This window comes from Adiantum capillus-veneris, chromosome 21 (genome assembly GCF_014529385.1).
Source record: "Adiantum capillus-veneris isolate H3 chromosome 21, ASM1452938v2, whole genome shotgun sequence".
NCBI classification, from domain to species: domain Eukaryota; kingdom Viridiplantae; phylum Streptophyta; class Polypodiopsida; order Polypodiales; family Pteridaceae; genus Adiantum; species Adiantum capillus-veneris.
The window spans coordinates 141265783-141337871 of record NC_140951.1 but is presented as its reverse complement, the minus strand read 5'-3'; the positions used below and the strand labels follow the sequence as shown (position 1 = coordinate 141337871).

The 72089-nt window shown below is 39.1% G+C and overlaps 1 pseudogene; it reads left to right on the top strand.

Moving 5' to 3' along the window:
- The first annotated feature begins 31059 nt into the window (after window positions 1-31059).
- Window positions 31060-35030, top strand: LOC147431842 (uncharacterized; annotated as a pseudogene).
- The last annotated feature ends 37059 nt before the right edge of the window (window positions 35031-72089 follow it).

Genomic DNA, 72089 nt, shown 5'->3' with positions numbered 1-72089 from the left:
ACTAGGAAGTGGTTGATTTGCTTTTGTCGTTGTATGAATAGCCCTCTGAGTTCACTTTGGTGAGATTGACACTCTCATTAAGTCTCTGTGCCCTATTCCAAGTCGATTCCTTGCATATTGACATTATGTTAGTACTATGCTACGGACGTCCATCACGACAACGGGCTAACAAAAACACCTCTTTATATGGACACAAACATGTTAGACTTACACCACTCTACTGTTTCACAAGTCTAGGGCATACTTGTACGGCTAGTATGCCTCAGGGCTGGCCACCCATAGTCTAGGTTGTACCTAGTCCGTTGAGTGCCCGAGTTTGGGGCCGGCCACCCACTTTTTCCCGGGCCCACATATATTTCCATATATCATTTTTTTGTTGGGTCGTGAGGATTTTTATCAGACCTTGCCCTACCTCCACTTCGGCAACTATTTATAGGGCCAAGGGGGGGTACCGCTTCCATATCTCATCTCATAGAGATCACAATCCTGATTCTATTGGGTCTCTTGCTCATGGTAGTCATGGGGGGCTGATCGCCCCCTCTTCCTACATCTTGCGTTTGTGGTCTACGCTTGCGTTTGTGGTCTATTCTCTCTCTCTCTCTCTCTCTCTCTCTCTCTCTCTCTCTCTCTCTCTCTCTCTCTTCCACACACGTGCACTCTCACATGGTATCAGTAGCTTCAGGTTCTGCCTATTTTGGGGTGCTACATCGCATCAGGTTCTTCTCCCAAGGGCTAGATCAACATGTTTTTTGCAACTAGAGCCAGATCTGCTAGCGTTTTTACATCAACCAGGAAAGCATAGAAATGGGAGTCATTTCTATCACGGAGGACCTCACCTCAACCTACGTTTTTTGCAAGAAACATCAGATCTACTGGTTTCCCTGCTAGCGCTTCACTTGTGGGACAATTTCATGGTCGGAAATGCCCCTCCTCCATTTGTATATTTGACCTTCATCTACGTTTTTGGGTTTTCAGCCCATTTTTGGCGGTTTTATTATTCACTTTGTGTCATTGACACCTTCCACAAGTTGTTGAGCACCTAGGATACCCATCAAGCTTTGTTTTTTCAGCAAACAGAAGGTTTTTGGTGCCAAAAGGTGTAGCAAAAGTGGGCTGCAAATTACCTGCATTTTTACAACAAGAGGGAAGCGCTCAACTTTTGGATCCCGAATCTTGCCTCCTACCAGGCCTTGGCATCCGATGTATTGCCATCGAGTATTGTCTCCGTCTCATCAGATTTCAATCATTACCCCTTGATGTTTTCTCTATTTCCAGCCCATCTGGGGTACAGGGATTCACCACCACCCTCCCATACTCCTCTGCACCACTCCGGACCATGCCGGGAGCATATGAGCGCGCTGAAAATTGCTAAACAACAGCGTTTTCATCACCTCGCGAGTCGTAGTTGCATTTTTGGGTAGACAACAACCACATGGCTTGTGTTTTTCATAGAGGATGAATTTACCTCTTACTAGGACACCATTCAATGGTGGTCAGTGCGGTCTCTTAGTGCCTGTTGTTGCAGTACACGGTATCTTCGACATCGGCTTGATCATCTACGGGCATACGATCCTTGGGAGATCCATTCATTCCAGCCATCATTCGGTGGTTGTGCACTCTATAGGGGGTGGTGACTTGTGGTTTGCTATGGGCACACGTATGCACTCATTAGAGGAGTTCACATGAGATATGGCCATGCTCATGGCATATGGGATTCCAAAATTTCCAGAGAATACACCACCATCTTGGGTGGACAGACACTTACCACTTGACCTCGATATGTCAAATCACTTGCTTACACAAGAGCATCTACATGGACTTAGGGAGAGGATCTTGGATCTCTTCTTGGATAGGTTCATTGCTTTGATCTACAGAGTGGAGTGGGACTTCAATGCTTTGGACTCTCTTGGAGAGTTTACCCGTGAGATGCAGGAGATCAGTCATCCCGCGACTACATCTGGAGTCACTCGGAGCTTGGCTTGGATGGTAATGCAGTTGCTCTTCTACACTCCCGATCATTTGGATTGCTACCTTTAGAGTTGCTTACACTCGCCCTCGGTAACCTTATAATAGACTTACCCTCGGACCTAGGCAGTAGGCCACTCCCAGCTCATTCACATTGAGAGCCACACTGAGATGCAGTTTGGTGGCGTGGATTCGATTTTGGTTGACACCAAAGGATTGGAGGCAGGGGATACAAGCAAGACGCTGTAGACATGAGGGCAACATGAAGAGGAACTTGAAAAGTGTCCCTTATGCTTTATTTGTACCAAGTATGCCTTGTGTGAGTGTGTGGGTGTTCTCTCTCATCCCCCCTCATGTAGGGCTTGTCCCCTCCTTGTAGGGATTGGATATTTGACTTTTGACACTTCAAGCCCCTCAAGCTTAGGTCCAGTTCCCACTACAAGCTTGGCCCTTAAGCACTTTTTCCAACCTCAACACTTGTTTGAAGATCAAAACATGGGCATACGGATCTCCTGATTTACTATACTTTTTGGGTACACATTTGCCACTTGAGATGGTCGCATGCGTCTGGACTCCGCAACCATCCTCACCACCCCTGGTCCTCCTGGTGTGGTCACTCTAGGTTCATAATCTCCCCTTGGTACTATAATTGGTATCCTATCCGCTATACGTTCATCAAGTCAATCACGTGTAATAGTCAGAGGGATTCTAGTTGTGTAAGTTACATCAGGTGCCACGATGTCCCTATGTGTGTTCATAGAAGCCCTAGACCCCGTTGATTCCATAGGCCTTGTGTTCGGAAATCATTCATGCACAATAGCGGTCCATTCCATCCTTATAGATTTTGGCCTTAAGCACATTTTCAAATTGAAACTTCAAGTACAACAATTTTACATCAAATGCAGGTTGAGAAGGACCCGCCCCATGGGAGTTGTTTCCTTAGGGTTCAACTTGTTGGAGTCCTCAGTCATTAGGCTGTATGATCTTTCTGACGAGGTGTCAGAAAATATTTCCTTTACAATGGCTTCTAAAGGATGCAATGGTCTTTGATTTACACTACCTTTAGTTGAGTGATTTCTCACCTGGTCTATGATGCTGGGATTCCTATTCTGGTACAATCTTCCTGATCATAAATACATGAAGAATTGATATTTGCAAAATCCAAACCAGGTTACCTCATTAGCTAGCCTAAATTCCCCGTTCTGATCTTACTTGCTGGGTAGTATTCTCTAGCACTTACAACCTGTCAAAAAAATGCTTGATAGCTGTGAGTTTACAACCGTCGTTCCTATTAGTTCTAGATTCCAATCGAAAAAATTTAACTAGGTTATTCAATAACACACAATTTTACTCACAACATCAACAATTCAGGTCCAATTTCAATTTTGAAAAGGTCATCAAGTTCCTGGGGACTACCTCTCTCTACGGTCAAATTTTGCTTTTATTTTGATTCAGAGGAACATGGATCATGATCCATGTTGGGAAGCCAAATTTACTTTTCTTGGTAGCATCAGATTCAACATGATTAGTAGGTACCATGGCATCATTTTTTTTGGAAATGGGCCGCTTGATTGAAAATTAGGTCAATGCTTACACTTTGCCAGAGTTCTTGGTAGTTTTGGGCTTTTGGTTTGGTTTTTATATTCAAATTCAGTTTTGAAAAGATCACTAGACTCCCTATGATGTCCTCTAGCTATGGTGCAAATTTTGTATCAAATTGTGTCAAAGGAACATGGATCGTGATCCATGTACCTCAGTGCCAGAATGTACTAAAACTTGACACACAGCTAGTCCTTGATCTACTGATGATGGCTATATGGTTTTTGAGTGTTTTGGAGTTTTTTAGGTCAACCAAAAATCAATTTTAGGGGCTGTTTCAGTGGTTTTTCCCTTGATCTATTTTTTGACCTTTTGACACACCTTTTGACCTTTTTTTATAAGAGTGTTTTGGGAGAAGGTATTTTAAATGCTATCACTTTTCTACCTGCCACTTATTAGCTCAAAATTCCAAAAAGGTACATGGATCGCGATCCATGTTTGGGTCTGCTTGCAGTTTTTTGCAAACAACTCCTACTTTGGTATTCTGATCAGGTTTTTTTACTTTTTTGCTGTGGCTCCTTTTGGAAAATTTGTTCCCTTAGTTCTTAAAAGTGCACTAGTCCAATTTCCCTTACAAATGTCCACGAGGTACATGGATCGTGATCCATGTTGGGCAACATCTGGTCATGATTTTTTTTCATGTTGGTTCCTTGCTTCTAGTTGATCCCAATTCTCACCCCTTTTTGAACTTGGAAAAATAAAAGTTCAGTTTTCCCAAATTTTCTCAAATTTCAAGGTTTTTCTCTGCTTAACCCAATTTCTTGATTTAAATGATCTTTTAGCATTGCAGTTCTGGCCAAACTTAAGGTTCTGATGCTTGAGAATTTGTTCTAAGCAAAGGAAATTTTTGCTCACTTTGCTTGAAAGGTACATGGATTGTGATCCATGTTAGATAGGCAATGGAAAAATTCTGCACAGTCTCTCTAGCAAGGTTGTATATCCCCTTTTTGCAAGTTTTGTTGGGTTTGGTTCAGCTTTGAGGCCCTGACCATCAGTTTTACAACTTTTCAGAGTTATCGTCTTCGACACTAAAATAAGTTTTTGGACAGTTTTTTCCCTTATCCTTTTGGCCCAAATTGATGGTGGAAATTGTTACTTAACCTACTTCTATAAACTGAAATAGATGCACAAACATAAATAAATTTAACAGTACAGAAATGACAATGAAGTGTGTGGTGAAACAGTCCTTTCCAAGCATGGGAAAATCAAAGAATAGAACTCTCTTGTACTTCACTCACATCTTTCTTTGCTCATAAGAAGTAGCACTGGCTAGTCTCGGACTCCAGTCTCTACTAAGCACTAAACCTACCTAATCAAAGAATGGAACTCTCTTGTACTTCACTCACATCTTTCTTTGCTCATAAGAAGTAGCACTGGCTAGTCTCGGACTCTAGTCTCTACTAAGGACTAAACCTACCTCTAGATGCTTTACTGTCAATGTGTAAACGAAATGGGTGTCAAAATCTTTGGAAGGTATTTTTTGTACAACTGATTTACTCACCACCTAAGGATTGACTTCCCCAGAAACGGTGCCAATGTTAGCGGGTCGCCGCGACGGACGCAGCATAGCTTTTTGTACTAACATAATGTCAATATGCAAGGAAGCGACATGGGATGGGGCATGGAGACTTAATGAGAGTGTCAATCTCACCAAAGTGAACTTAGAGGGCTATTCATACTACGACAAAAGCAAATCAACCACTTCCTAGTCAAAAAATCAACCTATGTCTGATGTCACCGCTCTAGGTTATCATGCCTTTTCGGCATTCAAACGAATTCGAAATGCAACGAAACTTAAGGAGAGGGATTACAACACCTAGAGGCACAATCCTACCAAGTTCTAGAGCCATCTGGGAAGGTATATAAATTACGATCCATCACAAAAAATGTGCAAAAAACTGAAACAAAACTACATGGAAAGGTCCCCCTTAAGCATAGAAACACTTATCCAAGGTTAGAAACTCAAAGAACAACCATTTTAGACCTCAAATCAATGCATTTAGCTCACAAACAATACATCTCAAACTACAGCAGGATCGAGAATGATTACACTTAGATTGTAGAGCAAGAGACAAGGAACACAATGTGCTATTTGGAATTGAATTTTGATTACCAGACAAGGAGAAAAACTGATTACAAGTTGTAGGAGCAAGAGGCTCTCACAGTAAACATCCAATACTTCCTCGAGCTAAGATAATGTGTTAGTCAAAACTAAGGGTTTTGACTTAAGAGCTAAGGGGACTTTCCACCGGCCATTCGGCCACTTACAAGGGGTGTAGACTCAGAGAGGCTAAGAGGGCATGACAAAATATATTACAATTGGGAATCCTTATTAGAAGAATTACACCGCTTCTTTTGAAAAAATGAGCGAGTACAACAAAGTTTGGTGTACATCCACCTTTTACATGTCAGTCTGTTGTGTCCACCAAACAGTTTCTCTTCTCCTTTATTTTCTTAACTATAGCATTCTATTCTCTTTAAAGTTTCCTTGCTCTCTCTCTCTCTCTCTCTCTCTCTCTCAATGTTGTATCAGTCCTTCCCAACTAATACTGTTGCAAATCTACATACTTTGCCATTGCCCATTGCTACATGCTATAGACTAGCGCATTGCTACATGCTATAGACTAGCGCATCTATTTTGTTGTTCTTGAGGAAATCCTTGAATTAGGAATACCTTTTAATTTTTTTGAATCCATTAGGAATACCTTTTAATTTTTAATGGACTAATATTAATGTAGGGCTCATGATACAAAGTTTTTTTTTGCGATATCAATTTCTAGTGTAGGAGTCATTTTCCTTCTCTAATAATTAGCTATCTGCAAAAGAGTATTTCCCAAAACAACAAAGATACCATATACAAAAAAACAAATGAGATACTCTCAAGTAAAATGCAAGACTGTATAGTGCAATATTGATAATGGTTTCCCTCCAAAAATGAGCCTTGGGGTCTCGAGCTTGGTGTGCAGTCGAGGATCAAACGACAACAATCGACTTAGGACAATGTAATTTGATAGAGCATTGAAAATAATGAAGATGATACCATCATTGATTATCATCTAGTTTCATCAGTTTTTATAGGTGTTGGAAGAGGGTGATCGGCAATTGAGCGTAGAGACTCAATGTTAGAAAGCAATTGTCCTCAGTTGCAATGAAACTACTCTCTCTCTCTCTCTCTCTCTCTCTCTTTGAGAAAATCACATTTTTTTATCATTGCATGATCCCCACTCACCCACCAAACCCCTCCTTATGCTACATGTGCCAAAGATTGCTTAGTAGCACCATCATTGAAATGTTTCTTTCTCCTTAGTTACTCATCGCCAATTGCACCTTTTTGGTAGATATGAGGGCCTCAAGCTCTTTGTGTGGACATATGCAAAATACTAGTGCAACTCTCTCTTTGGTCTCTATCTCTGTGTTGGCGCTCTCTTTTTAGAAACACACACAAACATACATCCTCTTACACAACAGCATTTGCTCTCTCTTTCTTACTCTCTCAATCTCTGTCTAAGTCAACCTCACTTCCTTTCTCTATCTACAGACACCAGTACTCTCTCAAGCGCCTACCATGCAGCCCCAAGGGATGGCCTTGAACACTCACCCTTTTTGAATAGATGCACAAAAAAGGGGGGGGGGGGGCTTGTAGCAACAAAAATTTCTCTCTCTTCATTTCCACCAACTCCCCTTTGGCTCCAGCTGCCTACCCAATGGCATGACACTACTTTTTGGCTTTAGTTGTTGCATGATATGATGCTAGGATCCTTTACGCCTCACTTTATGAGTACTGATGGATAGTCTATGCCTCTATAGCTCAGAAGGGTAAGCTATGTCAATGAATAAATTATTGAGATCAATTGCACCCATTGCCTTTAATAGCAGAAGCTATAGGATTCAAGTTTCAATAACAATCTAGCTTCTACCTTCATTGCCATGCAATTTGCAACCACACAATTGCTTACTGCAGGAGCCATCTAACTATATTGGAAGAGTACGGCCGGCCGCCTCTCTCTCCTTCGCTTCCCCTCTGAGCTCTCTCTCTCTTTTCCGCTCCCCCACTTTTGTCTCTCTCTTTTTTTCTCCCCCACTTTTGGCTTATAGCCTTCATCTCACAGAACATGACACGTGTAAAGGTAGAATCCCTCGGCCATATTATGTTAGTAGATACACCCTAATTGTTGGCAATCACTTAAATACAAGCATGGGGAGGAGCAAGTGCAATGGTCGCAAGTTGTCTCAATGCTAATGATCACTGAACTAGGGCTCATGGTGATGACACCATTACGTGCATTAGGAGTGCGAAGCTCATTGGATGTCTAATTATTATTGTGATAAATCTTTGCTCAATGTGAACCACAGGTAGTTGGAAGAGGTTCTTAGTTCCTTGCACACCCTGAACTGGGTAGAATGATCTATCATGGTTGAAGATGACCTGAAACTTTTCCTATCCATCTCACTAGGAGACTTGCAAGACTACTTTTTTTGCCTTCACCTGACCTCACTCAAGATATTTCTCTTGGCATCATCCCATGCAACATCCTTCGAATGGGGACACCTAGAAGCATTCAAGAAACAAGAATTTAGTATCTTCAAAGCAGATGATGGAAACATTCACATGGTTTCTCTATTGCTACAATACATTACCACAATTAGAAGCTGAGTCAACATGAAAAAGTCACAGCTTCTACTCTCTCTCTCTCTCTCTCTCTCTCTCTCTCTCTCTCTCTCTCTCTCTCTCACTCTCTCTCTCTCTCTATCAGTAACTTGCTTGATTAAAGGATCTGTGTCTACTACCGTGCCAGAGATGAAGAGAAGGTAGATAGCCAAAGAGGCTAGAAACAGATGAGAGCCCATTAAAGAGTGGCTATGGTAGACTTTCTACAGAGTTCTGTCTTTTCTCTAAATTAAAGAAGTAACGACATTCTTCTGTGTGTTTGATTGTGAACTCCGGACTTTTGATGTGGCGTCTTTTGGGAGAGGTAGCATAAAAGTCTTCGTCTTTATGCCTAACGTAGGTGTGACAAGTATCATCGACCAACTAGAAAATTGACGTCCACAATAAAATTAGAGATAATGAAAATTGGAATAAAGAAATTATTCCCATGAAGAAGTTTAAAGAAGAGGAGCATTGCATACACAGTGGTGATGATAGACCTAATCGAGAATGAACACAGCAGACAACATGATGGCCAAAATTTCACAACAAGGATGATCAAGATTCAAGACCTCGTGATCAACATGGGACAAAATAAACACATGGTTGATGATGTTGAATACTCCTTGGTTGCAAGATCTCCATGGGGTGCTCAATCATAAACTCTTGGATGATTGGGCTCAACAACACAACACAATATCGAATTGTAACAAGCAATTGTATTTGTTTGCATTCATTATTTTAGCTTGGTAGTGATAATCTCCTCAGTATTGGTTTTTGAATAATATATTTGTTGTTGGTCTCTCTTCTTGCAAAAGGTAGTCAAAAATTGAAATATAAATTTTCACAAGCTTTAGGCTAACATGAGGCAAACAATCTTTCCACATTGCTGATAGGTCAATTTTATTTCTCACGCAAATAATATGAATTAGCTAAATATGTAAAATTTGTAAACATTGACGAGAAAGAGTGCCCATCAAATTTATCTTTAAGGACTCTTAAAATGAAGAGTCCAAAATTTATGTATCTTTTCACCTATGGATTATAAAGATAGGTGATGTTGCCAAAAGTGGGTGGTAGTTCACATCAGTTATTTACAACACCATTTAGAGTCAATAAGAGACTCATTAGAGACCTATTTTTAGCCTACCCCATTCGTCATTGACTAATCTTAGTACCGCTTTGAAGCAAGACCAATATCTACTGATCACCCCATCCTTACGAATCATTCTACAAATTCATATAACACCTTCGTTATTCACTCAACTGTAATCAAGATTGACTAATCTCATTATCTTTTATTAGCAAACAATCCTTATTTTTACATCAATTTTATGCCTTTCAAAATATTAATGTACTCACTATCCAGTTAAATTTTTGTTGAATTTAATAAGAAATCAATTTTAGTGCTTGTTCTTTGAGTAACACTTTTGTAGATGAAGCTAAGTACAATGTTTTCATATCAAGCTCCATGTATGAAATTTCTAAATACCTTAAAATAATATACATTAAACAAGATCATTTAAGTACAATCTCTCTCTCTCTCTATGTATATTTAGAACTAGTAGATACCATATATATAATATACCACCCTAGTGCTTACTCTACCTCACAAGGCTATACCCAAGAAATTTTCCAACAAATATCGACAAACAATTTTAGAAGACACAGCTTCTATACTTGTTTACCTATGTTATAAGCTGTAAAATCTAGTGTTTCTAACGTCATGGCTCGTACTTACTTTGATTGGAATCTCTACTGAGATGAATTGTCATACAACTACTTACATGAGCTCAATTAATTTGGGATGTTCATCAACACTTGGTACATACTTCAGCATTCCAGCCTAATCCAATTTGGTGGTAGGTAAATGTTTTGTAATGTTTATGCCTTGTTTAGTCCATTGGTCATGTGCACACATATTTGTCAATTTAGGCAGCACCAGTTATACGTGCAGATTCGCAGTTTAGGTAGCATGAGTGCAGATTTGTCGATTTAGATAGCACACCGAAAAATTACAAATTCATTATTTTAAACAATATCAAGTGAAAATATGCTAGTTTAGGCAACACAAGTGCAGATTTGTCTATTTAGGCAACACAAAACTTAATGCAGATCCACCAATCTAGGTAGCATTAGTGCAAATTTGTTGATTTAGATAGCACATCACATTGGTGTAGATTCACCGATTGAGGCACTTGAATCACAAAATCATGTTGCAGTGAGACTGGTCACCATTGTCCTTAATATGATTTTGTAATCGGGTATATAAAATGGAAGATATTTTGGATTTGGATTTATAATTTGGAATTGGAATTAAATTTGAAATTAGTATATGGTGATTTCTTGTCATGACAGTGTTTATGAAATTGGACTTGAGATTTATAAGATGTGATTTATTACTGAATGATGAGTGTGACCAATGATATTCTGATTCATCAGGGTATGACATATATTGCTTATTCTAGTGGTATGGGTAACTAAAATATGCAGTATGTGGATGACAGTAGGCATAAGCAAATGTATGTGGATGACAGTAGGCATAAGCAAATGTATTTGTATAATGGATTTTTTTTCTTTCAATATGCGATACTTCTTACACAGAATACTAACATTTTTTTTTCACAAGTATGGTTTACAGATTCTTATCTTCACAAATGAGGACAATTGATTTCTAACGGAGGAGTTATGTAATGAAAATGAAAAATGACTTATTTATTGCAGGTGACATTGGAAAAAGCTAAGGAATATGGAAAAGGACATCACATTTATGTATATTTTATTATTCAAGTGCTCTTTATGAGCTATGGACATTTATGTCTATTGGCCAATGTGTATTCATTTTGAGCATTCAAGAAATCTATTAATAAATACGGGCAAGAGGAAAATGGTCACACTTGCATGAGGGGAGATTGTACCCAGTGTCTATGTCAATTCTTCTTTCCTCTCCTCTCTTGTCTCTCACCGTGCCGATGTAGCACTCCACTCTAGGAGGTGCATCTGCACATGATTTCTCTCTTTCTCTCACTCTGCCTCTCGCATGTCAGGCTTGCTGTGGATTCTATGCAAACACGATTGTGTAGGTACGCAGATCTGTTGATCTTATCGTCGATTGTGTGTTATTTGTATATTTTGCAGGTCTCTCTGTGCCTTCGTCCGTAGTAATGAGATGCACACTTATAACTACCTCACTTTATAGGATAGTAACATCGCGTCATAAAAGGATGCGCAGAGCTTGTACAAGATGTCACTATCAAGCACCTCACTTTTTTTGTGACAGTGACAATTTCACCAAAATGGTTTTCATTGACATTTTCAAAAATGAAGAAAATTGATGTTTTAATGCAACATTAGCCTTATTCCTCTTGGCTGAGGAGAATTCTCTCACTAGAGTTAAAAGGCCCAAAAATGAGTCCATTTCTTTCCTATTGGATTCATCATCCTTAAAGTTAAGCTTGATCTAAGGGACCAAATACAACCTGTAGCATGCTTGGAGACTATATATATAATGGTGACAATTGACAATTAGATTAATGAAGTTTTTGGGAGAGAAAGAAATGTAGCCATGGTACTAGCTAAAATGTAAGAACAACAAGTTTGATGTGATCCAAAGTTGAGCAATTAAGTAGGGTATGATGCTCATACTCTCAAATTTTCAAGAGACATATTGTGTATACAAAAAGAGGCTCTCCTATAGAGCCTCAATGTCCATCTCACATTTAAATAAGTAGGAGATAAGCCAAATGGTTGGTATGGTATAGATTGTGTGATCAAGCATGTAATGATTGAATACAATCTTCTCTCTCAAAGAGGGACATTCTTTTTTAATTTGTAGAGAGAGGAAGACAGAGAACAATCATGTACAAAATTTCAAATCAAAGCCTCAATTGTGTACCACATCCTTCAATTGAGCATACTGACCAAAACTCGTGCAAAAATACACAGCTGGGCAACCTTTTTCTTTCTTTCTTTTCCATCGCATTTGAAGGTTCAAATGGCATGAAAGTGTACATGAACAAATAGTGTGCACCTTATAGTACTAATCTGCTTATGCATTGTTGTGATTAGGTGATGATGTGCTCTACTACAATGCTTGTGCACAAAACATAGATAGAGATGCAAGAAAGTGAGTCATCTAGAGAGAAGTGGATATGGAAGGGTCAATACATTCTTGATAGTAAAAGTAAGCCAAATCATCTCTTTGAAACAAATCTAGTACCTTGGAAACTATGAGTTCTAATCTTTTCACAACTCTACTCTTAGACATGAATTATGGTTACACAATGTCGCAGTTATGGGCCCCTATCTTTAAAACTTTCTGACTTACCCAATTTGTACTTCTGGACTTTTTGGTAGCACCTTTTACAACCCTAAGTAGACCAAAGGAAAGAAATCCTTCCTAGCATTTACCACAGATTTTGATGTGAACTACTACCATATCTTGCTCACAATAAAGACACAAATTATGGATCTTCATCTTAAAAACTTGCTGCCTTACCTAGTTTGTACTTCTCGACTTTTTGGTAGCACCTTTTCCAACCCTAAGTAGACCAAGGGAAAGACATCCTTCCTACTTTATTATTGGAGATTCTGATGTGCACTATTACCATGACTTGCTCACAAGAAAGACACATGGATATTCAACAAATAAGAGAGTGGAGGAGAGACTTTGAATCCAATTGTGTTCCCATTGTTGAAAACAATTTTAAGACCCATTCCATTTTCAAGTAGAGTTTTATGATAATATTGTCTTCTCTTAGCTTTCATCTCTTCACACCGTGGTGGCTTACCTGATTTGTATAATCAAGTTTGGTAGCTTTGCTAGACCAAAAGCAAAACTCTCTCTCTCTCTCTCTCTCTCTCTCTCTCTCTCTCTCTCTCTCTCTCTCTCTCTCCTTGCAAGTTGGACCATCCTAGATCCAGAAATGGGTAAACAAGAAATATGCAAGAGGTAAAGATTCGAGAGATCACATAGCAGATTTCAAAAGAGTGATTAGAGCAGAGGAAGTTTTGGATTTTGCAACACAATTTCCGGGATTTGGACCGACTCTAAAAGATGATGTGGCTACATGGTTCGACTTAGTGGAAAGATGTGATTTTGAGATTCTAGACGAACTGTTTGAGGAATTCATCAAATAAATATTCACAAAAAGTCATAGCTCACAATACGGTCTCACAAATCCATAGATTCAAGCAAAAAGAGAACGAATCAGTGTGCAAAGCGGCATTATGGACCAAGAGATATGTCAAGTTTAATCCAAGAGTAGAACTTCCTACGCAAGCACGATTAATGTGTTTGGTAACCTGAAAGGACATAAAAGTTTCCTTTCAAGGTTTTGGAAAAGAATTCCAAAACCATAGTAGCTCCACTCATTTTGAAAAATCCTTACATGAGCTTATAGCTCAAAGACTGCTACATATGGAAAAAATGAGAAATTTGTAAAATTTATCATGTCTTGGTCACAACAAGCCTCCAAAATTGATGGACCAGTCCATTTTGCCCAAAACAGCCATTTCTTATGGTTGATTGCATGTAAATAAGAGTGGGGATTTTTGTAGGACATGAGCTAAAATTCCCCGTTAACTTCAATGGGTTGGTGGTCAAAACATATGGCTAATTTTGCCTCACTATTGTTTTTTGGGGCAAAGAAAATAGGTATAAAAGAGTTACATTTTTACCATTCTGCAGACCTATTATCAAAGTTTCTATAGTCATACTCAATACAGACATTGTACACATGTTTTCTTAGTTTCCTTTGGGCTTTTGGATCCAAAAGGAGCCATGGAGCATGCCAAAAGAATTATGGATCTCTTACTAAGTGGAACCTTGGGGACAATGATGAAGTGCTAAATACAACAAGCATGAAAAAACTGGGTTTAGCATTATGATCTCTAGAATCCCATAGAAACAACTCAATATCTAGCTAAATTTATAGTTTATGATTAGATATGGTTACTACCTACAAAATACACACAATTGGCCTAAGAAACTAGAAATATTGAGAAGCTACACTTGCTACACTAAAATGTCTCGTATTCTTCAGAAATAAAAAAACTCAACCATCATCATATACTATGCTATATAGTATATTAGGTCCCCCAATACTCAAGGAAGATTAGATTTATGTTATAAATGACACTTATAGAATCAAAATTGCATTAGGATATCAAGAAAGCTACCAAAAAATTTATAAATTGCTAATTTTGGCCGAAAAACAGGATTAGGCAATTCTTGTAATTTGGTCATAACTTTCAATTTTAACACTTAATTCTCCCTAGAAGTGTCAAAACATGTTGAGAACTATGAAGGCTTATCTTCTAGCAATATAAACCTCACAAAATGAAGTTTAGAGTGGTATAGTTGCAAAAAGCTGGAAAAAGGCCAAAAACAGGATCCATTTTTTCACACAGTTTAGGTTCAAAAATGTTGAGCAAGAGTAAGGTTAATAGTGAGATCGATATTCCAAAAAAAAAGTCAAGTTTTTTTCAACTCATAAGGCAACTTTGTGGATATATAGCACCTAAAAATACATTTTCATACTCTTCAAATAATTCAAGCAAAATGGTCACTTAATAGGACACAAAAGTGTCCAAGGACATAAAAGTGTCCTATTACCATTCTAGTGTTAATATTTATCCAAGGAATGAGACATGCGGGTCTTCAAAAGGGTCTGCATATGATAAGGAGCAAGATGCTAAATGGATTGATCAAAAAAGCTCTTTATCTGGTGTATAATTGTGAGGAATATAAAGAAAATAGATGTAAGAGTCAAGAGGACAACACATCCTCTTAGCATAGTGATTCATAGATGAGTGAGTCCATTGCAAAACCATCAGGATCTATCAATCAAGAAAAATTTATCGACAAAATGGTTAAGAGGTTAGCTCCTCTTGCAAATACCGATTTGAGGGAGCTTACGTGGTGCAAAATTGAGAGAAAATGGACAAACCATATGAGAGAAGAGTGTTACTATGCATGGGATATGCTAGGGAGAGGTATGTACAACCTGTTCTAGTAGCACCTACTCCATCTAGATACTTTATGGGGAATGTGCCAGAACCAGCACGAGTTTCAAGGCCATAGCATGTCTTAGGAAAACAACCTCCGCTGTCAGGTGCTAGGATTCTTGTAGACATGAGACACACGCTGATGATGGAAGCATCAAATAAGCAAGCGATATTAACATCTACAATGTATTATAACAACCAAAGTGGGTATTGCCCTTCGAAGCGACATAAGATGAGAGAAACACATGGAACCTCCACCTCCTAGGTTTTCACTTGAAGAAAGAAGGTATGAGATGGAAGAAAGGACATTGTGGTTCATTGTGAAAATAGGCCTAGTTAGGTTAGAGCTTGTTTACAGCCAAGAGGAATTGCAAGAAGAATCTCCTCAACCAGAGATAGATTGTCACAAAAGTCGTGACAACCACTTGGTCAAACACTGTCCTCAGACAGAGATCCTCTCTCTCTGTGGTGTCATTTACTTGATCTGGCAAAACTGTCCAAAAAACCCAAACTGAGTCAAAAAGATCACAACAAATGTGTCAGGGATTGTTCTGCTACCCACTAGCTTGGAAAATGAAAATGTCGTACCAGTTCAAGTAGTTACGAGAGCGCAAGCTCAAAAGGAAGCTAAGAATCTAGAGAGAGAGAAAACAAAAACTGAGGTGAGTCTAGAGAAGGGTAAACCAAAGACCAATGCACCTAGCCAAAAAACCAAGAGCAAATGGAATAGTGGGAAAGCTAGAAAGGCTATGATGAAAGCACGTAGGGAACGAGAGCAAAAATCCATGGCTGAGAAGCTTACCCAAGCTGAAGAGAAGATAAGACAACATGAGGAAAGGGTTGCACCCTGTCTTACAGAGGCGACTCAACCTCCAAAAGAACCATCGATGGAAAGTGAGACAAAAAGTGCTAGCTCAAGAGGATCAGTATTGGTTGATAAGGTTAATGAGCCATTAGACGCCCTCCTAAAAGCCTATGAAACACAGCTCAAAAACAACCAAACCTAAGAACACAGGTGGATGACATATCCATATGCGAAAGTATAAAAGGACATGCTTGAAATGTGTAAGAAAATGATTCAAACTGCCCAAGCTTTACTAGAACCACCAGTTGGAAAACCTGAGGGTGTGATCCTTGTCCCACCTACACCAGTAATTCCACCAAACCAGGAACAAAAAGAGCTAGATTTCAATCACAAGCATGAACCAAAGCTTAAGGATCCTGCATTAGAACCAAGGACAGTGTTGAATAAACATGGATAACTCTTTTGAGGGATTTCACATAGCTATACCTGACAACTTTGAAATAGATGGTCTTGACGAATTGTGGAAACAAGTCAAAGAGGCCAACGAAGGAAGTGAGATAAGCAGACGAGTAAACCAGATGGGCGATGGAAGAGGAGTGTCTCTTCCACCAATAGAGGAATTTGAGGATGGATCTCAATTGAATAAAGAAGTGGAATCGTATTGGGGAGACAAAGGAAATATACATTCTATGGACAGTCAACCCCATTTGCTAAGATCACTACCATCCTATACGGGAGGGTACGAGGCCAAGTCTGAGGTTTTTGCAGTCCCATCACAGAGACTGTCTCCCAACAAGGTCATTGATTTAAAAGGGTTGATAGACTTTTTTTCAACACCAGTCACCTGTACAATAACGTTAGCCGGTTTTCTCAGAATACGACCAAACAATTGGGCTACTGTGGGAAAATGCCTAGAGAAATTTGGTGCTAAAAAACCAATGACTCAAATTGAGGAAGAGATCAAAGAGCTGGAAATGCCTCATCTAAACATTAGGCTAGTGCCATTGAACAAGGTAGGCGAGTACTATGAGGAACAAGATAGGAACACCACTCTTCCTGTGGAATTCCAAGGTGTAAAAACCATGGCAACCCTTGAAAGTGGAGCTAGCATTACCATTGCAACGAAAGAGGTCAGGAAAAAATGGGGAAAACTAGCAATGAGGGCTACTAGGATGAAACTGCATCTTGTAGATGGACACATGGAAAGGCCCATAGTGTAAAGTGTGAGCTTTGTCCTAAACTATGAGTGAAGGAGAGAAGAGTGAAATTATCCCACATATTGTGGAGCAAAGCTATAGAGCTACTTAAAGCTCATTTCATGAATGAATAAGTACAACTCTATTTTGGACTACATGCTTGTCTATGGTGAGCTTGTGCTAAGCTAAATCAATAATCAAGATTGTGTTTATGAGTCCAAGCTAATTCTATCTTGGAACATAATTCTCTTGAGTGATAATCTTGCTTACACACACACACACACACACTTGTACTATGTTTCTCTTTCATCCACCCTAGCTAGCACGATCCTATTCCTAACAAGTGGTATCAGAGCATGGATATGCTAGCTAGGTTTGCTATTATGCATTTACGTGTTTGTACAATTAGCATTCCTTAATCATCATTAGCTAGATCCATTAGGTTTTCTCTTCTACTAAATATTGCATGCCTAATTAGTATTCCATTGGCTAGCATGAGCACGTTCTTGAGTTAAAGACTCTTGTGCCACTACTCACTGCTGCTGCTGACAAATTGGAAGCCTGATTAGCATTAAAATTCACTAAGTCTCCATTAGTAACTTGCATTTTCATTCAATAGATGTTCCTCACTTTAGAAAAATTGGTGTTTGTAATTGGTGTGTATATTTAGCTCCATTCGAGAGCTTCCCGTCAAGCCTACCCATGCTAAAATCCCACTTCATTTGCCTATTCTAGAGCTTGATCAAATTTTTGGTCTTTTGCACACTCTTGCTCTATGAACATTTTTGTTGAAGATTCTCAGATTGAGAAGTTGTGTTTGTGTGTGTTGGGATCCCAACATTTAATGCTCAACCCCCTTTTCCTTTAAAGAAACCTTTTTTTTTCTTTTGCTAAAATTGTGGGAGCCTTACCTAAAATGTTAAAGGCCAAAGTCAACAAGTGGGTAGACCATCAGAGAGATTTGCCTTTGGATATTCGGCATGGAATCAACATCTCTTGCCATGCATAACCTTCGCCTACCAACAGGCCTGGGTTTTTCTCTCCATATCCACTTGCAAGAAGTGGAGCTCTCCTAGCCACTAGTAGTATACGGCCACCTACTCTTTGCCCTCAAACATGCTCTTGATGCCAACACCCTTGTTGCTACGTGTTGCCTGAAGGGCTGAAGCCCATACAAAATCTCTCAAGGTATTTTTTTGCCTCTGCTCGTGCCCACCTGCCTAACTTACCCACAACCCTCATCTACCTCGCCCCACAACCCCGTTGTTGCACTAGGTTTAGCTCTTGGCACGTGCAAACTAGGATCTTTACTTGCAGCTTTCTTCAGGCCTAGCTCAAGACCCATTCCCGCAAAAATCTAAAACCAAGGCCTGTTCCCACCAAGGTTCAACAAGGCCAAAGGCTAAAAGGACTTCAACAAAGACTTCAAAGGTGGAAATCCACCTAAGCGTCAAAAACCTTTATCAAGCAAGCAAATCATGGGCCTAAAAAGCTTCCAAAAGAGCTTCGCAACTCAACATCAAGCTTCAAGATTCTAAGGGACTTAAAAGCATTTAAAGATCTTCTTCAAAAAATTTTAAAGCAAAAGACACTACTTCTTTGTGAAGAGGAGCTTCACTCTAGTGAAGAGGGGATTCACAAAGGGAATTTCTCTCTCTCTCTCTCTCTCTCTCTCTCTCTCTCTCTCTCTCAATTAAAAACTTCAAAAATCTTGCAGCCAAGCACAATAACTTGCAAATAAATTTTCCACCATATCCTAAGGGGCCTTTTGTGCTCGTGTAAAGAGGTAGACACTGGCTAGGACAGTCTCCTAAGCTAAGACCCCTCTATTAGTAGAAATGGGGGAGAAGGGATTAGAAAAATTCAACATGGAGGGGTTTTACACCTGGAAAACGAAGTTAAGAGGATACCTTATGAAAAAATGTTTGTGGTCTATCATTAGCATTGCCTTAAAGCAACAAGCCAAACCCGATGGAGTGCACACTAGGGCATCTACACTCATAGCAAGTGCATATAATTTGGCCAAGGATGAACAAGCGTTAGGAATCATCATCACCTCTTTGCATGACAACTATGTGCATTTCATAGATGAATGTAAGCATGGACATGAAGCTTGGCATGTCCTAGAAAGTAATTTTGGAGCCAAGGCCAAAAGAAGTAAAGTTAGTCTCAAAAGAAAACTTTACAAGATCGCTATGATTGAAGGGGAGGACATTGCTAGCCTAGTAAATAGGCTTAAGAGCATTGTCACACATCTAACTTACATCCATGTCGAAGTACCAGAAGACGACAAAGTGGTTGTACTATTAAGTGCACTTCCACCTTCATATGACCACTTAGTCACAATTCTTGAAGAAAAAGAACCCGCTTCACCTTTCCAAGATGTCATCAACTCAATCCAAGCAGAGACATCATCAAGAGGGGCTTAAGTCACAACTTCCTCAAGGGAAAGATATTCGCCATCGACATCATCAATTGGAAGAAAGTGTTATGAATGTGGAAGAATGGGACACATAGCGAAAGACTGCTACACAAACAATCCTTGCAACAAATATGTAAGAAGGGACACCCTCCTTCTTGATGCTACTTAAATGGAGGTAGTAGCAGTGGAGGAAGCAACAGTAGTAGAAACAACAACAGAAGCTACGAAGGGAAGAGACCTATCACAGGGTCAACTCACATGGTAGAAGACAAAGAAGACTAAGGCGAGAACAACCTTGTCTTTTATGAAGATGTATTTTAAAGATGCAGCCTCTCTACTTGTAAGGGAGGACTTTTATTTTCCTGTGTGGATATTATCATCCCGTGGAATTTGTCAGCCTGTGTGGATATTACCATCTTGTGTGGATACCAGCTTATCATCCTGTGTGGATGTTGCATCTTTTGTATTTTGTCTTAGTCCAAACTCAAGCGGAGGATTGTAAAGTGTGAACTTTTTCCTAAAGTATGAGTCAAGGAGAGAAGAGTGGAATTATCCCACATGCTGTGGAGAAAAGCTGTAGAGCTACTTAAAACTCATTTCATGAATGAATAAACACAACTCTATTTTGCACTACATGCTTGCCTATGGTGAGCTTGTGCTAAGCTAAGTCAATACTCAAGATTGTGTTCATGAGTCCAAGATAATTCTATCTTGGAACCTAATTCACTTGAGTGATAATTTTTCTTACACACACACACACACTCACACACTTGTACTATGTTTCTCTGTTATCCACCCTAGCTAGTACGACCCCATTCCTAACACATAAGATTGTTAGAAAAATCAATTATTACTTCTTGTGGCATTGAATATGAGCAAAACTTTTCTATTGTTGACTTTGGCAAGAAGAACAACTATGATATCATTCTAGGAAGACCATTCATGCAAAAATTGAAAATGGTCCAAGACTGGGCTTGTGACTATATATAATTGAGACAAATGGAAACCATGACAAGGATAAATCTGAAGGACCATAGCTACAAGGATGTGACAAGAAAACCTATGGAGGAGTTTGATTCCGCTATTGTAGTAAGATCAAAACTTACAACATGGTTGGGTAAGCCTAAAGAACTGTGAATGTGTGGAGCTTTGCAATGCAGCTTAAAGCGAGAGGAAGGTATCCTAGAAAGGGAAATTGAAGATACAGATTACATCCCAAAACTCTTTCCTGAGGAAGCATTAGAGCCACTTGAATGGGAACACATCTTGGCTACTCTAGATGCGTGTGCTATTCAAGACAGTCGAACAACGAAGTTTTGTGATGAAGATGGCTATAATGTCCTTCCTTACTTTGTAGTGAGTGTAGTCCAGGAAACCAAAGATGAAGAAGAAGAAGAGTTCTATGACTTTGTAGAAATTGGAGCTTCAAGAAGATGCCAATAATGGAAATCCAGACAACCCAAAACGTGACATAAATGACTCTTCAACAAAGGAACGGTCTTATGATTGTCCAGATCAAAGACCCAGGAAACAATGTCACCACTATAAGAATAAAGTGCATCAGAAGTGTATTCCAAAATCCTTGGTGGAAACACAACTGCAACAAGCACCCTCATACGTAGCTCCTATACATGAAGAAAATACTCAACCAAGAAGAACACATCCATGTCAACGAGCTACCATCACTCTAATCAAGTGGATAGAAAAGTCATCCCACAAACAACAACCCAAGAGCAAGCAAATAGTAACCTTCCATAACCAACCAAACCACAAAAGAAAAGTGCTAGAATGTAACCTTGCTAAGGATAGCAGAAATAATGATTATTCTTATGACATTCCTGAGAGTTACCCCTCCCAAGGGATGTATGCATAGAATATACAATTTAAACTTTTATACAATTTCATTATACATCAGAGTTGCGGAAGCATTTGCATAGGGGAGGAGTTCTCAGCACGGGACCAAGCATGGAGTTTAGGCCATGAGCCCAAACTGCATCCAGAGGTACCTAGCGACTAGTGCTACCCCTGAATGGGTGTTATGAATGAAAGCGTACTGAAGAAAAATATAACATTGTGGAGGGTGAATATCTACACAGAGACATGAGAAGAAGACAAGAGAGAATCTTTAAATTCCCACCTAAATGGAACAAGCAACCATGTATTAATGCAATGACAAAATTTGGGTATACCATAATAAGAAAAAGTTTATGACAAAATAACTAGCAGAGCACCGGACCCTGTGTAGGGATTGACTGATCCACCCATCCACTTCCGCTCTACTATGGACAGAGAGACTTTCACTTCCCCGCGAGCGAACCAGAACATCTCCAACCTACCTGAGCTAGACATAAGCTGAGGCCACTTCGCATCCCTCCATGAACCCAAGCTTTGAAAGGATCCCAAATACCAGCAGGTGGTAGGGTATCAGCACCAACCAAGGTGCCACGCGTCTTCAATACCCAGCATCGTGTGTTTAGGCAAAGCCAAGACAAAATTCCGACATGTTAGCCGTGTAGGTCATTCAACCCCCGATGCACTAACCGTGTAGATGAGCTTAGCAAAAAAGTAGAGGACCTAGGCAACACCCCCGATCTAGCAAAGCCCCAGGTCAACGACCCTTTAGTCTAAGGATAAGCGATGTAGGTGATCCTATCCTTGTAGCGACGTTACCATGAGAAACATAACACATGAGTCCAATCACAATAACACTTTCCATATGCACAAACAATCCTTTCCAAGAAGCAGCTAGACTGTACAAGGTCTCTACCCTTACACGTCATTCATAAACCATCCAAATCACTTCATGATCCAATTCCAAAACCATAAACCATAATCCAATCACATCACACATGCGAACACTCTACCCAACTTGGTGAGGCACGACCAACCCTAATAACCACTTGAGAACATAACAGAGTTGCAAAAATTTTGGCAGCATAACCAAATCCAGAAAAAGAAACCATGAGCCACAATGAATTACACCATATAATATCAACCACAATACACAATGGAATCTCAGTCCTTGACCATGAATCATAATCACACTGAACCGACTCCCACACTTGGAGTTTGACACATCCCCTGTAACAACAATCGGAGTCTATACACATGTGACCCTTAAGAAGTGATTCTTTTATGCATAAAAAGAGTTCAACTAGCAACTAATCATGTTATAAAAATCCAATTTTGACCACATCCAACCATGCAAAGTTGGTGCATCACATCTGCACTTCACCTCTCTAGCACATAGAGCTAGTTTTGACCTAGAAAGGTGGAAAGCAGTCATAACCATTCATATGAGACATCTACATAAATCCATGAGTTTATATACATCATATGATAACATTCCAACACCATAAACATGATGCAAGACAGCTCTGACCTTCAGGTCAACCATAAACCATAACTTCACACATATGCAAAAAACCATTTTTTGGCATTTTTGAGAGTATGCAAAACATGCAATTGAAAGTATTTGGCCTCAAACCAATGCATCAAGTTCAGCTCCATAATACAGACTATCACTCTATCATATCACTTTGACCATATGGTACTCACATAACAAACGATAACCCCAAAGAAAGCCACTTTATTCATATCTGTCTATGCGGTTCGGGATTTTGAACCATATACTCCCACATAAGTTTATGGACATCTAATAATTGAAATGAACTCACCAAAAAAACCATAAAACATTTTAAAACAACTTGGTTAGCTCACGACGTCATATGGTACCCCCCTTGGTAGCACCCCTACGCGTGTAGGTAAAACCGGTTATAGAGTGATTAATAACTCGCACTTTCGAAGTTATAACGGAGACGTAAATTCATTTGTCATCAAGTGGGTTTGCCCATCTGGTGAATCTATATCTAGTGGTTCTCCAAGGAGCCTGGAGTCAAAAATTTTGGTTGTGTATTGGGCAACAAACTGTTTTTTTACCATATCTCTTAGCTCGTGCGTGTTTTTCACATGACACCAAAGAGAAACAATGTTCCAATTGATGTGTTTTATCTTTGGTACAAAGGGTTCGGGCTGATTCATAACAGTTTGTGATTTATGACCAAAACAGTGTCCTTACTGTCTCTATGACGTGAAACAAAAAAAGTGCTTTTTATGCACGCACATGATCATAAACGAATCATGTGCATAAATCAAAGTATTAAACATGATGAAGTAATCATGGGGCAACTTTGTATGTACTCGGTTGATCCACACATTCACTCGTATGCAAAAAAACAATCACTTAGAGGGTGACTATGCAAAAAAAGAGAGAGAGAGAGAGAGAGAGAGAGAGAGAGAGAGAGAGAGAGAGAGAGAGAGAGAGAGAGATGATGGCTATGGAGTTTAGAGCTTCTCACCGTGCTTTAGAATCGATTTGGGGCTGTCGAAAGGCTTTTTGCTTTGCTCCAAGAGAGCGGTGATGAGAGCTACGTAGAGGTATCCGCCACGAAAGCTTCCGAAGAGCGCACCGTGAAACGAGAGAGAAGATAATAAGCAAGTAGAGAGAGAGTATTCTTCTTCTTCTTCTTCTTCTTCCCAAGAGACAAGAGCTTATGGAGATGGTGACGAAGAGATTACACCACTTCGTATAATAGATATGTATAGTCTTGCGGTAGTAGATACAACAAACGGCCCTGAAAACTAAGCACTAACCGGCAAGTTATAGGCAAGTGTAGCAGGCTGGAGTGTGCCCCAAGCTGAGAGATGACTTGAAGGTAAGAGCTTGAGGGAGAGAGGATAAGGAAGAGAAGGTAACTCCGACTTCAAGGCAAGAGAGCTTCCGCTTCCGAGAGTGTGTGTCCTCAAAGTGAAGGGAGAGGGATCTTTATATAGGCTCTCAAGGCCAAAATCACAAGCTAAGAATAGAGGGAAGCAAAGAGAGTTAAGTTCGCGCACATTTGCGGCTGTTAAACATTTTTCTTTTTTTGCAGACACGGATTCCGATGTGCGATTTTTAATTTCAAAGAAGAAGCTTGGCTTCCAAGAAAAGAGCCTAAACTAAACTCCTACTCTCTTTTCTAAAAAGACTTTTTCTTTCCTAAAAACAAACCTTTGCTTTTGGTGGTCAACTCTCCCACTTACCATTCAATTTTTTTACAGCAAAATTGACCATCCGAGCACTATATGGCCAACTAATGAAAATCGTAGCTAGACTATGCCACACCGTAATATCCCAACATAATTATGACTTTCCCATACTGCCCCCGACGTATTTACGGTACCGCTTTTTATATAAAAATAATTCCCATAAAAATCCCGTCTGTTCTCGGTTTTGCTCCAAGTGATCATTTTAAATCCGACGGAAAACTAAAATTAATATTTCTATGTTTAGGTCATCATAAAAAGCACATTGCTTTTCAAAAACGCCAAAAAGCATGAAAAAGCTAAAAATAACGGATTTTTCCATAATTGCACCAAACGTTCGTCTAACCTATTGGAATATGGAAACGACCTTGTTTTTCACTTTGAAACCTTTCAATATTGTCAATCAAGCATCTTAAGTCAAAATTTGGCGAAACAGATATTGAAAGCTATTTTTCTTATTTTTAGAAAAGACCCAAAAATTGGGGATCCTACATCCTCCCACACTTGAAAAATTCAAGGTGTCCTCACCTCGACATGAAATTTGGATAATTTAGTCTCATTACATCATCACGTTTCCAAGTGGCATCTTCCTAAGAATACATTGACCATTTAACAAGGTGTTTAATAATGGTTCGATTACATAGAGGCTTGGTTATGCTCTAAAGTATTACTTCTGGATATACTTCAAAAGTTTCGTCAGTAGATGTAGATAATAGAGAATCATCAAGAATATGTTGTGGATCAGGTACATACTTCTTGATTAAATTGGCGTGAAAAACATCATGTATCTTTATGGTGGTGGTAACAAGAGTCTATTAGCTTGATCATTAATACGCTCTGTGATTACAAAAGGTCCACAATATCTGGCACTTAGCTTCTTACACTTACCCGTTGATAAAGAATTACATTTGGGTTTCACCCTAAAAATTACCATATTGCCTTCTTCAAAAAGTCTAGTAGATCGTTTTGGATCATCATAACTCTTCTGTCTATCTTGAACAGTCTTAATGTCCTGCCATATAAGATCGGTTTGTATTTGCATTTCATCCAACATTTCTTTGGATCCTTGAACTCGTATGAGAGGTTCAATCCATTTGAGTAGAGTAATACACTCTTGTCTGTACAATGCTTGAAAACGAGACATTCCAATTGAGCGTTGGAATGATGAATTATATGTAGATTCAATCAAATACAAATATCTGGTCCATTTACTATGCTCATGCATATAATAAGCTCTTAACATGTCTTCAATGATTTGATTTGTTCTTTTTGTTTGCCCATCAATTTGAGGATGATAAGCAGTACTAAAGGCTAACTGGGTTCTTGTAGCTGAGAATAAGGCTTTCTAAAAATTAGAGGTAAACTTCGCATCACAATAAAAAATTATTCATCGAGGTAAACCATCATACATGAAAACACCTTCCGTGAAGACTTGAGCTATATCCTTAGCCATGAACGTTGGCTTGACTGAAAACAAATGGGTTATTTTTGTAAGCATATCAACAACCACAAAAATAGAGTCATATTTCCATAGATGTAGGAAGTCCTGTAATCAAATCCATGGATATGCATTCTCATTTCATTTGTGGAGCATCAATAGGTTGAAGCTTACCGGGGTATCGAATTCATTCAGCTGTAATATGTTGACATGTTAAACATCTTGTAACATAGTTAAACACATCGTGCTTTAGTCCTGGCCAAAAGAAACTCTTTCTTATAATAGAGTAAGTCTTAATGTATCTTGGATGTGCTGCTATAGGTATATCATGAGCTTTCTGTAATATTTGGAGTTTAATTCCACCTTGATTTGGAATACAAAGACGATTACCAAAGTAAAGGTTATCTCCTTCAACGTGAAAGCCTTTGATTTTCCTTTCCTGCTTCTCTGTGCAATATTTAGGCTTATCAAGTACTGAATCTTTAAGTAATACGGGTCCTAAGTCATACCTTCTCGAATAAGGTCAATTAAAGAAGTCGTAGAGGTTGTGACAGCCACTACAATACTCTTCCTGCTTAAGACACCGGCCACAAGATTTCCTTCCCATGTTTATATTCGATTCCAAAATCATATTTTCATAACAACTCATGCATCTTCGTTGCCGCATATTAAGGTCAGATTGGGTGTAGATCCACTTCAGGCTTTTATGGTTGGTATGTAGTTCAAATCTCCTTCCAAGAAGATAATGTCGCCATACTTTAAGAGCATGCATAACGGCCAATACATGTGTAGGATAAACTAACTCATGTATACATAACTTACGAGATTCATAAGCTACTGGTTTTCCTTCTTGAGACAGAACGCCACCAATTGCTTGTCCACTTGCATCTGAGCACAATGAATGTCTTTGAGAAGTCTCGAACCTATAGTATGGGATGAGGAATCCCAATCCTCGACGAGTACTTCCGAGCGAATAAGAAACCGAGCGAGTATAAGCGGTGAAAAGGATTAGATCAAGATCTCAATAGTTACTCTATAGAGTATAGTGTAGCAAAGTAACCATGTTGCATCTCAAATAGTCTCAAACAAAAAAACCATACTCTTCCTTTAATGTTTTCACACACACATTGATACAGAGTCATATCCTTGCTTCTGAACCATCTTCTTGAGCATATTCCAAAACTCTATTTGTGCAAACTTATTCTCCATGGTAAATTCACATGTTGCAATTGTCATAAGTTCATGCACAAATAGATCAAAAGATGGTAACTCAAATGCCACATGTCCATCATAATGCATATGTAGCTCTTGAACTTGAATGATATCCTTTGCTTGCTTGAGTGCCATGTGTAGGCTGATTTGTGAAGTCATTGCATGTAGTATACCAACTACTCTAGAGGGACCATTGGACTATTACTAGTGTGTCCTTCATTCCAATGCCTTGTGTGCTTTCAATAGCAATGTGAACCTTCTAGAATTGACATTGGCCATGATTGAGAAGGAAGATTTGTTCACCTCTAGCAAGTTCAGTAGCCTTTATCTTCATCTGCTCTCCCATTAGAGTTAATGAATGAAAATTGAATGCATTAGATATTTCATAATGCTGTATCACAAAAGAGATAGAAAGTTCATATATGCTATCGTCAAACATAAGAACAATCTTGTGACCAAATTGTCGTCCATAAATGGTTATGTGCCTAGCCATGGTTGACTACAGGATGAGGAATTTCAAACTCCAAGAAAATCTTTTCGAGCAATCATAAAAAAGAGCAAGGGGAATTTCAAACTCCGAGCAAACCTTTTCGACCAATCATAAAAACAAGAGAAACCCAACAAGATACATATAGAACTTAAATCATATTAGGAAACATTTAGCATCAAATTACATATTATATTGTCCCAAACCACCTTATGGAAACTTCACTCATCCACCCTTATATTAACTCCTTGGAGGTTATGCTCCCTCCTCCGAAGCACAGCTCGTGGTCATAGATAGTCAAGTCATGGTAGATGCTTGGGCAAGTGTGTGTGCACTCTATTGTTGGGGGGTTTGGGGGGGGGGGGGGGGGGTGTCTCAATACATAATATTATGGAAAGTGCTTGTAGGAAGAGAGCCTTGTTTTTTTAGAAAAAAATGAAATGCCTAGTCTAAGGACGTTATACAAGAAGTAGTTTTTGGCGGAGTCTAAGTGGACATATGAAAAGCAATTGTTTCATATATACCCAATATGGAATGTTCGAATGAGATGATGCAAAGTTTTACAATATTGGTTAATTTTTGAGCTCTTTTTGGCTTGTTCTTATTTTAAGTTTTGCATCTTCTACCCTTCTCTCTCTCTCTCTCTCTCTCTCTCTCTCAGTCAATGATGCTTTGATTAATTAAAAAATAAATTACCCTTATGTAAGGTGTCTACTGCATCATTCCATCTACCAATGCACTTGGTTGTCAACGGCCCAACCTGAAGAAATGAAAGAGCGCCACATTTAATGTGAATTCCACAGGAAGGTTTTGATAATCTGCAAAAGCGAAGAAGAGGCCCTCCACCAACAGCGACACAAACCCAATGTGTGCAATCAATAGGTTCAATGAGTTGGATGCCACAACATCCGCGGTAATTCAATCGACTAATTCACCATCGTTAAAATCTCTACATTCTTGACCATAGGATAATCTGCCATCTCTAGATGAGACTCTTACAAGATCATGACCCCAATATAACCAACAACTTGAATCCGCTCCTCTGGCTTCTTTTAACTTGTATGTTGTCGTCATGATGGAGCGTCTTTGGCACTACCTTGTGGACTTGTCCCACCCCTATTAGGCGGTGCTCTGTTTTGCAAATTCTAAACAAATTAAAATCCCATTGCGCACTTACCTGAGCACCCCATAGGGTACCTCCCTCCAAAGGGTGGCTGGATTGTTGGCGACTACAACCAACAACTTTGACATGACGGTGTTGGCTAGGAAAGGCAAATATGAGGGTCCCTATTAGTGTTAGGGAAAAGTGTGCCTAAGCTTTGCCTTAGAACGGTTGAAAACTCAAAACAACAGAGGATTGAAGGGAAGTGAAGAAGGAGAAAATCTACCTTAGAAATTTTAATAAATAGAGTTAAATTGTTAAAAATGCCGATTATTTAGAAAAAAATCCTCTTTCAATTCATTCTAAAGGAATTTTTGTACATTCGCAAAATTGATTCTAAACATTAGGACTCCCTATTCATAGAAGCCTGCTGGATGTTGGAGGCACACTAGCTGAGGCAAGAAGGTCAACCCTCTTAATCATTTTCACCAAATATAAAGAGAAACCTTTAGAGCATGACTGCAGGTTGTGGGAGACAGAGCATCGCGTGCATGGAGGAAAGAGAGACAAGTAGCATGCTGGGGAAAGCACAGAGTGCAAGAGGCTGCGGGGTGTATGAGCCGCCTACATAGCGAGAAAAATAACCTTGGACGAGCTACCACATATAAAGAAAAGCACATCTAGTGTTTGTCGCAAAGATCTCCAAATGAGGCTACGTTAGTGCATACTCTTTCTGAGAGCTTTTGGAGTTAGTTTTCAGGGCGAGCTGCAAAGAGGAGACCCTTCTCAATGAAGCCTTCGTGGGCAAGGGAGGGGGAGGTGATGAAGATCATGGGGGTACTGCAGCTGACATGAAAGGTAAAGATGGTGCCAAGCTAATTGCAAATGCACTGCATGGAAGAAGGGACTCAACTAGAACAGAGATGAAGTCTCTCTCTCTCTCTCTCTCTCTCTCTCTCTCTCTATATATATATATATATATATATATAATATATATATATATATATATATATATATATATATATATATATATATATATATATATATATATAGAGAGAGAGAGAGAGAGAGAGAGAGAGAGAGAGAAATGGCTCTGAGACTTCTTTTGAATGAATGGGGAGGCGCTCAAAGTTCAAACCCTGACACTGGGTCAAGGGTTTGAATGAATGGGGAGGCGCTCAAAGTTCAAACCTTGACACTGGGTCTAGGATCATAGGACGAGTTTTTTCGATGGACGAGTACAACCTATTGCCTACCACTTACCCACATGCCTCTTCGTCAATGTAGTCTCTCTATTATCTCTCTTGGCCTCGCATTGTCTGTCATGAGCTCTCTCTCTCTCTCTCTCTCTCTCTCTCTCTCTCTCAAAGGCCTCTTTCAGAGAATTTTAAGTCCTCAATTTGATTTTGAGTTTTCATAGCCCTCAAAGCCCTAAGGCTCTCTCTCTCTCTCTCTCTCTCTCTCTCTCTCTCTCTCTCTCTCTCTCTCTCTCTCTCTCTCTCTCTCTCTCTAAAAGTCTCTGAAAAAGTGCGCGTCGACGTACTCCTTCAGAGAGGTCATTTTTAGAGGAGTATTGAGGCAAGAAGAAACGTCCCCCATTTCATATGAAAAGAGGGAAGTGGTATTTACCTTTGGTGTGGGCGTGCATGGACGGGGACCCGGTGTGAAACATTACAATGATTATTGGAGTAATTGGGCGCTTGACGAAGCCGATAGCACCAACAGGTTCAACCGTCTGCTCCAGACGCATCGATGGATGCAAAAATGTACCACGCAAGTCACATAAGTCATGCACAAAATAAGCTGACATAGCTTACTTGGCTTAAAACAAGTAGAAGAGTAAATGTGTATGGGTACCTTTTTTGTTTTAGTGTATATCAAGTCCTTGCCATGTTGGGAGATTGAGAGGGAGAGGAGGGGAGGGAGTCTCCAAAAACAACCTCTCTGAAGGAGCGCGCGCCGGCCCACGCTCTTTCTGAGACTTTGAGAGAGAGAGAGAGAGAGAGAGAGAGAGAGAGAGAGGGGGAGAGAGGGCTCGGGCAAGTCGTTGTTTAGGACTCCTTGTTCGCGTCTCTGTGCACAAATCCGAGCCATGGCAGAGGTGGAGGAGAACAAGGCAGATCTCGCACAGCATCCTGTCGAGGACCTCCCTCTGCTGCTGCTGAGCAGCCCATGCCTACTTTTAAAGAACAGGAGGCTGCGATCATGAAGAAATATGGAGGTCTCAAGCCCAGAAAGCCTCCTCTGATCTCCAAAGATCACGAGTGAGAGTATTTTGATTCCGCGGATTGGGCTCTAGGAAAGGGTGAACAACCTGGTCAAAAGCCAAAAACTTTGGTGGAAGTGTTGCGCCCGAAGTTGTAGCCCACACACCATCAGCCCCTTCTTGCAAGGAGTGCTTCATATGAAACGGCTGAAAATTGTTGGGGTATAGGCGTATGTGCCTTGCCCGGCCACCCAGAGTCTGGGTGCCCACTGACTTGTATACCTTATACATAGCATAAGTGTATAGGGCGATGCTCACTCTTTGGAGTCTCCCCACCCACATCGTGTGTGTCTCTCCTTCTCTCTCTCTCACTCTCCGTCTGTGGTGCTCCCAGATCCCCTTCAATTGGTATCAGAGCGACAGGTGTGAGAGCATAGATGGACGGCTTCGCCATGAACTCGTCGACTATGGCGGAGAGGTCACAGATCTAAGAAAAGAAATAGAGGAGGCTTGTGGGCAGCCATACAGAGGCTTGCAAGAGAGCTCTCACGAGCTTCCTAGTGCTCACAGATCAGAGTTCCTCTATAGATCAGCCCACAGTGTACATCATTTTCCCTCTTCTCGCAAGCTTTGCAACGGCTACATCGGCGACGACAGGTTGGAGCTTGGAGCTTCCATAGACATGGAAGCATTGTGAGATTGATGCATTCAGATCATGCATCGAGGTGGGAATTGAGTTTGAGCCTTTCTATGAGCTCAAAGAAGAACAGAAGAAAGTCGTTCAGTTTTTGGCAGTTTGACAGCAGTCTACTATTTTGCTCATAACTTGAGCTACAGAGCCCCGATTCCAAAATTTTTGGTTCAAACCGGAGCTGGCTTCGAGCTCTACGAATTTGTAGAAGGAATTGTTTTCTAATTCAGAGTGCAGGTGGGTCTGAAATTAAAAACACGGAGACTGTTTTTTATGATAGTTTTGGGCTCTGTTGTTTTCTTTGCTGCAGACAGCTTACCCGTGCACACTGCAAGTAGCAGGCACATATGAGGTGTTACAAGATCGGGTTTGACTCCCAAGTACAGGTGGAGTCTAGTACTCCCAGAGGTGTTGCCAGTTGTAGTTGAGTGGTTCTTCTGCAGTGTTGTGGCTTGCATACATGGTCTTTGAGCAGGTATGCTCATATGTATGACTTTGTGAGGTGATTCCGGTCGAGTTTATTCCCGAATTGGCCATTGTGGCATATATTATTGTCTCTTTGAGGTTTACTGTTGAGGTTTTGCTCCAATTACAAAGGAGACTGCCAAAATTTTGTCAGATATTTATGCGCGATTGAGTCATATTGACTTGTGATTTTGTGCAAGGTTTTGCATGGTTATTGGTGCAACTTTACATCAGGTTTTGAGCCATATTTGCAGACTTTTGTTGATGCGATTCGAGCCAGTTTAGGGCTGATTTGGTTGACAATTGCTACTCATTGTTGTTTGCTCTTTTGCGAGCATTATGGTTGATTTTTCATTTGACTTCCAGCGTTATGGTCTGACATAGTTTGATGGTGCAGATTTTGTTGCTTGGAAGGAGCATATGCTTGTTGCATTGGCGGATTTGGGGCAGGATAAACCCTTGCGTGGTTTATCGGCGAAGACCAAGTCTATGCGTGATGATGATTGGCAGGATCTTGATGAGTTAGCCATGTCTACGATTTGTTTACATCTGGTTGAGTCTGTTTACTGGCAGGTCTCAAGGGAGACTACAACTCATGTTTTATGGCAGAGTTTACATGCTATGTATGCGACATCCATGTCTACAGGGAAGTCTAGTCCCACTTCTATGTCCATGGGAGAGATTGATCCCACACGCAAGTCTCGACGGCATAGAGACTTGACATGTTGGCATTGTGGACATAGAGGGCACATTAGGCGTCGATGTTTCAGGCGTCTGAGACAACGGAGGCGACAGATGTGTGATGCAGATTTGGGCATGACAGATGCTAGTGAGATCAGTACGGTGGTTACTGAGTATGCTTGTGATGGCGATGTCACATTTACATCTAGCTTGTCTTTAGACGATCTTATGTCTACGGATTGCACATTGTCTTTACATTGGTTACTAGATTCAGATGCTACTTTCCATGTCACGTCGCATCGTGAGTGGTTTAGCACATTTTCTAGTGGGAGACTTGATTGTGTGCACATGGATGATGGTTTTTTGTATGACATTGAGGGTGCAAGAGACGTATGTTTGTCCTTGCCCAGTGGTATGAGATTTACCCTGCGTCATGTGCGTTATGTGCCAGATCTGAGACGGGATTTGATCTCAGTGAGACAGTTACGGGATAGTGGATGTCAAATTTCGCTACGAGAGCGAGATTTTGTGATGCATTTGGATTCACTAGTGATTGCGAGAGGTGCCAGGAGTGGTACAGGTTACCCATTGCATGTGGATCACGAGAGAGACGGTGTTGTCTCTGTGATCATGGAGCCAGGTAGAGAGCGAGAGAGCAGGCGAGTCTCTTTTGCTCATGGGTTGCAGGGTACTTTGCATGGAGTGCAGAGTAGTGAGCTCGTTGTGCACACAGTTGGGGCACGACTTGAGCAGTCACACAGAGAGGTGATAGAGTCGGACATGCATGCTTTGCTAGTGACTGAGCAAAATAGAGAGTCAGTTGTGCAAGATAATTCTATGCATGATAGACAGGTAGAGCGGTCTTGCTCTAGTGAGTCACGACAGGAGGACGTTGTGCAAGAGTCTATGCATACGGAGTTAGAGCATGGGAGCTCTAGTGAGTCACAGCAGATTGAGTGGTCATGTTTACAGTGGATGATTGAAGAGGAGGCTGAGATGTCAGCGATTATGCAGTCATTCCTTTCTATGCTCGACAGTGAGCATGGGGATATAGTTGTGCAGGATATGTCTTCCAGCAGACACCTAGAGCAGCTGGTTTGCTCTGAGGTTGCACGACAGGGTGATGCGTCTTTTGCGAACAGTCAGGAGATGCATGTGGCTGACACGCCTTGTCAGTCAGAGATGCCTATTTCCAGGGATATATATGTTGATGCATGCTCCGTAGAGCTAGCAAGGCCCGCTAGCATTGCATCGGCATTCGGTGGTCTCATGTATGAGATGTAGATCTTGAGACCGGATATCGCAGCTGCAGTGGGAGCATTTGCAATTGGGGTTGTCAGTCGTTTGTTGACTGATGATGGCATAGTGCACGAGGGAGATATGCAGGTATTGCGTACATACTTGCAGTACGTGTGCGGTACGTCTGGTGGTGTATGGACTTACATGGGAGCAGGACAGCCGGATGCACGCGATCACAGCCAGCCAGTGGGCATCGGTTGAGAGTGGTTTTCTCTCGCCTTTTGTAGTCTTTAGACTAGGTTCTCTTGCTTAAAGGCACAGTCGCCTTTAAGTGGGAGGTTGTTGGGGTATAGGCGTATGTGCCTTGCCCGGCCGCCCAGAGTCTGGGTGCCCACTGACTTGTATACCTTATACATAGCATAAGTGTATAGGGGGCTGCTCACTCTTTGGAGTCTCCCCACCCACATCGTGTGTGTCTCTCCTTCTCTCTCTCTCTCTCACTCTCCGTCTGTGGTGCTCCCCGATTCCCTTTAAAAATGAAGATGGGGTTGTAGCTCCTGCAGGTCCAACACAAGAAGATTCCGAGGGTCATTAGACATGCGCACATCTCAACATCAAACATGTCATTAGCTGAATAAGGATCAGGTTTTTATCTCATTGGGGCTTTGAGCATCAGATGAGTTGTACATACTATTTGTGATTGTGGATCAAAAGGGTGGCGATTGTGTTCCACTCTTGCCTCTCTCGGCTCCTGGTTGAGTGTATTGAGCAATTGATTCACCAAAAGTGATAGTTATATATAAGAAGAGAGAGAGAGAGAGAGAGAGAGAGAGAGAGAGAGAGAGAGAGAGAGAGAGAGAGAGAGAGAGAGAGAGAGAGAGAGAGAGAGAGAGAGAGAGAGAGAGAGAGAGAGAGAGAGAGAGAGAGAGAGAGAGAGAGAGAGACTTCATCTCAGCTCGGCGTTGGCGTGGGACCATTCATGCAGGCATCTCTGAACTCCTCCAAAGAACTCGGCCTTGCCATCTCTGACGTTTTCTACATTGAACTTGCCTCAACCACAACTCTTGTACCTAGCTTATCGGGCCGTGCGCACTGAATCACACGTCAAACCCCTGCGCCTCAACCTGCCCCCCCGTGCATGTCGATAGCTACAAATTTTGATCACCATCTGCCATTCTTCATCTGCATTTCATGATCACCGTCGGCTCAAGACCACTACGCAAGGTTTGGAGAGCAGAGAGTGATCCTTCGAACCTCTTCACGAGAGCATGGTGAGTGAAATTGGGATAGAGGAGGAGAGGGGGGGGGGGGGGGGGGGTGTGAAGATAGAGAGAAACCAGGCCTGACCAGGGGAAGATAGGGATTTTTGGGGCCATGTAGAATAAGCTTCAGTAGCAGAGAAACCATGGCTCCCTTTGTCTGCACCCGTACATGGCAGCTGAACTTTCTCAGAGGTTGAAGCTTTTGCAACAATAGTGATCACAAGGGGGGCTTGCAACCAAGTAACCAACTCTTTGGCTGCCTTCACAAAGATCGGTGGACAGCTCCATCAGGGCTGCGTTCATTATGGAGGAAGGGCAGCCAGCCCTTGGCCACCTTCACAAGAAGATTTAGAAATTTCTCATGTAGGAAAACGAAGTCTTTTCCAGTGTTTTTCGTACAAATGCATAACATCATGAGATTCTGCTCAAGAGGCACTGCATACCTAGCTAGGTACAATTGGGGGCAAGGGACCCTGGTCCCCCCCACCGGGCCACCGGTCCCCTGCCCCCAATCGTACCTAGCTAGGTATGCGGTGCCTCCCTCACAAAAGCTCATGATGTTGAAGTAAGTCACAATGTGGGAATTATTGTGAGAATTTTTCCAAAACTTCTTGTGTAGCAGTACTGGTGATGGCTCCTCCCTCGACTTCAACACTCATACTCTCTAATTTTGGCCCCTGCAGGTTTCTCGCTTTGCCTTAGCCCTTGAATGGTCGACAAATACCAGGACTAGAGAGCGAGCGAGCGAGCGAGCGGAGGGGCTTCACAAACTGTTATACCTCTTCTGCTACTCTTCTCTTCTCGTTTCCTGGTTCGTCTGCAGTTTTCAAACGCTCGGAAGGAGGCCTAGAGACTTACTCTCAAAGCAAATGGGAGAAACTATAGCGAGGAGTTGTACGAAGCTCAGCCTCTGAGCAACCTCAATGCCTCGTGATCCTATGTTCACGAGGGTGCTTTGCATAATTTTGATTATGCCTCGAATCGATCCCCATATTGTCCGCGTAAATAAAGCTCTCATATTTGTGTGCATGTCACTGTGTGTCTCTATTTGAGAGAGAGAGAGAGAGAGAGAGAGAGAGAGAGAGAGAGAGAGAGAGAGAGAGAGAGAGAGAGAGAGGGAGGAGGTTTTTTAACGTCGTAGGATCAATCCCAAGAGACCTACCGAGTGTCGAAGTTTGCATAATTTGTTGCAATGGCACTTGCATAATTTGTGATGATGATAACGGCACTTGTCTTCTCCACCTTGCTAGTCAACATGTGTGTAGCTCACTACAAAAGATCGCTACTGGCCAGCCTTAAGTGTGATGAGAAACCCAATAATGGCAGCTACATCAATATCTGATTGTGCCAACCAATGTGCCATTATGCTTGTTGCATTGGTGCGATAAGGTTTCAAGCACCACCGTCATTAAGCTTGCAAATTTGCTATGGTGCTAGCTTTCAGTATCTGATTGTGTCAATCAAAGTGCCTTTATGCATCCCGCATTGGTGGGATACGGTAAATCGAGTGCTAAATGAGAGGGCTTCATTCCACACCTCCTCTCATCATGTGTTCTTTTCTCATACAATGTTCGAAAGCATGTCACATTGGTGTAGTAAGGTTTTGGGCACCAAATGGGGGATGCTCCTCCTATCTTGATCCTCATTAGGAATCCTTTGCGCTCTCATCCTGTACGCTATTATGCATACCACGTAAACATGGTGTGTGCTTATGCGGTGTGTTTCAAGCATAAAACAAGATAGCATCTAGACATCATATTTAATTGTCTTTTTGTAATTGCATCATTACAATCACTCAATTTGATAACATTGACGTGTGTCTATCTCATGCAAAATAATTGCACAACTTAATTATATATTACATTTTACGTACCAAGATATATTTATCTAACGGTTATTCAAGAAGATGTGGTGAGAATGCATCAAATTCTTTGCCTATGTGGAGTGAGCATGTTAGTTTGATCACACAACGGGTTAGTTTGGTCGCAGAGACAAAGATTCAAGATGGAAATGATAGTCAAGATATAGGTTTAGGGTCTCTATATGAGTTAAAATAGGAGGAAACACCAATTAAAGCCTCATTTCAGATAGATCCCTTTGAAACAAGACTAGAAATGTGACCAAGTGTTGTTGATGGGCATGATAGCGTATTACATATGGAGAAAGGGGAGGATATATTGTCCAGAGCTAGAGTTTTTAGTTGCCTCAAGTATCATCATGTGCCACTATGAAGGCTCATTCCACATGCAAGAGTTTGGGGCTTGAGATATGATGTAGTAAGTGCTTTAAAGTCTACATTTTCTAGTGAAGGATATATCAAAGGGTAGGGAGCATTCATTGTTTCTTTGAACACATGTCAAAGGAGAAAGCACAAGTGACAGGTACCCTAAATAGTCTTTTGATATCACTGCTCTCTTTGCTCAATACAATAGTAGCTTATTTCTTTTTTTTAATTAAAATGCCATTACGGAGGAGTGGGATTTACCATGAGTATCAAGAAGAGATTGTGGTGCACCCTTAGTTGGAGCTCCTTTCTCAAAAGATGTTCCTTTGGGAGGGGAATCGTAGAACTATGGTTGGAAAGTAGTCATCAAAGAAACATACACCACCAACAAAAATTGATGCTACAAAGGTGCCAGATATTTCTCTATTAACACGTTTGCAGCAAACACACACACACACACACACAAATTTTCGCTCGGTTTTTCTATTTGCTCGGTAAAGTTCACTCGGTGTATGGTAAGACTCTATGGGATATTCACCAAAGCTTCTTTGAGTTTCTCAAAACTAGCTTGAGCACATTCATTCCAAGTAAACACTTTAGAGAAATATTATATTTCGTTCAAAGTCCTCAAATCAATGAGAATAGACGTTTAAAGATAAGATGAGAAGAAAATAGGAAAATTAATAATGAGTAAATCAACCCAATTTCTATATCACAGAACTTTGGGTTTTTGTTGAAAGTCTACAAGGTGTCACAAAAGTTTCTAATAAATCCTAGTGGTTCTAACATAATGCACTCGGTAATATCCATTGCGACATCCTCCTACCAATAGAGTATAGTTGTCCCATTCCTTGAGTATGTCTGATGGTTGACTCCAATAATCCTTTACGATCTTTGTCTCGAACATTTCTTTGTTGGCGTGTGAGTCATACCATTCTTGAGTAAGATATTTGTTTGTTACAGGTACCCCTATTTTGGTGTGAATAATCGCCTTCATGTACCCAAAGTAGTCATTGAAGAAAGCAGATTCCTTTGGAAACACATCCGGTGTGTCCCATCCTACTGAGCTGTGAATATTTGCACAACCTGCAAGGCACTGAGGTCTGCTGTAGGCATTGTATAAAATTTTTACATTGTGAGGATTGTAGATTAGTGACTTCCCAAATAAGTCAAAGAATAACTCCCAAGGTACTGGACTATAGGAATGTTGATCATTGTTTTTGCACTATTGTCCCCATACATTAAACATAACAATGTCAAAGCATCTTGTAGCCATTCCTAAAGGACGTATGTTTCTGGCCATCCATGTTTCTTTTGTCGGTCTTAGGGTAAGTTCATAAGCATCTATGTATCCACTCAATACTCCCAATAGGCGAGGGTTTATGCTGAGGTATTCTAAACTCGAGGTACCCTGTAGCATAATGATACCAAGCTCAAAAGGTATTTGGTATAATGAAATCCATAGACATCAACCTTTTCTTCTCTTCCCCATTATGCGTGGTAGTGACAAGTCTTTGTACTTCCACTCCAGTTTGGAAATGCTCTTTCACCATAAGACAAGTGAGTATATCCACCCATATCCCTCGAGATAAGATTCCAATCATCTACACACACACTCCATCACTCAAGTTAGTTAGAATGATAAAACCAAGATTCAAACTCAATTATTACACCTTCAAAAGAATATGTGTTATATGAAAATCAAAATTTTCTAACCGCAATAGATAATATTGATACATAGTATTTCTAGGGAGATACATAAATATGAAAGGGTCCTATGCACCAATTCTTGGTTCCCATAATTGTGGTTCTACCCTTATACTTGCTCACATCTCGGGCGTCAAAGTTTAATACTTCAACTTGTGCACTAAAGGTCACATCTTTCTTTTCGTACCATTCTTTCCCCCATGATACATCCTTGGGTGATAATCCAAGAAAACAGTTTACATGAGCATGTCCTTTGTTTACATCATTTCTGTAGAAGTATCTACTCGTGTTCACTGCCATTGGTCGAGCAAAGTTACCAATGCACCTTGGTTTCTCGTAGTCATCAAAGGTAATGGTAACATTGTGAGGGTTGTATTTGAGAATAGGTCCATAGACTCTATTGAACCAATCCTGGGGTACATAATAGAATTGATTTCAGTCATTTGACTTCTTCCATACTCTGATTATGACCTTCTCACAAAAGCCGTATCTTTGGTTTAGCAGAACGGCCTTATTACTAAGTACAAATTCACGACTCGGTATGTCCAAAAGAGAGCATAAGTTAAGGTAAAGAACATATCCTTGCATGTTAACATTGCCTTCTTGGATCTTTTCCTTCACCCAAAGCTGTGGGCTGGTCATGAACTTATCAGGCACTTATGTTTGATGTTCAGGCTGAGCTTCAACATATAACTCCCATGCTATGTAAGTGTTGGGTATAAGGTAATCTCTAGTCCTTTTTGAAACTCGAGCCACTTCAATTCCCCAATGGAGATTGAATCCAATCGCATAATTGAAAAATATTTTTTTGTGCAAAATCACTTGGGAGTTCATCAAGGCAATTAAGAAGATCCATATAAAACAAGACAATGAGAGAGAGAACTTAGTACACATGTGAACCAAAACTAAATCTATGCTTCTTTTATTCATCAAAATTTAATCTTTATGATTTCATTACAATATTATGGGTGTCTTGGAGATAGTTCTCTAAACATTCTTTTAACTCTCATAACATGGTATTCTCTCAGACCTCCTACGCGACAATGTGGCCTGTAGTTATCCTCTAGCTTTTCTCTTCCTATGACGGCTGTAAGAGCCTCAAACTTCTTAGCGACTTTAGTAATTCTTAGCATTTGGGAACGCATCTCCAAGTAGTAGAACATGTCTTCTAGCCCTATTCGTATTTTGAGTTGAAGTAGTCTGAGGTTGGAAAACCAATCTCTTGGACTATCATCAATATAGATGAAGAATTGACGGAAAGGTTCTTGGTGATGGGTAGGGTAACTACGGTCAACACTCTTCCAACAAGTTGTGCTTCTTGGTATGCCAAAGACTTTGGTCCTGATTTCTAAGTAAAAGAGTTTCCGTTCATCCTCAGAAAATCGTGTCTCCATAATATTGAACACTATGGCCCAAACCTCATTCCCTTGGCTAAAGCATTCAAACGTCACTCTGGGAGCCATTTGTTACTACAAAATAAACATTGAAAGAAATTACAACGATGCTGTTTGAACACTTCAACCACAACTCAAACCAAACACTCCCACTCAAGAAGACAAGTCGAACAAGTACCACCAACCAATGTCACTTACAAATGCATCATGAATAAAATATCTTTTCTCAAACAACATGCATGAATGCATGCACAACGTATAACTAACTCGACTAGTATCAGGCTTTAGGCTATCCCCATAACCTTAAGCATTGGCTCTGATACCAAGTGAGAGATACTCCTCCCTAGGGGTCTATGCACAAAATATACATTTTACTCTTTTATACAATTTTCAATATAGATCAGATTTGCGGAAGCATTTGCATAGGGAAGGAGTTCTCAGCGCTTGACCAAGCATGGAGTTTAGGCCATGATCCAGACTGCATCTAGAGGTACCTAGTGACTAGTACTACCCCCAAATAAGTGTTATGAATGAAAGTGTACTCAAGAAAAATATAACATTGTGGAGGGTGAACATGTGTACACCATATTGCGAGAAGAGAGAGATAGAGAACTCTACAATTGCAACAACTATTATAAAAATGCATGGTACTAAAAAATTAGTCTATAGCTTAGGTTCATTTTTCTCTTATTTAGTCAAGTTTTTGTTGTCACAATTAAAAGTATGGTGTAAGCATTGAGCATTGTGTTCTATTTTAGTTCTTTGTTGGAAAAAAATTATTACTTAGCAACAAGCAACTCAAACGAGGAATTGTGTGTGCTTGAGTTTTGGTCACAAGGCCAAATCTTGTGACCTTACTAGTTTTTAAAAGGTAACGCATAGAGGCCTTGGGTGTGCCTAATGTTATGGCCACACGGTCAAATGTTATGACCTTTGGTTATCAAGAGATAAGTCATAGAGATCTTGAGAGCTCAGTGGTTATCAAAAGGTAACTCATAGATGCCTTGGGTGTGCCTAGATTATTGGTTGCTCAAGATATAACTTCTAGAGGCCTTGATTGTGCCTAGACCTTTGGCCACATGATAAAATGTTGTGACCTCTTGGTTACTAGCAGGTAACTCATAAAGGCCTTAAGTGTCCTTATGGATTTTTCCACAAGGTCAATTCATAGTGGTCATCTCACCTCAATGTCTAACAAGAGGTAATTGATAAAGGCATTTGGTATGCCTATAGTTTTGGCCATAAGGTCAAATATTGTGACCTCTTGGTTACTAGTAGGTAGCTCATAAAGGCCTTAGGTGTCCCTAGATTTTTTTCCACAAGGTCAACTCATAGTGGTCCTCTCACCTCAATGGCTAACAAGAGGTAATTGATAAAGGCGTTGGATGTGCCTAGAGTTTTTGCCACAAGGTTAAATCTTATGACCTTGTAGCTATCAAGAGGTAACTCATAGAGTTCCTTTACATTTAGTGGTATGAAGTTGTCACTCATAGAGGTCCCAATTTTGAAAAAAGTTTTGCCACAAGGTCATATCTTGTGATTTGGCAGTTATGAAGAGGTAACATATAGATTCCTTGGGTGTACCTAGAGATTTGATCACAAAGTCAAGTTATAGAGGTTCTCTTACCTTGGTGGCTATCAGGATGTATCTCGTTGACATCTTAAACATGCCTAGAGTTTTGTTCACAAGGTATAATCTTGTGACCTTTTGACACTAAAGATGTAACTTTTAGATCCCTTGGTTGTGCTAATGTGTAATGATTTATTGTTGTGAAACATTGTGTTTGGCATAGCTATGGGATGAACTAATTTTAACATGTTTCACCATAATATATCATGAACTTCATTACACTTCAATGTGCTAATGTTAGTTATAGCTAGATTAAACCTTGAGATTGTGTTTTGGATCACTCAACATCTTCTAAGCTTTTACATCGACATCAATAGATGGATTTTTTTGGTATTGTGCAAAAGACAGGCATTGTACTAAGAGAGATATGCTTGATTTTTCAATAGGTTTGTCAATATCAAAGTGCATTGGAACACCTGAGGTGTCCTCAAGGAGACATGCTGGACAACTATGCATCATACTTGATCTCAATGGTCTTCTCTTGCAACGTTGCTTTGCAAAATCAACAAAGTTTCAAAGTTTTCATATGGGCAAGCAATGGGTTGTACTTCGGCTTGGATGCACACAATTTCTTGAAGCCTTATTTGCAATTTTCCATGTAGGGGTTTGGTCTACAACACTAGAAAAAAATGTCATGTCAATTATTGAAAGTTTGGAGGTTTTCAAAAAAAGGAAATATCCCTTTTCCATGGTATGGGGTGAAGAAAAATGTCATAGATATCCATTGAAGACCATATACAGGCCAGACAAGATGGGAGTAGAAGCAATATTCAAGCCTTTAAAGCATGTGTGGAGTGAATTTGGAAATATGTGTGATCATCAAAAGACCATTCTCATAGATGATAGCCCATACAAAGGATGTTTGAACCCTATGGAGAATTGCATCTACCCTGAACCATTCAATGTCAACCATGGAGACTCCATCTTGATTGATGAACTCTTACCCTACTTGACTCAATTGAGTGGATCCCAAAATCCTCTAGAAGTTGTCAAGTGCAATCGATATGGACAAGAGCTAGTTCAACTTGGACATGCATTATACAAACAATTCAAAGTTGTGATTGATGAATGGATCGCATCCGATAATGAAGGGGTTTCATCATCTACATCAATTAAACCCACAATTGCACATAATCAAAATTGAAAATTTATCCAATCTTCAATCATCTCTTGTTTTTATAAACCAACTACATCACAAGGATCTTCATCAATGATTGCCCCTTGTCATCCATCATTGCCATTGAACAACTCACAATTGTCGATACAAAAGAAAATACCCCTTGTGACTACTTTGAAAGACATGGAAGCAATGCACCTTGCTCATCAATTGGGCTATGACAAAAACTTTATAAGTGGTCGAACAGCTAGATTGTACTTACAAAATCTACAAAAGTTTAGTTACAAGAACTATAGTGATATAAGAAATCAATAATTTCATAAGAGTATGTTATGATGTCTTGGTTGAAAATTGTCTTGGCCTCATAGCAAAGTTTGTTTCTCCACTGTGGAACATGCCATGGGTGTTTTTAATTATGAACGTGGTTATTGAAAAGTTAAAACTCTATTATCTAGTTTTAGTATGTGGTCTCAATTTCATTTTCATCTCTTTTTTACCATGTAAACATCATGGATACGGACAAGAAAGTCTAACATCTTATTAGATCATATTTGTGAAAAATTTAACAAGATGTCATTGTCAAATAGTGTGCATTGTGCACTACAACTCCTTTATTCAGACATTCTAGTGGGCTATAACAAAAATCAGACAACTAGATTGGATTTGTAAAATAAAACATTGCAGTTACATGAACTAGTGATGTAGTAACTTTGTAATTCTTTTAACTTTATAAGAGTGTGTTTCGATTTTGTTTTCCAAAGTTTATTTGAGACTTTTGTTTTCAATTCTCTTAGCCTCATAACAAAGTTTCATGCTCCATTGTGGAGCATAATACTGGTGTTTTTAAACACCACCATTGTTCTTGAGAAGCTCAACTCTACCATCTAGACCTACTTTGTATAGTGATCCAAAATTTCACTTTATCTCTTCTATACTATGCAAACACATATATATAGACAAGAAATTTAACAATGGAAACAAAATGCTTTTGTTGACTATAATTAGTGCGCATTGTGGCAAATGAAATTTTATCACATAAGATTTGAGCATTCTAATGTTTTGTGAGATTTGAATGTTAGAGATGTCTTTCAAAGATAGATAAGTTTTTCCATGGTCATATCATCAAATTTGGCCATTTTAATGTTTTGTAAGCTTGCAATATGAGAAACATATTCTCCCAATATGCTAGCTAACTATAGCTATAAGCATAGCATAAGATTTGTCCATTTTAGTGTATCATGGGATCTACCTATTGGATGCATGTTCTTTAAACTTAGCATAATGATATTTGAGATCTTCATGCCCACAAACGACACATTTGATTATCCTCCCTCACAAAAAAGACTTGACAATTTTTTAGCATGTAACATCATAAGGCTATCCTTACAAATTAATTGAATTTGGAATGATTGACTAATAAACAAATGGTCCACGGAAACTCTTATGAACTAGATAGGTAGCTCTAGGAGGTTCATGGCAGGTGTTTTATTGGGGACAAGTGTGGTACGCATGCCCTTGCTCGCCGCACTTGAAACAGTGGTTATCCTTGCAATAACGCTCAAGATCTTAAGGAGAGTTTGTTTTTGCCTTTGTAAACTCCCTTCTCCTTAGCTTTATTGGAATTTCCCTTAGGAGACTTTTGGACATTGTCCTTCCCCTTAGGCTCATTGGAACCCTTGTTTTCCATGGGCTTAGAATTTCTCTTAGCCCCTGTTTGGAAATTGATTCGAGAAGCCACCATAGTATGGTGTATAACCACCGATATGGTGCGTGGCCTTTGGGAGTTGACATACTCCACCATTTCTCCAAAATCCAACTTTTTGAAGACAGTGGATTTGAGTTGTAAGTCCCAAAACTCGTCTATATATTTGTGAATGGATTTGTAGGGAGAGAGCTTCAAGCATCACCATTTGATGAGTACTTTGTCTTTGGCATCGGTGGCCAAAAACTGCTTCATAATGGAAGCTCTTAAAGCTTTCCATATTTGTGGAGCTTCACCATTAGCCCATAGGCTAGACCACCATTTCCTGGTGGACTTTTGAAAGTGTATAGCTACATGTTGTAGCTTAGAGGACTCCGTGAAGCCCTCATCTCCAAACGCCACATCAAACTGTTGGATAAAGGCCAAAACTTTGTCCGTAGCACCAAAGGTGCCATTGTAGGTAAGGAAAGAGATGCTCTTTTCTCCCTCTTTGAACTTCTTGAGCTTGGATGACCTCTTCCATGTGGCATAGGATTTCCTATGGCCTCTTCTTTTTGATGGTTCAAAAGTTGCACCATCACTTTCTTCAGAAGATAAATAATTTGAGGAAGATGGAGAAGAGGGTGACCTCTTTCTTGCCTTTTTCTTGACTTGATCTTCTTTGCTTTCACTGTCACTTTCATAAGAGGAAGAGGATGAAAAAGATGGAGAGGAGGGTGTCCTCTTTCTTGCCTTTTTCTTCTCTTGCTTTTTGTCATCCCTCTTTGAATTATGGTGTGGATAAGCATGTGATGGTATTCTCCATTTTGGAGGTGATGGAGAGCGTTTAGCCCACCGTCTTCATGGAGCCATCTCTGCCAAATTTTTTAGCCCTTTGTATGGATCCTCTTCTTCTTCTCGAATCGAAGAGAGGCCTCTTTTGGAAGTCTCGCAAGGAGGCTTCCTAGGTGCTTCTCGTCATGGTGGGAAGCTTGGAGAATCCCATGATCACAAAGCTGTCGTTGTACGTCACTTTGGAGGGATGGATTGCCCATGGCTTGTTGAAGCCTGAAAAAAAGATAGTTAACAAGCATAGGGGCATCATTAGTAGCCTTCTCATTAGCAAAATCAAAGTTATCAACATTAATTTCACTCTCTTTACTATTGTCAGTCATTCTAACAACTTTTAGGTGTAAACTTTTTAGGTGTACTTTGGCACTTCAAGCCCTAGCTACTACTCCTCTTCACCCATTTAGAAAAAGCACTCAAGCTACTGTACGCGTGGCTCAAATACCATTGATCGCAAGGAATAGAAGAGAGGGTCGTTCAACACTAAAACAACACCGTCTCCTATCAAGCTTCTAATAGCTCAATAGTGGTTAAGCCGTAGGCAAGCCCCATAAGACTCCACTATTAAGACCATAGCGCTCGACAGTGATGCCCCGTTAACTGCACAAAGACACGCGCACTACAAGGCTGAAAAATCCCTATTCTACTTAATCACATGCAATTAATAATACCAACCATTTATAGCTAGCTTTAGGACCTCCCTTCTTGAGCAAGAAAAGAGAAACCTTGTGCTCTGATACCAATGTAACATTTAATGGTCTAGTAACTTGTGTGTAGTGGAAAATAGCATGAACATAGTGAGAATTTCATTAGAATAGATTCCTAATGAGAATAACAAGAGTGCTTGGGTCGAGAGAACAACAAAAAGTATAACACCTAGTTAGATAGCATGAACAATACTTCAAAAGAGAGAGAAATTAAGAAATTGACAACAATTGAGGACCGGATTTTCATGGAGCCGGTCCCCCCTCCAAAAGGCTTTGTATTATGGTCTCTCCCATCAAGAGAGACATTTTACAATACAATTCTTTGTGTTCCTTCAATACTAGCTAGTGCAACAAGCACTAAGCAAAACACTTATCAGACATAACATCAATTCTCTCATGGTCTCAGACCCGAGACTTCACACACCTTCAAAGATGGTGAGAGCTAGCGGGGTATGAGAGTAGATTGAGAGGAAGAAGGAGTAGTCTTACAAAAAAGATGTACATCTCCTCACATAATCACTCATATTAGCAAAGCTTAGCTTAGTAATTAACATGGTAGAGGAGATGAGCATGCTTGGCTCTTGGTTGGATTTTCATCACAAAGCCAAGAGTTGTTGGTGTAGGCCTCCCTTCTCACAAGCTTGGAGTAGGTGATAAGCTTTCCATTAAAGCTTGAGAAGGAGAGAGAGAGTCTTCTTGCTTCACACATGGACTAGTGTGAGTGTGTGTGGATAATGCCTTCAAAAAATCAGCCCCCTCTCTCTCTTGGTTGACCCCTCTTGCTATTTGCTCATGCTTCAACCCTATTGGCCCTTTCCAGGCTTAGCCAATGAGTATTAAGAAGCATAAGTGATAGCCTTCTAACATGTGTCCCACTTTCCCCTTTTGTGAGAACTTTAGGTAATTAATAAATGCAACTAAACTCTCATTGGAACCCTTTGCCTCCTGGCCAATAGGAATTAGGCAAGCCATTGGGCTGTTGAATGCTCATTGGATGCCTTGGGAGACTGTCCAATAGTCTTCTAGAGATCTTAATTCCTATTGGTTCTTTTATTAAGTGTTTTTAAACTAATTAAACTAGTTTTACTCTAGTCTAATTCTCATTGGTCCACCTCCATGGCCATCCAATAGGATTTGAGTACACCTTGTGGGCATCTGGGCTAGGAAGCTGACATGTGTCCCTCATTCCCTTTGTGTAAAGGGATCTTGTGTGTGTGTGTGTGTGTGTGTGTGTTTCTCTCTCATCCCCTACTTGCAAGGCTCACCCCCTCCTATGTAGGGATTATGAAGACTTTTTGGGACACACACAAAGCATCCAATTTCCCTAGTGTTTGGCCTCCTTGCTTGGGTCGACCCCCTCTTCTAGATCATGGTGGAAGCTCATTGGACCCCTTAAAGCCTAGCCAATCACATGCAAAGTGCATATCAAGCAACCATGCTAGCCTTGGGACGAGTGTCCCCCTTTCCCCTTTTGAGAGAGAGAACTTGATAAATGCATACACAATTAATTTAATTAGCTAAATTATCATTGGACCCCTTGAGAGTCCAACCAATAGGCTTTAGGCACACCATGAGGGAAACATGGAGAGGAACTTGAAAAGTATCCTTGTTTCTTCTTTAGACAAGGCTTGACTTGTGTAAGGGTGTTCTCTCTCTTGCCCCTTCTTGTAGGGCTTGCCCCCTCCTTGTAGGGATCCTTGTTGACTTTTGGAACACCTTAAGCCCCTCATGCTTGGAGAAGGTTCCCACCTCAAGCACGATAAGCACCTCAAGCACCTTAGTCATCAAGCACGACAAGCACCTCAAGCTTGGGCCGGGTTCCAACATCAAGCACAGCCCTAGCTTGCCTACATTCTAAGGACTTTTAACACCAACTTGTGGAGGTCTTTAATGAAGCTAAACCTAAGGTCTTTAAGCTCCATTATCTAGACTTGCTCTTTGTGACAAACTGTCTCTTATTTGTACCCCTTTAACCTTGGCCCCATGTTGACATAGACCCATAAGCACATGTCTATATTTTCTAACCCTTGTTCCCGTTTATTCTCCCACATTAAATGATCAATTTAATATGAGAAAATCATTTGTGTTGGTTAGATATTAGATTTTATGACATTACCTCTCTCTCTTGAAATCATAGGCGTCCTTGATTATGAGGTAGAAGAGATAAAGCCTTAGTGATTAGTTAATGTTTCTTAGCGGGTAGAGGATTCCTTTTTACCTTATGAGATCATTCCAATATGGATGACTAGTCCATCTGGGGCTTGGGAGACTTAGCTGCAAGCATGTCTTCTCTTGAGTACATTTTATTCTCCCCAAGTAGAGTGACATATTCTACTTGGTGTTTGAGAGACATTGTCATCACAAACATGATTCTAAGCATGCATACTACTTAAATTTGTGCACAATAGAAAGATAATTAGTCTTATAAGACAAAAACATTGATCATTTAGTCTTATAATTAGTCTTATAAGACAAAAACATTGATCATTTAAAGGAAAAATTTACATTTGCTTACTCTAATGTAGCATTGTAAGCATTGACAAGGTTCATACTATCCTTAAAATTGTATTCCTTGCATCCTTCTAGCATCTTCAAAAGGATAATTTTTAAACATAATAAGATACCGTCGAATAATCTTACCATGTCATAGTACCTTGATGCCAAAGGATAGCTTTGGGTTGTAGCACCTCTTCTTGGTCTTTGATTTCTGGAGGGTCTTCAATAATTGGTTCTCTTGGTGCTCTCCTTTGTAGGGTTTAAGTAGGCTCACATGAAAGCATTTTGTATGAGCCAATGGTTGGGCAACTTGAGCTGATAAGCCATGTCATTGATTGGCTTCAAGATTTGAAAAGGACCATAGTATCTGTTTGATAGTTTAGCATAATACTTTTGATGGCCCGTAGGATTTTTGCCCGAGCCTTGGGAAACTTAAGTAAGACTTGATCATTTTTTTTTAACGTTAAGACACTTCTGTGCTTGTTAGCAACAAATTTTTGCCTTTGTTGAGAGATGGATATAGCCTCCTTAATACTTTGAAAAGATTCTTGTAGGTCACGGCTATACTCATCGACAACGAAGATCTTCTCATGTACTTTAATACTTTTAGGTTTTCCCTCATCTCAAAAGTTGCCTTTCCCATAGTAGATGGATATTATTATTGTATCCATACTCTACAAGGGGTAAATACTTTCCCATTGTGAGCGTTGATCTACTTCTATAACATAAGTCTTTAGTAGATCAAGTATTGTAAGACTGGCTATCTCACTTTGACCATCCATTTGTGGGTGATAGTCCAAAGAGAAATTCAATCTTGTACCTAGATTTTCAAAGAGACCTAATTTCCAAAAATTATTGGTCGTTCTAGGATCTCTATCTGACACAATGGATGTTGGAAATCCATGGTGTTTGAAAATTTGAGATATGAAGAGGGTTGTCATTTGGTGTGCCTTAATAGTCTTTTTGACAGGAATAAAGTATGATTGCTTGCTAAACCTGTCGACTATTGTCCATATTCTCATATTCCCATGAATAGACTTGGATAATCCAGAAATAAAATCCATGGATATCCTCTCCCATGGTGAATTAGGGATTGGCAATGTCTGGAGTAATCGAGGTTGCTTCCCTCTATCATACTTGGTCTTTTGGCATACCACGCATTTTGAAACATACTCTTGTATGTCTACTTTCATGGTAGGCTAACAGAAGTACGTCTCTACTCCTTGAAGAGTAGGTTGAATGCCTCTATGCCCTGCATAGGGAGGATCATGGGATTCTTACATGACTTTCTCACAAAAAGGGAGTGGGTAACATATAGCCTATTGCCATGAATAAGATAACCATCATGCAAAGTGAATGGTTCTTATTTCTTCCCCAATGCAAAGGCTAACATTATGTCTCTAAAGTTGAGGTTAGTATCATACTCACCTATCATAGAAGATAGTTAATTTTGAGTTTCTATAGACACTGCATTAACTCTTGATCGTCCTGAAATTGCATTAGCCACTTGATTATGCTTACCAGCAATGTGAGCAATATGAAAATAAAATTGCAAAAGAAAATTTGTCCACCTCATTTTTTTGTTGGAAAGCTTGGTTTATGTCATGAAGTACTTGAGACTTTGGTGGTCCGTTTGCAAAATAAATGAAGTCCCCAATAGATAGTGCTTCCATGTGTCTAGGGCATGTAGAGCAGCTAAAAGCTCTTTTTCATATATACCCAAGACCCGTTCGTCGGCATTGAGCCTTCGGCTCTCATATGCTATGGCATGCCCTTCTTGAATAAAGACTGCTCCAAGGCAATCACCACAAGCATCAAAATGGACCTCACATGGATTTGAGAGATCTGGAGGCATAAAAATTGGTTGGCAGGTAAGTTTCTCTTTGAGCTTGTCAAAAGCATTTTGCTCCTTAGCAGTCCATGAGTACTTACTTTTCTTCTTTGTTAAGGGTGACAACATGTATTGGTGGTACCACTATTTCACTTTTTGGTGGTTGGCTTTGCAAAAAGTAGGACATTGTAATTTTTTTGCAAATCTTGTTAAAATTTTGCGTACATTGCACTTTTGGGTTCTCCTTGTCAAAAGATTTTCAACCATATACAACACGATTGCCATGTTCATATAGGACACGTGAAATTGGGATCTTTAAGTTGCTATCAAAGTACTATCCAAGCCTCACCACTTTTTGGACCACCAATACATGCTTTGGTCCTTAAGTCATGTAATGGTCCTGCTATTTAAGAGAATTTTTCTATGAAGCGTCTAAAGTATGCACACACGCCAATAAAGCTTCTTAGCTCATGTAGATTCCTTGGATTAGGCCATGCTTTTATTACCTCCAACTTTGATGGATCCATATGGATACCATCTTGAGAGATAATATGACCTAAGTATTCAATACCTTAAAGGAAACATTTTCTCTTCTTTTGATTGATAGAAAGATTATTCTCCCTCAAAGCTTGAAAAATTACCTGGAGATGTTGCTTGTGCTCCTCCAAGGACTTGGAGTAGATGATGAAATCATCAAAGAACACTCCAGTGAACTTGCGGTAGGGCCTAAATGTTTTCTCTATCAAATAATTGAATGTAGTCAGTGCATTAGTCAAGCCAAAAGGCATGACTAGATATTCATAAAAACCACATGTTGTACGGAACGCGATCGTTAGGATATCTTCATTCACTATCCTTATTTGATGATAGCCACTTCTAAGGTCAATCCTTTTGAATTAAGTCAAACCTTGTAGCTTCAAACAACTCTTCTACCCACGGTACAAAAAATATATTTTTGATAGTGACATGATTTAACGCTCAATTGTCCACACACATGTGGTATGTACCATCTTTCTTTTGCACTAAAAAGACTGGAGAACAAAAGGGAGAGGAGCTAGGCCTCACCATCTCTTTGTCTACCAATTCTTGTACTTGCCTCATGATCTCCTCTTATTGAGCTTGGGAAACTTGATAAGGAGGCTTGTTAGGCAGTGAGCTTCCTGATAGGAGCTCAATTTGATGGTCATCATCCCCTCATTTTGGAGGTAAGTCCAAAGGGATATCATCGATAAAATCATCTTGGAATCCATTTAGAAAATTAGACAAGTGTAACTCTTCTTGTCTCCTACCATCTTCATGTGATAGAACATTTGGAATTTTTATATATTGCTTGACAAAAATCATGTATTGATTCGTCAAAAGCAAGAGAATTTACAGGGATATGTACGACCAGGCTCATTAGCATCTATGTACATTTTCTTTTCCCTATACTTGAAGTACAACCTTCTTTCAGGAAGAAAATTTACATTAACAGCTATATGGTCAAACCATGCTACCCCTATGATGACATCTTCATGCTTGAGAGGAGAGATGAAGAAATATTATTTGTCAACATATCCTTGGACATGAAGCCTCAATCAAGGGAGTAATTGCGGCTTCTTTCCCCTTGAAGGCTCCATCGGCTACTACAATATCTCCCATCTCATGAGCTTGAATGCCTAATTTGATGGCCAACGTGGGTATGAAATTGTGAGTAGAGACAAGCTCAAACAAGATGAAGGCATCATGCTCCCTTACCTCCCCCCAAGCATAGGAGAGAGGTGATCCTTTGCAATGAGCATTTCCTTTTGGAGCTTTGATCATTGAAGCTCTAAGAGTCTCATTGCATGCATTTCTTTTGGGACAAGAACGGTAGCCAGAAGCATTTGTGGTCCTTACAAAAAGCTTCTAGCTCTTCAAGAGAGAGTTTATTTCTACCTTTGCAAAATCTCTTCTCCATGGACCGATTGATGTTGTTGTTGGAATTGACTTGGGAAGAATTTTGGACATTGTTTTTCTCCTTTGCGTCATTTTTGTCTTTGCTTTACATGGGCTTGGCATTCCTTTTAGCCCCTTGTTGGAAATTGATGCGTGAAGCAACCATAGTGTGGTGGATTACGGTAGCCTTGAGATGTAAATCCCAAAACTTATCCACATATTTGTGGATAGAATCATTGATGAGCAACTTCAAACTCCACCATTTGGTAAGCACTTTGTCCTTTGCATCAATTGCAAGGAATTGCTTCATTATGGAAACTCGTAGATTTTTCCATGTCTTAGGGCTTCGCCGTTTCCATGACGGCTAACCCACTATTGACGAGCATATTTTTGGAAGTGCATAGCTACATGACGTAGCTTGGAGGACTCCGTAAAGCCCTCATTTCCAAAGGTCACATCAAATTGTTGGATGAAGGCCAATACTTTGTCGGTGGTACCAAAGGTGCCATCATAGGTAAGAAAAGAGATACTCTTTCCTACCTCTTTGAATTTCTTGAGCTTTGGGGCAGGGTAGGATTTGTGATGTTCTCTCCTCTTGTATTCTCTAGGAGAATATCTGTTGCTTTCATCGAAAGAGGAGGAAGGTGAAGAAGAAGGAGAAGAAGGTGACCTCTTTCTTGCCTTTTTCTTCCTTCATTTCCTCTCTTCCCTTTTGGAGTGACGAGGAGAAGGACCATGGGTTGACCGTTTCCTCTTGGGAGGAGTTGGCGACCGTCTAGACCGCCGGCTTCGTGGAGCCAACCTTCAGAGGAACATAGGGATTTGCTTCTTTCTTGTTCTTTGGATTCCTCCTCTCTTATGGGAGTCTTCTTTTGGGAGTCTCATCAAGAGGCCTCCTAAGCTCTCTCTCCTTGTAAGGTCCCCACCCCGCCGACACCAAAAATGGGATGGAACCATTGACAGGTCTCTAGGCCTACTAAAGTCAGAGTCCTTAAACAAGAAAAAATCGAGGGAATTCACCCTTACCATTGACAATGGTTTAGGTTTATAACCTTAGAAACTGACCTAGTCCTGTCTCGTAGTGGAAACGAGACTAAATAAACAAAAAATTATTATGGCCCTATAACTTTGTCATTTAGATTATGGTTTCCTTAGCCAACGCTTTTTTCCCCCTAACATATGTGAGGGCACAACCGTTGGTGGATTCCTCTTCGAAATGAAGAAATTTCTAAACGTTTTAGTGCGCGGAAATGGATAGTTACCTGACTAATCAGGTCTACCTGTCCATGATTGACAACCTTAGTCAATCCCCACTTACCACCCCGCACTCACACATGATTTCTGTGTTGTTTAATTACTACCACATTCTATTAAAACAATGATTCCTTTTAACTTTCACAACTCAATTTCATTAAGACAACCTTTGAAAACAGTATTGAAGACATTCTTTCAGCAAACAAACATCTTTAGACTTAAGACAAGGTACTGTCATTCTGAAGTATCTCTATGTCTCAAGACCCCCTATACAGGGGTGAAAAAACGGCACCCATTTCTTATTTATAAAAACCGGGGTGGATTAAACAGCCATCACCCAAAGTCCGAGCGCCCATACGCCAACCGGCTGCCCATACAACCGGGCGGTTCCTCTAGGATAAACTTGAAATCTTAAGTAATATCCATAAACACAAACAAGCACGGGGTAAAGACTCCACACGCGCTGAGGAAACCGACTCATCCATGGCGGTATCGCCATCATTACTCATTACCTGGACTCATCCATGGCTGTATCGCCATCATTACTCATCGCCATACAACCGGGCGGTTCCTCTAGGATAAACTTGAAATCTTAAGTAATATCCATAAACACAAACAAGCACGGGGTAAAGACTCCACACACGCTGAGAAAACCGACTCATCCATGGCGGTATCGCCATCATTACTCATTACCTGGAGTAAAATATTTCCAAGGAATCAGAGGTGTCTTGAGAAGCTGTCTTAAGGATGGTCAAACATTTCTTTCATAGGTCAATCAATCATAACCCAATCATTTCTTTCCTATTTACAATCATTGCTCGTTGGTTTCGTGGAAGTCACCTTCCGTTTATAGCCAGTTTAACCTTACGTATGCAATGCTAACTTCAAAATGAACTTTAAAAGATTTTAAGTGAACAAAATAAAAATTCACCTGGGACTGCTTGTCCATGTGCTATTGGGCAGGAGCCCGTAGACTTTCCTCCGTCGGCCTATGGCTAGGCCTAGCCTCATGGTCATTAGTGGCTTTATTTCTTTTGTTGCTAACATCCTCTTTCTCGGTAAGAGGATTTCCCCTGGTTCTCTTTGGAGCCATATCGGCAGCCTTATAAAAAGACTTTAATCAATTAGAAGTTTAATTGAATAATCTTTTTTTTCCCTTTTTTACCCAAAAGTTTTTAGGAAATAAGACGTAGCTAAATAGATAAATGAGTAGATTTCTTAATGGAGAGAGACAGATTTACATACACGAGATTATAGAGGAGAGAGAGAGAGAGAGAGCGAGAGAGAGAGAGTACACACGATATATGTGGTTCACCCAATGTTGGCTACGTCCACGGGAAAGCAACCGCTCAATGGCTTTAGTACTTCAAAACAAGAAGTAGTTTACAAAGGTATTATACCCTTAATGGAGCTCCCGCCTTGCTTCACTCTCACCACCTCACACTCACCTTGTTGCATCAACTTCACACTCTAAAATCTATGTAGAAATGGCCTCCTTTTATAGGCCAAAAGGGCTGCCCTCTCTCATGAGAGGCAGTCACCGGTCATTGGCCATTGACTACCGGCCACCGGCCAACCGATGGTTGTTTTCTGACCACTTTCCGGCTGTCGTCTGGCCATAATATTCCGGCGAGGGAAAAAAAAAGTCTCGGGGACCCTGGTTTTTGACTGTGTGAAAATTTTGGTTTCCGGTGAGTGATTTTCCTTCACGCACGATGGCTTCTCCTCATAATGGGGGCCTTACAAATGTGCGCTTTTACCACAGAAAATTACAAGGGTAAATCAGGCTCCATACTTAACAAAAGTAAGGATTTTTGGAGTAAGAGGTATCCTTGATAGTTAATTTGATGAGATATTCCTCCTGTAACTTCTTTATACTATAAGTAATTTTCCATAATTACCATTTAATTTGGAAAGCCCTTTAACTAGGTTTATCCTTAGTCTATATTCCATTTTAGCCTTAGTAAATTATAAATTTCTATCAGCTAATGGATTACTCACCCCTAAATTGTAATTGGATATGTTCTATCTTTAGGAATTTTCATAAATTTGATTTATAATCTTTCCCTCCTATACTTATGGTGTAATTTAAGCAGAATTTTGCTGATAGTAATCTGTTATACCAACCATTTATGCTGAGGTGATTTTCCCACCCTTCAATAGTGATTTTGGACCTCAGGTATTTATTTGGTAATTAGATAAATTCACTTACTAATTTCCTTTCTCTATTTCGTACGCAAAATTGGTTATTTTTAATGAGGATAAATATTTAAACTATTTATCTAAGGTTGGGATATTTATCACAAATCTTCAAGGTGTGTTCTACCTCTGATAATTATATCAAAGGTTTTTGGATCAATTTACTATTTTTCCCCTTTTATTTTCCCTAAAAATAATGTCATTTTATTGAGATAATTAGGTAAACTAATTATCTAAGGTTAACATAATTATCCTAGGTTCCCTAGCATGTAGTTATCTCTGATAAATAACGCAATGTATTTGAATCAATTTGCTAATTTTCCCCTTTAAATTTGTTTTGAAAACAACATAATTCTTCTAAAGTAATTAGGTAAATTAATTATCTGAGGTCAACATAATTATCACAGGTTTCCTAACATGTAATTTACCTCTCATAAATAAATCAAAGCATTTTGAATCAATTTACTATTTTCCTCTTTTTAATTTTTCCTAAAAACAAAGTAATTCTATCAAAGTAATTAGGTAAATTAATTATCTGAGGTTAAAATAATTATCATTTGTTTTTCAACATGCAATTAACCTCTCAAAAATAACTCAAAGCATTTTGAATTAATTTACTAATTTTCCCCTTTTAATTTGTCATAAAAACAAAGTAATATTACTAAAGTAATTAGATAAATTAATTATCTGAGGTTAACATAATTATCATGGATTTTGTAACATGTAATTAACCTCTAATAAATAACTCAAAGCATTTTAAATCAATTTACTAATTTTTGTCTTTTAATTTGTCTTAAAAATAGAGTATTGTTTCTAAAGTAATTAGATAAATTAATTATCTGAGGTTAAAATAATTATCATGGGTTTTGTACCATGTAATTAACCTCTGATAAATATATAAAAGCATTTTGAATCTCTTTGGTAATTTTCTCTTTTTAATTTGACCTAAAAATAGAGTATTTCTGCTAAAATAATTAAGAAAATTAATTATCTGAGGTTAAAATAATTATCATGGGTTCCCTAACATGTTATTAACCTCTAATAAATACCTCAAAGCATTTTGAATCAATTTGATTATTTTTTCCTATATTTTTCTCTAAAAAATAGTGTAATTCTGCTAATTTAATTATGAAAATTACTCAATAAATTAGAAGATAATTTTCCTAGCTTAATGACAGTCCAATTTAGCTCTAATAATTATCTCAATATAATCTATATTTAATTAATATAATTCCCATTAATTTATGGTTAATATGGACAATTTCAGTCCTAATATGATATAATCATTAATTATCTTAATAACCCTAATTTTAATTACAACATTCATAGACCTAATCTTTAATTTATTAAGAAAATGGATTAATCTAGCCTTGCTAATTAAGAAGGATTAGGCTAATTACCGTTTAATTTAATCAACTAGAGCTTAATCTCTAGTGATTTCTGCGTAGCGGTCTCTCTAGATGAAAGAGAGTGTGTCAAGACTCCGAGTCTAAATTTTTCAAGATGGCGCCAACTGCTACTATTTCAGTCCCTGGCAGGTTCCCCCCAGCTCCACAGTGCCCCCATATCTTCCAGAATCGATTTTGGTTGATTTTACTGATTTCTAATGATGAAAATTGGAATATCAGTTAATTCTAGAACCTTACGATAAGAAAGTCTTTGTTAATAATAATTACTGAAACCATCCAATTTTTATTAACTAATTGAATTCCTAGTGAACCCTTTCAGGCCCATAACTTTTCCAGTTTTTATCGGATTCTGATTCTGAAAATTACTAACCATAGTAAAGCTCTGCTTATGATTCCAAAAATACCAATATCAGCCATGATTGAATCATTCAATAGTGGTTTTCAATTTAATTTTACAAGCTTTGTACAATTTTTAAGGTTTCAGAAACTGGAAACCTTACAATCACCCCAACTTAAGGAATTGAGATGTCCTCATCTCAACCGAAATTGGGAAAATCTTTGCGAAGTGATACTTCATCCTCCTAGGTGGCGTCTTCAGTGCAGTAGTCCTTCCATTTTACTAAATGTTCTCTGATAACTCTGTTTCGTAGACTCCTTTCCCTAGTGTCGAGAATACAATCTGGTTGGAGTTCAAGAATTCCCTACTTCTGTATCACATTAGGAGAAAGTTGGACTCAATTTTGGGCCCTATAAGAAACGCCAACTCAGCATAGAGAGGTAATTCTGAAAAATACAAAAGTAGTTTTTTGAAATTATATTTCTCATAGTACATACATAAAAGTTTGCTTGATCACTTAAATGCATGCTCGTACAAAATGCTTTTCGAGAGCCCAACTTAAGTGTGCATCAAAATCCATGTCCGTGAATCTTAATTAGAGATTTTGTAAGGTTTCCAGTTTCTGAAACCTTAAAGGTTGTATAAGCTTAATCAAACTGATATGATTATTGAAAAAGCAATGTAGAATTGTCCGACCATGGCAAATATTGGTATTTTTGGAATCTTAAGCATAGCAAACCCCGAGCTAGAAATTTTCAGAATTGAATTCCGATAAAAACTGGCATAGTTATGACCCCTGGAAGTTTACACTATGAATTGAGTAAAATAGAAAAATTGAAGGATTACAGTAATCATTTAAGCATAGACTTTATTAAAGGTCTCCCAGATATTTACCAATTAAGCAAAAATAGGTCAAATTATAGCAAAATTGACATTTTAAAAGCTGGCAGGTAATGGGAGGGTCATCATGGACCTGCCAGGGACTCATTTAGCAGCAGGGGTCGTTTTTTGACTTGTTGGGGGTTGCTTGAACTTCAAGCAACTGCCTTTTTCAGCAGGTGAGAGCTTATGAGTGCCAGAAAACTATAAATAGGAACCCTAGCTTCACATTTTACACAGACTTGGAGCCTTGCTACTCTCTCCCTCATCTAGACAGAACACTACGCAGAAATCATTAGAGTTTAATCTCTAATTGATTAACCCTAACGGTAATTAACCTAATCCTTCTTAATTAGCAAGGTTAGATTAAGATAAATTGCTAATAAATCAAAGATTAGGCCTATGCATGCTCCTTAAACCTCTTTAAATTAATTAATCTCTGCTGATTATTATAATTAAGCTTAGAAATACTAAGCTCATATTAAGGCGGAAATTAGCCAAATTAACCATGAATTAATGGTAAAAATATTAATTAGGATTAGATTAAGTTGAATTATTTACTAGAGATGAAGTAGACAGTTATTAATTTAGAAAAATTATCCTATAATTTTCTGAGAAGTTTTCCTAATTAATTAGGTATAATTACTTTTTTTTTGAACAATTTTAATAGGGGAAATTAGTAAATGAATTTCAAATGAGGTGATATAATTATTAATGGCTAATTAGGTGTTTAATAACCCGTGATAATTAGGAAAATCTCAGAAAGTTAATCTAGCTAATTATTTTAGCAGAAATACCCTGTTTTTTGAGCAATTTAAATAGGGGAAATTAGTAAAATGATTTCAAATGTTGTGATATATTTATCAGTGGTTAATTAGGTGTTTAAGAACCCATGATAATTAGAAAAATCTCAGAAAGTTCATCTAGCTAATTATTTTAGCAGAAATACCCTGTTTTTTGAGCAATTTAAATAGGGGAAATTAGTAAAATGATTTCAAATGTTGTGATATATTTATCAGTGGTTAATTAGGTGTTTAAGAACCCATGATAATTAGAAAAATCTCAGAAAGTTCATCTAGCTAATTATTTTAGCAGAAATACCCTGTTTTTTGAGCAATTTAAATAGGGGAAATTAGTAAAATGATTTCAAATGTTGTGATATATTTATCAATGGTTGATTAGGTGTTCAAGAACTCGTGATAATTAGGAGAAGCTCAGAAAGTTAATCTAGATACCCTATTTTTTGAACAATTTAAATAGGGGAAATTACCAAAAAAAATTCAAATGCTATGATATAATTATCAGTGGTTAATTAGGTGTTTAAGAATCCGTGATAATTAAGATAAGCTCAAAAAATTAATCTAGCTAATTACTTTGATAGAAATACCCTGTTTTTTGAGCAATTTAAATAGGAGAAATTAGTAAATGGATTACAAATGTTATGATATAATTATCAGGGGTTAATTAGGTGTAAAGAAACCTGTATTAATTAGGATAAGCTCAAAAAATTAATCTAGCTAATTATTTTGATAGAAATACCCTATTTTTTGAGCAATTTAAATAGAGGAAATTAGTAAATGGATTTCAAATGCTATGAAATAATTATCAGGGGTTAATTAGGTGTAAAGAAACCTGTGATAATTAGGAGCATCTCAAAAAAGTAATCTAGCTAATTTCTTTAGCAAAAATACTCTATTTTTTGAGAAATTTAAATAGGGGAAATTAGTAAATTGAATTAAATTACTGTGATATATTTATCAATGGTTAATTAGGTGTTAAGGAACCCGTGATAATTAGGAAAAACTCAGATAATTAATGTAGCTAATTAATTAGACAAAATTACTCTTTTTTTTAGCAATTTAAATGAGGGAAATTAGTAAATAGGTTCAAATTGAATTGAGTTAATTTTTAGAGGTTTATTAGATGTTAGATAACCTGTGATAATTATGTTAATCTTAGATAATTATTTTAACTAATTATCTTAGTAGAATTACACTATTTTTAGGGATAAATTAAAGGGGGAAATTAGTAAACCATGCACTATAATTACATGATACTTATCAGAGCTATATTATAGGATAAATAGGCCGTGATAATTATGCCAAGGTTAGAAAAGTAGTGTAGATATTTATCTAAGTCAAATTACACTATTTTTAGCTAAAGCCTAAAGAGGGAAATTAGTAAATCATGTTATATGATTACATGCTATTTATCAGAGATATATTATACAGTAAAGAGGCCGTGATAATTATACCAAGGTTAAAAACGTAGTGTAGATATTTATATAAGTCAAATTACACTATTTTTAGCTAAAAACTAAAGAGGGAAATTAGTAAATCATGCTATATAATTACATGCTATTTATCAGAGCTATATTATAGGGTAAAGAGGCGGTGATAATTATGACAAGGTTAGAAAAGTAGTATAGATATTTATCTAAGTCAAATTACACTATTTTTAGCTAAAAACTAAAGAGGGAAATTAGTAAATCATGTTATATGATTATATTCTATTTATTAGAGCTATATTATAGGGTAAAGAGGCCATGATAATTATGCCAAGGTTAGAAAAGTAGTATAGGTATTTATCTAACTCATATTACACTATTTTTAGCTAAAAATTAAAAAGGAAATTAGTAAATCATGCTATATGATTACATGCTATTTATCAGAGCTATATTATAGGGTAAAGAGGCCGTGATAATTATGTCAAGGTTAGAAAAGTAGTATAGATATTTATCTAAGTCAAATTACACTATCTTTAGCTGAAAATTGAAGATGGAAATTATATAATTAAGTTAGAAAATAATAAGATAATTACCAGAGGTCAAAAATATCATTATCTACTTGTGGTAATTATACCATAGTTAATTAGTGATGTGAGTAAATCATAATTGACCAAAAGTCTTATTTTGAGCAAATGATTCATTAAAATAAATAGACTTGTGGTTAAAAGTTTTTAGAAAAATTATAGTAAGTGCAAACCTATGATATCAAATTAAGGAAATGAAATGTTTAAGAGAAATTAAATACAATAAATATTAAGCCCAAAATAAGTAAATTATTAGCTTAAAAGTTGATAGGAAAATTATGAAAAAAATATAGAAAATTATAAGAAAGTTAGGAGAGCTTAGAAAACCCTTAGGGAAACGGTGGAAGAAGTTATCATGCTTACATAGACAAATAAGAAATTACTAGGTCAAGAATTTATCAATTAAGACTATAAATTTAACCTTGGATGGGTTACAGTTAAATACAAAGGTTAAGTTTAGATTTTGAACTATTTACCTAATAATTAGACGTCCTTTTTATAAGGATAAGAAGTTATGATACCAAAAAGGACCCGAGAAAATCCTACATCTGATGATGAGGACGTAGCTCCAAAACGAACTAGAGCATCGCATGACGACGAAGCCGGGCCTAGTAGTAGGCCTACGGAGGAGAGTCTTCAGGCGCCAGCGCAACAATAGATGGCCAATCAATCCCAGGTGGGTTTCCCATTATTCAATTAAGTCTTTAATTAGTTTAAGTTCTTTTATAAGTTAGCATTGCACACGTAAGAAGGATAAATTGGCTGAAAACGGAAGGTAACTTCCAACGTGCATTTGTTTAGAATGTAGGAAAGAATTGTTTGGGTTAAAACTGGTTGAATTAGGAAAGATATGTTTGATCATCCTTAAGACAGCTTGTCTCAAGACACCTCTGACTCCTTGATATAAATTGATGATAATGATTGGCTTTTTAGCCACGGTTAAGTCGGTTACCCCCATGAACGATGAGTTTCTACTCCGTGTCATGTCTTGATGTTTCTACATAAGTTAGGATACCGTTTTTTTATCCTAGGGGAGCCGCCCGGTTGTATGGGCAACTGGTTTGGTGTATGGGCACCTGGAACCTTGGGTGGGGGTTTATCCACTCCGGATTTGAATAAGGAATGGGTGCCGTTTTTCACCCTTAGGTGGTCTTGAGACAAGAAGGGTACTAGTCATGGTTATTATGGACAATGTTTTGATTGATAGTACCCTGTCTTAAGTTTAAAGATGTCTGTTTTCTAAAAGAATGCTTTCAATGTTGTCTTCAAGGAATTACTGTGATGGAATGTTAAAAAGAAACCATTAATTTAAATGTTAAAACAATGTGATAATAAGATAAACGAATCATGTGTGAGTGCGGAGTGGTAAGTGGGGATTGACTAAGGTTGTCAATCATGGACGGGTGGACCTGATTAGTCAGGTAACTATCCATCCCTGCGCACTGAAACGTTTTAGAAAATTCTTCACTTAGAGAGGAATCCACCAACGGCTGTGCCCTCACATATGTTAGGGGGAAAAAAGAGTTGGCTAAGGAAACCATAATCTGAATGATGAAGTTATAGGGCCGGAATAAGATTTTTTTTTTAGGCCGTTTGAATTCATTGTCCCGTTTCCGCTGCGATACAGGACTAGGTTTGCTTCTAAGGCTATAGACCCAAGCCATTGTCAATGGTAAAGGTCTATTCCTTGGATTTTTCTTGTTTAGAGACTCCGATTTTTATCAGACCTAGAGACATGTCAAGGATCCCATCCTGATCTCGGTATAGGCGGGTTGGGGACCTTACAGATTTGATGTACAATGAGAGAAAACACATAAGAGATGTTTTCAAAATACAAAAAGAACACCATGGATGCATCCGAAACGTCCAAAAACCATAGCATAACACTTTAAAACACTGAAATCCGACGTCTCTAGCTCAAGATACAACCGTTTTAAGTGTAGGGCCTCATGAGGTCAGAACCAAGCAAATAGAGGCCCCCAGGACCCCTTAGGGGGCTCTATTCGCTTGGTTCTGAGCCCTTCACATTCTTAAATAGTACCTATCAATCGTTATCAAGTACAACCCGTTTGAATTTGAATTGCGAGTACCTCATAAAAAGGTGATTGATGCTTGTACGAGATAGCAAAAGGTGCTCGGCGCTTGTGCAAGATGTCACTATCAAGCGCCTCACTTTTCTCATGACAATAATAATTTCACCAAAATGTTTTTCATGGATATTTTCAAAAATGAGACAAAAGGCTTTTCAACGTAACGTTAGCCTTCTTCCTATTGGCTAAGGAGCATTCTCTCACTACAGCTAAAAGGCCCAAAAATGAGTCCATTTCTTTCCTAATGCAATATGTTCGTCATCTAGAGTGTGATTGGAATTTGGGATGTAGGGTTTTAGAAGACTGATATGGAATACATTATGGATCTTGAGGTGCTCAGATAGTTTTAGTTTGTAAGCTTGATCACTGATTACTTTAATTACTTCATAAGGGTCCACAATATATGGGACTTAGTTTTTTGTATTTTCCCAAGGATAAAGTGCTTCTCTTTGGCCGTACCCTAAGGAATACTTTATCCCCTTGTTTGAAAAATCGATCACACCGTTTTTTATCAGCACATTGTTTTTGGCGGTCCTTGGCTGCCTGAATGTCTTGTCTTATGGCTTTGGTTTGGGCATCCATCTCCTCCAGCATTTGCTTTGAAGCTTCTACTTAGGGTCAGAAAAGTTTAGAGGTGATATACATTCATGCCCATAAAGAGCATTAAATGGTGACATCCCAATGCTTTTATCTAGAGCTTAATCTCTAGTGATTTTTGCGTAGCGGTCTCTCTAGATGAGAAAAAGTGTGTCAAGACTCCGAATCTAAATTTTTATGAAGAAAAAGGGGGTCGTTTTATAGTTTTTTTGGGCCCTGGGCTGTTCCTGGCAGGTTTTGACACCCCAAGTAGGCCCCCAGCTTCAAGATGGCGCCAACTGCTACTATTTCAGTCCTTGGTAGGTTTCCCCCAGCTCCACACTGCCCCCATATCTTCCAGAATCAATTTTGGTTGATTTTACTGATTTCTAATGATGAAAATTGGAATATCAATTAATTTTAGAACCTTAGGATAAGAAAGTCTTTGTTATTAATAATTACTGGAACCATCCAATTTTTATTAACTAATTGAATTCCTAGTGAAACCTTTCAGGCCCATAAATTTTCCAGTTTTTATCGGATTCTGATTCTGAAAATTACTAACCATAGTAAATCTCTGCTTATGATTCCAAAAATACCAATATCAGCCATGATTGAATCATTTATCAACAGTGGTTTTCAATTTAATTTTACAAGCTTTGTACAATTTTTAAGGTTTCAAAAACTGGAAACCTTACACTCCTCTTGGAGAGGAAGGGAAATCCCTTAAGCATGAAGTTGTTGAGTAGTTTTGGCTTGCAAAGCAGGGTTGCCCATACCTTGCTGCAACCTAGGAACAAGGTAATTAACAAACATGGCGGCATCAATATTAGCACCTTCATGTGAAATTTCAAAGCTATCAATGCTCATTCTACTCTCTTGGTTATTGTCAGCCATGCTAATTAAACTTATGTATATATTACTTTGTGCTTTGATACCCTCAAAAACCTTAGTCACTACTCTTCTTTACCTTTGAAAATTAGTTCTCAAGAAGCCACACCCATGTTTTAGAGTCTGTTGATTGCAAAGACTAGTGGAGAGGGTCTAACATTGCTCGATTGATTATGGTTTCTGTTGAGCTTGCTCGTAGCTCAATAATGGTTAAGCCAAAGGTTGAAAGCATGAAAAGGTGATTAGGTTTATTGGGCAAAATGGTGGATTACTTTGGTACTTTCATATTGTGTGAGGGTCTAGTCTAAGTCGATTAAGAAGGTACCAAGATTTGAAAACATCACTTCAAGTTTTCATCATTTTTTTGAAATGCAAGCATGCAAAAGGTAATTTGCTTAGCATCGGCACGCACCAAGGTCGCCTTGCATGGATTGCTCCTGCTTGCAAATCTTTTGGAGCTCACTTTCTGTTGTGCTATGCCACTAGTGCCACAAGACTGGTAACAACCATTTCTTCCTCAAGATAGTGAGCACTCTCTCTCTCTCTCTCTCTCTCTCTCTCTCTCTCTCTCTCTCTCTCTCTCTACGCTGAGGGTGTTGCATTCATTGCAGGATGAGATTTGATAGTTTTTTATTGGGACACCAGAAATGAGGACGCCACCGCGAAAGTGCACCTTACCAAACAAATCACCAGTTGAGGTATCATCCACCATCTTGCATTCTAGAAGTATAGAAAACGGCCAAAGAGTGCAAGTTTGTCGTTAAAGGACACCTTTCTTGCCTCTGATAAGAGCAATGGTAATCACCCATTTCCTTCCCATGAATGTATGAATCTGTTAGATTAGTACTTTTTGGTTAAAAAATTAGATGTTAAAGGTTTGCCACTGTTTTTCCCATGTCGACATTTCATTCGTTTTATCACATTGAATGTATAGTTTTACATGACGGTGGAAGCATTTTGCCTGATTCCCTTCCCTTTGAATTTTTGTGCTCAATAGTAGCATCTCAAAAGGCTCAATATACCAAGTAGGCCAGATTTTGCTTTACCCGCCGACATGAGTTGCATGAGGAGTATGGTCTAAGTTTGGAAGGCAAGCTGTACCAACATTTGTCTGATGAGGATGTGACAAATGAGGATTGATTGGCATTCTTCACAAAGAAAAGGGAGAAGGGTGCCAAGATCTTCTTGCATATGGTGCAACCTGGATATGCAAAATAATGTAGGTTATTGTTTCACAAAGTATATCAAGCCATACCAACCAACAAACAAATCACACACAAATTTTCAACCTTGTTTGTATATGAGAGATGCCTAGCTGCCATGAAAAGTCCAATGGGTTAGTGGAAGGTTGGTTGTTTTTGGTGAACAGGTCCCTAGATCACTGCAAGAAGCTCTTAGGTGGGATGGAAAAAAATCTCAAGAACTAGATTGACTGTAATGAGAATGGTCAGCATGTGACTCGGACCACACAATCCACTCCAAATGTTCTCATTGACCATGGGGGGATAACTTCTATTTCCTGCAGGTTGGGCCCTCACTCATTTTTGAATTGTAGCTTTGTTAATCTCCAAATCATGGCCGAAGTGAGCACATGTTGACTATAAGAAAGAGTACACTGGAGATTTTGAAAAGCACACTAAATGCAGCCCAATTGCAACTACAAGAGAAAAGTAAGATTGACATGTGGAAGATAGAGGGAACATCTTTAGCTGTAGCAGTGCTTCAAGGGAAATTGACTGAGCTTCAAACACTAAAAGATAACATGGAAGGAAGAGCATATGGTGCATCTGGTTCTGAGCTGATGGTAATTGATGCAAGGATCATTGCTCTCTCAAGTGCATTGATAGCTCTAGGGGCTGATGCAAGCAACTCAAAGATTAGAGACGACGTTGACCGTATAGAGGTATGCATCAAGATCGATACATTGTGTATTAAAACTAAACCTTGCATTTAGGTTTTTAAGTGCAATGTAAGTACCATGTGAAATTTCTAAGTGGTTCATAGAGTTCTGGGACCTGACAAGTACAACTCTCAAGACTCAACACCTGACTCTGATTATGTTTTGCATGGTACTTTCCACAAGTCCCAAGGGAGTCTTCTTGGTACTTAACAAGGCACAAGTAGATAGAACTACACAAAATTCACTATTTAACAAGGATTAAATATGTCATGGTACTTTATATAAGTACCAATGGAGCCATATGGGTGCTTCACAAAGCCTAATGGTTGTAGAATTGAGGCAGAAATCTTAGATTCCACCATGTGATTTTGATTATATACACCATGGTACTTTTTGTAGTTACCAATGAGGCATCAATTTTGGTGCTTCATAGAGCTTATAAATGGTAGCAAATAGGTACAAATCTCAAAATCCAACATTTGACTATGATTGAGTAGATCATGGTACTTTTTGTAAGTACTAATACAAGTTTATTGACCAGTGGTTCACAAATATTAGTGATGGTGGTGGAAATCACAAAGTCCTTCAGTAGACTAGGAATAAAGATACTTTGTGAAGCTAAGTAATATGGTAGCTTTTTATTTGGTAGTTCAAACTTAAATTACAACCAAGACCACCCACATATGCAGTTTGTACATATTGTTGTATTACTTGGTAGAGTTTATAGTACCTATCATAGGCACATTGACAAAATAAATGCCTTTATCTTTCAAAGTACCTTTCATAAGTCGATACTTTGAAAGTACATATGCTCTGTTTCCAAAGTACCATGTATGTTTTTGTACATTGTGAAGTACATGTCTTTTTTCCTAAGTACCCTGCATGTGTTTGTACCATGGGAAAGTATATATGCCTTTGTTGCAAAGTGCCTTTCATATGTGCTTGGTTAGTTCTTATAATTGGTACTCTGAGCTTGTCCTTGGTACTCTCATAGGTACTTAGAGTGTATCCTCAATGCTTTTTTGACATGGACTAATATTTACTTGTCAAGTGTGATGTAGAAATAACTAGTTGAGCTGGCAGCATCAAAAGCTACATGTGCTGCTCAATTCACATTTTGTGAGAGCTTGTTGAATCAAGTGAAGAGAGGTGACTCAATGTTGCTACGACCAATAACTGGCAAGGATGGGAGTCACCGACAGGCCAAAGTGACTGCTCTAGGAGCATGTGATGCATGTGGTTTAGGTTTTGTGGCTCCCAATGTAATGTATGTATACACTAGTGTGTGGCAATGCATACCATGCTTTGTGTTTTGTTGGATGGGCTAAGTCAGAGAAAGAATGTGTCAACCCTTCCTGTAAGCAGAGTATTCCGGAATCAGCAAAGTAGATGCGTGTGCATAATGGTTGGTTTTCTATTCTCCATGTCTATCAAGATTAATAGATTTTGTTAAGAATGTAAGGAACTTTTTCTGATTACACAAGCTACAACTTTTGTGATGTAGCTGCAGGTTCCAGTCATATGCCATATGTGGCAACATTACCAGCTGAGGCGCCAAACCTGAATGTTGATCCAACTCCGGATGCCCACACCAGACATGCAAACATTTGCACATCTTATATGTACAACCGAGTTTTTTAATTTACAGAAAACAGATTTAATAGATATAGTCTTTTTGTGTTACTGCTTGTCTCCAAATCTTGTGAATTCTCAAGAGCAAAGTGATGTTGATTCTAGTTATGGTATGCAAAGTGCAATGAATTTTAATGAAAAGCAAAGTGCTAATAATTCTACAGAGCAAAGTGCTCTCAATTCTAATTATGTTGAGCAACACATAACTGTTGTACAACAAGCATTAACGGAATTACAAGATTCTCCATCCATCATAACTCTAGTTTACTTTCTCCTTTTTCACGGCAAAAGGTGACTCACTTACTCATGGTGTATAGTGATGTGTTCAAGTGATTTACCATCGAATGTGCAGCATGGCATAGACATCTTATCGGGCACTAAACCAGTGAGTAAACCACCTTATCATATGAATGCTAGTGAGGCCAAGGAGGTTGAGCATCAGTTGACTGACTACCTCTCCCATGGTTTCATTAGACCTAGCACTTTGCCTTGGGCATCACCAATTCTATTGGTAAAAAATAAAGATGGTACTATGTGCATGTGCGTAGATTATCGCAGATTAAATGCTATAACCATCAAGAACAAGTATCATGTGCCTTGAGTGGATGAGTTGTTTGATCAACTCCATGGGGCAAGATGCTATACAAAGATAGATCGTTCAAGATACCACTAGGTGCATATCCTTTTGAAAGATATCTCTAAGACTACCTTAAGAACATGGTTCAAGCATTTTGAATTTTTGGTTATGCCTTTTGGTTTAACAATGCTCCAGCTACATTTATGACACTCATGGGTAGTGTTTTAGGTCCCTATCTTGGAAAATTTACTATTGTTTTCCTTGCTGACATTCTCATTTACAATAAGACTGAAGATAAACAGATACCTTATGATTAGTGTTCAAACAACTACAAACTCACGCCCTCTATGCTAAGCCAAAAAAATGTGATTTCTTTAAAATAGAGATACATTACCTCGGTCATGTGATCTCTGTTGACCGCTGGGTCAACAACACAACATAACTCAAGTTTCATACCAAAGTCGTATCTTTTGCGAGTTATGAAATGCTGCGGATTATGGCTATAAACGTCATTTGTAATGAGTAGTTATTCTAATTTTAGAAGCCGGGGTGCAATGGCACTTCCAGATTGTAAATACAAAGCCATTTGACCCTTTCAACCCCATTTTTGGTTAAACCTAAGGTAGCCTTAGTATATAAGGTACCTAGGTCATTTTGTGAAGGAGACTTTTATCATAATCAAAACTTAGCGCTGTCGTCTACTGTGTGTGAGAGAGAAAGAGAGTGAGTGTGAGCTTCATCCTCTTGCTACGCCCTGCTCGCTCAACACGTTGGAGATCCGACTGCACCATTGTTGTAGGCTTGAGGAGAGCTACGTGACAACGCCAAGCATTCCACGGGAGACGAAGCGCACACGCCGACGCATCTACAAGCTATTTGTGGCCATAAGTGTATCAAACGATGCCTGTTTTTTGCATGCTAGTAGTCTATAGAATCGTGGCAACATAAGCTACGCATAGGTACTCATAAATTTCAGTTTCAGGCACTTTCAAAATTCTGTTCTGTCATCCTAAGCATTTTCCGCAGATGGGTTTAGAGTGAGGGTTTTGAGTGTAGAAGCTTAGGGACAGGTGTATCCTAGTGAGGGGACGGTGTTCCTTCAGTTTCGTATGATTCTGGCATGATTAGGTGAGTTACCTTCCGTATGTGTGTATGTGGCTAGGTGGTGTAGTTGAGGGCAGTGAGGTTCTTGATTGTGGTTTAGTTGGCCTTCCAGAGTGTTGTATGTGTAGGATGGTCTCAGCCTGACAAGCTTAAGAGATTTCCTCCGTGTGCCTATCGTGTTATCTGTGTCCTCGATTGACATTATGTTGATCTAGGTAGTGTTTGCATGCACTTCATGGGTGTGTGAGACTTCCCGTCCAACATTGGCGCCGCTGCCGGGGACACAAGGACCTAAGTAGGTTTCCTACTAACACTCGTGTGATGGTTGCTTGATTTAGTTTCGGCTAAAGAAAGCATTTTTCTTAAGTGGATCCGGAAGAGGATATTCCGCGATCAAGTGGATAGCTAGGAAGCGTGTGTCTTGCCGAGGGTCTGCGACTAGATAGGTTTAGTTAGGATCTGAGGATTAGAGTAGTTGTTAGTGGTCGAGTGATTTGTGAGGTGATAAAAGCGTTTACTAGTCCGTGTGTGGCAGTGAAGCGTTTTTCTACTCATAGATGCAAAACCCCATATGATTTGTAGGAGTAGCTTTAGGTAAGTGATCCGATTCTGATCTAGAGCTACTCAACACTTAATTATTTGCTAAAGTGCTTGATTGCATTTGAAATCACGAAAAAGTGTGCTTTTGAGGGTAAAAATGCATTAAACAAGCTTTTGTGGATATTTTTGTATGACTAACTGATGTTGTGCATATAAAAGAGCATTTGCAAGGATTCTGTGAAGAAAACCTGCAATTCTGTAAACATAGACATCCTACGCGTAGGATGTCTCAAGGGGGTTCTAGAGACCAAATTTGAAAATTTTGACTGCACCAGTGGGTTCAGAGGGTAGGTTTTACCCTAGTAACATATTGACTTGGGTGTTTTTCCCTATTTTTGTTGACCAAAAGCCAAAAGGCGGAGTTAGAAAACGTAAAATTTATGCAAAGGCTTAAATTGAGTGATTTTTGCATGTTTTTGCAATTGTGAAGCATACTTGCACTTGCTGAGAGCATAAGGAAGCATCAGGGACACTTCAGTCTCAAAAAATCAGAAGTAGACATCCTACGCGTAGGATGTCTACAGGGTGATCTGGTGGAAATTTTGAAAATCAGAGTTGACCAATGTGTTCAGAAGGTAGGTTTTACCCTATTTTCACCTGGAAAGTGGAAATTTGACCAAATTTTGACAGATCAAAGCCAAAAGACGAGAATTGCCAGACATCCTACCCAAATTGTGTCCAAGGCCTAATTTTGAGACCAAACCATAGGATGACTCCATAGGCATGTTCTAAATGTGGTATTGAGTGCATGTGATAAATTTCATCT